General features: G+C 37.1%; 6 protein-coding genes across 10 annotated transcripts; 2 read left to right on the forward strand and 4 right to left on the reverse strand.

Moving 5' to 3' along the window:
- The first annotated feature begins 3,888 nt into the window (after positions 1-3,888).
- LOC113539076 (olfactory receptor 142-like) lies at positions 3,889-4,993 on the forward strand. The gene has a single exon (XM_026934633.2). It carries the CDS (start codon positions 4,055-4,057, stop codon positions 4,991-4,993), a length of 939 nt encoding a protein of 312 aa, XP_026790434.1. The 5' UTR covers positions 3,889-4,054.
- Positions 4,994-17,074: 12,081 nt separating this feature from the next.
- Positions 17,075-33,119, reverse strand: pgm2l1 (phosphoglucomutase 2-like 1). Of its 5 annotated transcripts, XR_008303639.1 has the most exons (15): positions 32,756-33,119; positions 30,193-30,360; positions 28,343-28,449; positions 27,253-27,337; positions 27,074-27,157; positions 25,587-25,780; positions 25,307-25,496; positions 24,491-24,588; positions 22,724-22,904; positions 22,118-22,211; positions 21,182-21,311; positions 20,627-20,816; positions 20,207-20,343; positions 18,752-18,885; positions 17,075-18,506 (listed from the first exon to the last, which is right to left on the reverse strand). XR_008303639.1 is itself a non-coding variant. In XM_026934942.3 (14 exons), the coding sequence occupies exons 1-14, from the start codon at positions 32,855-32,857 to the stop codon at positions 18,404-18,406; spliced, it is 1,860 nt and encodes a 619-aa protein (XP_026790743.1). In that variant the 5' UTR covers positions 32,858-33,116; the 3' UTR covers positions 17,075-18,403. The 5 variants fall into 5 exon arrangements, 4 of the variants coding, with proteins under 4 accessions (XP_026790743.1, XP_053095811.1, XP_053095809.1 ...); XM_026934942.3 differs by lacking the exon at positions 20,207-20,343 and having other exon boundaries at positions 32,756-33,116; XM_053239836.1 differs by lacking the exons at positions 20,207-20,343; positions 32,756-33,119 and adding an exon at positions 28,618-29,654 and having other exon boundaries at positions 30,193-30,334.
- Positions 33,120-34,679: 1,560 nt separating this feature from the next.
- Positions 34,680-54,903, reverse strand: abcg1 (ATP-binding cassette, sub-family G (WHITE), member 1). Its single transcript, XM_026934921.3, has 15 exons — positions 54,708-54,903; positions 53,716-53,959; positions 48,170-48,287; positions 46,814-46,946; positions 46,341-46,391; positions 45,356-45,501; positions 43,066-43,189; positions 42,632-42,746; positions 42,227-42,375; positions 41,995-42,096; positions 39,754-39,922; positions 39,348-39,448; positions 38,492-38,650; positions 38,269-38,387; positions 34,680-37,844 (listed from the first exon to the last, which is right to left on the reverse strand). The coding sequence occupies exons 1-15, from the start codon at positions 54,765-54,767 to the stop codon at positions 37,616-37,618; spliced, it is 2,019 nt and encodes a 672-aa protein (XP_026790722.3). The 5' UTR covers positions 54,768-54,903; the 3' UTR covers positions 34,680-37,615.
- Positions 54,904-59,045: 4,142 nt separating this feature from the next.
- defbl3 (defensin, beta-like 3) lies at positions 59,046-60,939 on the forward strand. The gene is made up of 3 exons (XM_053239738.1): positions 59,046-59,100; positions 59,220-59,331; positions 59,525-60,939. The coding sequence occupies exons 1-3, from the start codon at positions 59,046-59,048 to the stop codon at positions 59,544-59,546; spliced, it is 189 nt and encodes a 62-aa protein (XP_053095713.1). The 3' UTR covers positions 59,547-60,939.
- Positions 60,940-61,115: 176 nt separating this feature from the next.
- spcs2 (signal peptidase complex subunit 2) lies at positions 61,116-64,331 on the reverse strand. The gene is made up of 5 exons (XM_053239737.1): positions 64,186-64,331; positions 63,340-63,423; positions 63,085-63,249; positions 62,734-62,864; positions 61,116-62,626 (listed from the first exon to the last, which is right to left on the reverse strand). The coding sequence occupies exons 1-5, from the start codon at positions 64,276-64,278 to the stop codon at positions 62,440-62,442; spliced, it is 660 nt and encodes a 219-aa protein (XP_053095712.1). The 5' UTR covers positions 64,279-64,331; the 3' UTR covers positions 61,116-62,439.
- Positions 64,332-65,381: 1,050 nt separating this feature from the next.
- rnf169 (ring finger protein 169) lies at positions 65,382-71,571 on the reverse strand. The gene is made up of 6 exons (XM_026934792.3): positions 70,992-71,571; positions 68,738-68,811; positions 68,478-68,567; positions 67,893-68,002; positions 67,697-67,793; positions 65,382-67,434 (listed from the first exon to the last, which is right to left on the reverse strand). The coding sequence occupies exons 1-6, from the start codon at positions 71,371-71,373 to the stop codon at positions 66,244-66,246; spliced, it is 1,944 nt and encodes a 647-aa protein (XP_026790593.2). The 5' UTR covers positions 71,374-71,571; the 3' UTR covers positions 65,382-66,243.
- Positions 71,572-71,796: the final 225 nt, after the last annotated feature.

Consider the following 71,796-nt stretch of genomic DNA (forward strand, 5'->3'; position numbering starts at 1 on the left):
TGATGTTGAAGGACCAGGTGAGGTTCTCCAGCAGCTGAATACAAAGGAATCTGGTCCACAGAAGATCTGTCGATGTTCAGCAGAGAGTGGTTGCTCCATGCTCTCCTGAAGTCAACAACCATCTCTTTTGTTTTGTCCATGTTTAGAGACAGGTTGCTGGCTCTGCACCAGTCCGTTAGTCACTGCACCTGTATGCTGACTCCTCATTCTTGCTGATGAGACCCACCACGGTCGTGTCATCAGCAAACTTGATGATGTGATTCAAGCTGTGCATTGCTGCAGTCGTGAGTCAGCAGAGAGAACAGCAGTGGACTGAGCGCACAGCCCTGCGGGGCCCCAGCTCACTCCTGAGCTGCTGGTAATCCAGACCTCCCCCCCTTCACTCTGGACCTGTCCACCGGCAATGCTTCATACTGCCACGAAGACGCTTCAGCTGTTTTCCATGGACTACACCAACACACATTGTACACACACACGCGCACTACAGTGTAAACCCATATGAGGATGGGTTCTCTGTTGAGTCTGGTTCCTCTCAAGGTTTCTTCCTATCACCATCTCAGGGAGTTTTTCCTAGCCACCGTCGCCCTGCTTGCTCATCAGAGACGTCACACACACACACTTCACTTTACTTTTGTTTGTGTAAAGCTGCTTTGAGACAGTGACCTTTGTAAAAAAGCGCTATACAAATAAAAATGAATTGAATTGAATTGAATGCTGCTCCTGATCTAGCCTGACTGAGGTCTCCCAGTCACGAAGTCCAGGATCCAGTTGCAGAGGGAGGTGTTCAGGCCCAGTAGGTTCATCTTTCCAATCAGGTGCTGAAGAATGATTGTTTTGTATACTGTACTGAAGTCTATGAACAGCATTCGAATGTACATGTCCTTTTTGTCCAGGTGGGTGAGGGCCAGATGGAGGGTGGTGGCAATGGCGTCATTTGTTGAGCAGTTGGGATGATATGTGAATTGCGGGGGGGTCCAGTGAGGGGGCAACAGGGTCTTGACATGCCTCAGGACGAGCCTCTTGAAGCACTTCATGATGATGGGTGTGAATGCAACAGGATGGTAGTTATTGTGGCAGGACACTAAAGACTTCTTCGGGACGAGGGTGATGGCCTTGGAATGATGGTGCCGCTCAGAGAGACGTTGAAGATGAAAACAGTGAAAACATCCACCAGCTGGTCTGCACATCCTCTGAGCACTCTGCCAGGAATGCTGTCTGGTCCAGCAGCCTTCCATGGGTTGACTCTGCATAGAGTTTTCCTCACAACAGCCGTGGTTAGACACAGTACCTGGTCGTTGGGATGAGTTGTGGTCTTCCTTACTGCCATGTCATTCTGCGCCTCAAACCGAGCATAGAAATTGTTCAGCGCATCTAGATGGGAGGCATCATTGTCACAGGCAGGTCCTGTAGTTGGTGACGGCCTGGATGCCCTGCCACATGTGCCAGGTGTCGCCACTGTCCTTGAAGTGGCTGTGGATTTTCTGGGCTTGTGCATGTTTTGCTGCTCTGATGGCCCAGGACAGTTTGCCTTGTCTCCTGCTCTGAAGGTGGAGTCTCGGGTCCCCAGCCCTGCATGCACCTCCGCAGTCATCCACAGCTTCTATTTGGAGAGTGTGGTGATGGTCTTGAAAACTGATGCCATGTATTCCTCCAAGTTGGTCAAGTCGCTATTGGTTGCAGCTTCCCTGAACATGTGCCGGTCAGTGTGCTCAAAACACTCTGGAAGAGCAGAGATAGCTCCTGCTGGCCAGGTTTCCACCTGCTTCAGAACCGGTTTGGAGCGTCTGATGAGTGGTCTGTATGCAGGGATTAGCATAAAAGAGATGTGGTCTGAGTATCCGAGGTGGGAGCAGGGCTCTGCCCGGTATGCAGCCAGGATTTTTGTGTAAAAATAGCCCCTCTAGCAAAGTCCACATGCTGATGGAATTTAGGGAGCACTGACCGATTCGCATGGTTGAAATCCCTGGCTACAATAAACAGTCATTCTGCAGTTCGATAATAGCCCCATACAGTTCACAGAGTGCCTCCTTAGCATCAGCACTGGGGGGAGTGTACACTCCAACTATAAGGACAGTGGTGAATTCCCATGGTAAATAAAATGGTCTGCATCTAGCAGTCACACACTTCACCAGCAATGAGCAGTAACTAGAAACTAGCACTGAGTCCTTGTACCATTCCGTGTTGCTGTAAACACTTAAGCCACCACTCGAGTGTTACCACACAGAGCTGCATTTCTGTCGGCTCAAAATGAGGCAAGCCCGTGTAGCTGAATGGCAGCGTCCGGAACTCTGTTGCTGAGCCACGTCTCCATGAAAACAAAAACACAGCAGTCTCTAAACTCACACCGCACAGTCTACTGGATGCTTGATCGGATTGAGATCTGGGGAATTTGGAGGCCAAGTGAACACTGTGAACTCTTTGTCATGTTCCTCAAACCATTCCTGAACAATTTTTGCAGTGTGGCTGGGCGCAATATCCTGCTGAAAGAGGCCACTGCCATTAGAGAATACCATAGAACATTGCCCAGAGCATCACACTGCCTCCTCCAGCTTGCCTTCTACCCATAGCGCATCCTGGTGGCATCTCTTCCCCAGATAAGCAATGCACATGCACCCTGCCAACATGCTGTAAAAGAAAATGTGATTCAAGAGACCTGGCCACCTTTTTCCATTGCTCCCTGGTCCAGTCCTGATGCTCACATGCCCACTGTAGGCACTTTCGGCAGTGGTGGTCAGCAGTTGTTTAAGTTGTTTGTACATGTTATATATAATGAAGTATTATACTTAATCTGCAATTTTTTCATTTTTGCTATCTCCAATTTTGAGTTGTTTTTGAAATTGTTTAATTTAATTGCAGTACTTATAATAATGGCTGTTTAGTTTAAAAATATTCATTTAATAATTCAATGTTTGTATTGTGGTTTTTAAGGTTATCAACCTATTGAATCCTAACTAATCCTACTGCTAAAACCTGCCGCTCCTAAATAAAAGAAGATAAAAGGATTTGAGTTGTCCCTTGCAGTCCTTCAGTACTGATCAGGCTGTTTTTCAAGTTTGGGCAAGAGCAAAAACATACATAACTTGACACTAATGTATCCCACCCCTTGACCATTGTAGGTGCCATTGTAATGAGATTTACTTCACTTGTCAGTGGTTTTGATGTTATGGCTGATTCAATTCTATGATTTTTTTTTTATCAGAGCCTAAATAACAATAGTGTGGTCTTCACCAACTTCTGGAAACAAATCACCTCAGGTGACAATAAAAAAGACAACAGATTTCAATATGAAACAGTTGGTATGAGGGGTTTGTGGTGATATGCTGTGTTTGGTTTTCGCCAAACATGACGCTGTGCATGGTGACCAACCAAATATCTCCACCATGGTCTCATCAGTCCAAAGGATATTGTTCTAGAACTTTTTTGGTTGGTTCAGATGCAATTTTGCAAACCTAAGTCATGCTGCCATGTTCTTTTTGGAGAGAAGGGGATTTTTCTTAGCCACCCTCCCATGAAGGACATACTTGTACAATCTTTTTCTAATTGTGCTGTCATGAACACAACCATGTGAAGTGCTTACAGAGGTCATGAGATGTAGCTTTTGGGTTTTTGTATCTCTGAGCATTAAAAGCATTAAACGGTCTGACCTTGGACTGAATTTAAATTAGTGCATGGATCTGCACTGTATTCATCACAAGGATAACTTAGTCATTTGCTAAGGCCATTGATGAAAGTGGTCCCAGATCGAATCACCCATGGCAATCTCTGCCTTCTGGGAGACTTCCAACTTGCTCATTTGTAAACAGCAAATGCCTCACTTAAAAATAACTGTATATATAAGCTAGAGAATCAGCGACTCTTACTAAAGGAGAGACAATATAACTTGCAATTCCCAATCAGTGACCATTAGGTGAACCCTTTAAACTTTGCATAGACATTTGCACAAGAAGTTGTAAACCATTCAGAGGATTCTTTTTTCAATTATTTTCTGGGAACTATGCTTAAATGACTTTTAAAAGCTTGCTGTTTTTGTCTCCACATATACTGAAAAGAAGTAATGGAAAATTCCTCTGGAGAGTTCATGTTTGTGCTTCATGGACTGAATGACACAAGGACAAACAAAAATATTTACTTCGCATTTGGTCTAATTGTCTATAGTATGACTCTGTTTATAAATTTGACACTAGCTATTACAGTCATTCTTGACAAAACACTTCATGAACCTATGTATATATTTATATGCAATTTGTTTGTTAATGGAATACTTGGGGCTTCTGCTTTCTATCCAAAGATCCTTGCTGACCTTTTATCAGAATATCATTTTACCTCATATATAGGTTGCCTCTCACAAGTTAACATAATTTATTCTTATGTTTTCTGTGAATACACATGTTTAACAGTCATGTCATATGACAGATATGTATCCATTTGTAAGCCTTTGGAGTATCATTCCATTATGACACTTCAGAAGGGTTTAAAATTATTAATTTTAATTTGGCTCTGCTCCTTACTAGAGTCCACTGTTGGAATTTTGTTCACTGCCCAACTCCCATTATGTGGCAATGTCATTGACAAGCTTTACTGTTCTAACTGGGAAGTTGTTAAGCTGTCTTGCACAGATGTGACTGTGAACAATGTGTATGGGTACTTTCTAATATTCTCTCATGTATCTCAAGCTGTGTTCATCATTGTGTCATATATTTGTATTATCAGAGCTTCTTTAAGGTCCAGGACACAGTGGGCAAAATTCATGCAGACATGCCTTCCCCATTTAATAGCACTCACAAACTTCACTATTGCCCTGCTCTTTGACGTCATGTATGCTCGTTATGGCAGAAGCCAGGGACTGCAAGCTCTGCGTAACATCTTAGGTATTGAGTTTCTTGTTGTGCCTCCTCTCCTAAACCCAATAATGTATGGATTTAAACTAACCCAGATACGACAAGGGCTTTTAAAAATGTACCGCCATAGATGTAAAGCTTTGCAACATAGCTGATACGTGTGGTGGCCTCTTCAAATGGTGCAAATTTAATATTTTCTAATATATAATGTATATTTCTCAAAAGTACAGGTTTTCCTTAATGAAGTATAGTTCCATTCTACATTTCCATTAACTCAATCTGGTTTCCTCCAAAATAACGCAAAGATTTTAAAGATTTTATTGAAATTCCACTGAACAAAGTTTCCCCTACACTTATTACATAATCTACTTTTGTAAAAACATTACTGCAAAATTATAAGTTTACAATGAGAAAAGAGTTATCCCTTTGATTATCAGCATAATCCACATCAGGCACTGTCTCATCACCTGAGGTAAAACTCACTTGCAGCATTTGATATACAAAATCCTTATCATCAGCTCTTCACTCAACTGAGCTCTGTCTTACATTGATGAGGAAATAATCACTGATTAATTCAGTCAGAACTGTTGTTGACAAAATTTCTTATTAATCTCTTTTTATTAATTCATTTAAACATTTTAATGTGTCATCTATAGAGAGTGTGTAGGCACTCTTTTCTGTGATGGCGTGGAAGTATTGTGGACATTTTGACCACCAATATCTGATTACAATCTGAATTGATTAGTCTTGTGTCCATTTCACTATGGCATTTAAATATCCAAAAACAAATCATGAGAAATACACTTTTAGCTAGCAAGGTTTTAGGCATACTGACTGCATTTACCACTGCATTTGTTAAAATAGTTCCTTACCAAACATTATCTTTGCAGACAGACAGCCAAGGCTAAGTAATCCCAAATAAAAACACGTGCACATCATTTTTGGTGAAAATCGTTTATGCTTTCTTTTTAATGTAGATATTTTAAGTAATATTCTTATTCTTAATATAATCTGATGCGTTTTCACAGATTGTCACATATATCAGTGGGGAGTAGAGGGGAACCATGCCAGAACATTCGTCTGCCATGAACACAATCACCCATGTGATCAAAATCTGGCATGAATGGCATAATACAAGTGCTAGATTTATCTAGCACTTGAGATCTTTGAATTGAAACTAAAAATAACAAAAATGGTAATACAATTTAACCTAATTTATATGTAAATGTAGAATTCAATATTATCAGGGGAAATCTTTTTTTTTGTCTGTCTGTCTAAAATGTTATACACATAAAATATGTAAACAGGCTAAAACCTGGCAATTGCCCTAGTTCCAGAATGTTGCAGATAATTTGATTTTCTATATAACTGTTATGTTATATACACTGTATGTTTAATGATATTCCTCTATCTCCATTGTCTCTTTAAATGCATAAAGTACTCTGTTGCTACTGGACACCCAGAAAAGCAACTTACTAGTGTTAATTTAAAACCGTTCTGTTTGCTAGAAATGTATGTAGAAATGTATTAGAGGAATGGAAAATAATAACTATCACTACACTGAGATTTTCTTTCAGGACTGAAAAAAGTAATCCATGGAATCCCCAAATGGCAATTTTTTAACAGTTTTAGACAATCTAATCAAAAATATAACTAAATACAAGAAATAGAACTCGATACCAAAGTCCTCAATCGTGATGCCTCTGCCGCCTACAAGTCTAGATCTTTGTGTTACTAATTTATATGCCTCAAAGACCCTCAAAAAATTCTTCAAACAGGAAGAAAGCTATTGCATAAAAACTATTTCAGACATTTGATTTTACTGTGACCTTGACCCCCTTGGCATCATGCTTATCAGCACTTTTTATATTAGCCACCAAGGCCCCTTAATATGATTACCCGATGTAAGGATTTTAGACATAACATCTACTTAGCAGCTGTTTATAATATTTGAAATTAACTGAAATTAAGGAATGTTTGACTTTTACGTAGTCTGGGAAGATATACACAGGACAACAAATTATGCTCCAATGGGTCAGTTTATTCTCTAGCTGAGTCAGATGTCTTATGCAGTAAGAGGATATCAAGGTATAAATCAAAATATAGTAAATAACTAAAACAAAGAAACAAAATTTTTCCACTGTAACAAATTTAACCAAAGCTTTCTTTTCTCACACACTCGTATATATGCAATATAAAAAAAAATCTGAAAATACAGTACAAATAATATGGTAGTGGCTATTTTAGAAATAAACACAAACATTACAAATGCCACCAACTCTACTCTGTGCAGCCTCACAAATAAAATTCATCTCTCAAAATTATCTGTCTGTTGTATCTATACTCCATTTGCACATATGTGTTAAAGTCCAAAACACACATGGGCTAGACTCATGGGCAAGGAACTTAACTCCACACACTCACAACAGCTAAACAAACAAAAACAAAAATATTCACCTTCTATTGACAATACTTAATTATTTTACACTCCTTTTACTATAAACCCTATTACTATCATTAAATTAAATACAAAACATGAAACAGCTGCCTTGTGGTTAGCTAAAAGTAAATCAGACTAACCTTCTAGACTGATGAGGAATTGTCCATGTGACGATATGCACAACAGCCAAAATGACCTAAAACTGCATCTACAGAAAAGTATTATCATGTTTACATGAGCATAATTCAAGATTATTCACCTCTTACATACAGCTTACAGACAGCAGTCCACCCTAGAGAAGTTTTTTCTAGTTTTTTTGCATTAGCACTTGCTCTGCTCCCTATCTGCATGATGGCGCCACCTGCTGGTCATAAAGGAACCAAACCCTATTTGTGCTATCAGCTTTGTGTAGGCCCAACTAATGATATCTAATTATCACTTGGTAATATTTCTCCCCTATGTAGGTGTAAGCATCCTCGATTACTCATTTAGTACAAAGGTATGCTTAACCTCTTTGACTGATTCTCGGAAGAGCATGGTACTTAAGCTAGCCAGAATCTTTGAAACTGCTGCAGGGCTTATAGTGGCTGCGTCCAGGGCTGACTTAGGTGCATGATGAGGATTAGAATGCTGTCCTGCATTTATTCTTCTACTTCTGTGGGGAGCAGCCATTAGAGGACTCAAAAATGGCTCTAGATCATTGGCCAATGGCTCCACAGTGGCAGTCCCAGAAGTCTCAGACATTCCAGAAGTATACCTTCAGGAGTAGGGTCAAAATCCTGTGCTTCCTGTTCAGCGTGCATTACAAATCTCCCCTGGATGGACATCCATGGTAACTACCATGGTAACCATGGTAACCTCAGCAGCATGTTTTCAGTCAATACCACACCATCCTCTGATTCTTCTTAATTGGATCCTGATACTGGAGACTAGGCCGTGTTAAAGGAGTATGAAGTGTCCTTGGAGGGAGTGGAACAGGAGGACTCACACATGGTCTAATGTCTACTCTGTTCACTCTTCTGGTAGGCCCTCCTTCCACAGGTTCCACTGTGTAAGTGTTGTCCAATATCTCCATGACTCAGTAGACAATTGGCTTTCAAGAATCCTGTATTTTGCTACTGCCAAATGGTCTGTTCCTTAGGTAAACCAGGGCACCAACTTCAATCTTAGGACAATAAATTTTGTCCTTTTGTAAGGCAATGTGTTCACCCGCCTTCAGTTCTGAGTACTCTTTTGCTCTGGCATGAGCATCACTCAGGTGCCTTTGGTGTACAGCTAACCAGTCATGGTTCTTGTCAACAGGCTGTTCCTGCACCAGCAAAGCATCCACCAGCAAGTGGGGGGGTCAACACATTTTTAGCATACACTAGTTTAGGTAAACGGCCATCTGTGCTTCTTTTCTGGTGGTAATGTGGGTAATAGATCGTGTAATGTTCTATTAAAGCAGTCGCACTGGAACACCATATTTCAAAAAACATTCCCTAAGGAGTACCTTACCAGTGGTATCTGCCTTTTGACCATGAGTTGCAAATGCTTGAGTGAATTTGGTGAAAATATCTGCGACTACCAAGACATTCTCATGACCATCAATTGAATGCTCAAGCACTGTGAAGTCTACAGCAATAACTTCAAGCAGTCCTAGAAGCAAAAAAGGATTTTATGGGTGGATGGGCTGTGGCATCCTAGTCAAAACACAGTGCTAACACTCTAATCCACCTTGCCAAATCTTCATTCATTCCCACCCAAAAGAATCTGCTTCGCAACAAGGGTACATTCTACACCTTGAAGGACCACAGAATCATGGACACACTCCAATACTTGCATCTTCATGCTGCTAGGAAACAGAAGCTGGAAAAATTCCCCCAGTTACTCATCATGAACTACCAAATACAATAACCTCTTAAGTTCCCGGCAGCAATTTATGCTCTTTCCCATTAGGCTTCCCGTTTTTACCCCACAGGTGTCTGAATACACCCAGCACAGGATCCTGCTCCTGCAAAGCATGCAGGACCTCAGAATAACCCAGCAAGGTTGGTGTGTTGCCTTGATTCAGACCACTAACATCTCACAAACCAGCTTAAGGGCTCAGATCTGCCTGACTTCACAGCTTCGAAGCTATTATTACCAGCACTGGGTCAAGAGCCATGCCCCAATTAATCAGACTACAGACTCCCACACAACCATCAAATACTTGACATTGGTGTCGAAATCAAATACTCACAACTGTGCAAACCATCTCTGCTTAATTGCTCAAAACTTGCCTGTTTTCAAATGTCATAATGGATTGTTGTCTGTGATTTCAGTGAATTTGGAATCCAGTAAGTAACCATGGAACTTTTGTTGAACTGTAGAACTATTATTACTGTCATTCTTTTCTGCATTCTTCACTCGCCTGCTTGCATACACGGTGACATTCTTGGTATCTCCTTGCTGCTGATACACAATGGCTCCAAGCCTGTTACTGCTTACATCGGTCTCCACTACAAAGGGCTATGTAAAATTAGCAAAGCCTAAGATGGGTGCACTGGTTAACTTTTCTTTAAGTGAGTCAAAGGCTGTTTGACATTCTTCAGTCCACACTTGACTTAAAAATTGATTGGTTTTACTAGGGCTTCCTAAGTTTCCACAAATTCACTACATCATGCAGTGGGCTAGGAATTTTTGAGAAGCCTCAAATGATTTGCCTGTAATAACTGCAAAAGCCCAGAAATTACCTGAAATCTTTTATGGTAGATAGTACTGGCTTAACTGCCAAGACCTTCTCATGATCTGTGCCTATACCTCTGGTAGTGTCATATGAACGTTACCTCTGATTGGAGGAAATGACACTTCTCTAACTTTATTTTGATGCCTGTCTCGCTTAAACACAACTTCAAGCATCTCTAAGTGTTTGTAAAATGTCTGGGAATGCACCAAAATATCATCCAGGTACACAAGCATAATTTGGAAGACTTAGTCATTTATTGTGGCTTGCATTAGCATTTGAAAAGTTGTGGGCCCATTTCAAACCCCAAATGGCATCTGAAGGAATTCATATAGACCAAACAGTTTTGCAGAGGCAGTCTTATGCCTGTCACTCTCTTCTACAAATACCTGGGGCAGCCACTTGCTAGGTCTATGGTTGAAAAGTACTGCACTCCCCGCAGGTTATCGAAACTTTCACAGATGTGGGCTGGAGGAAAAGCATCCTTTTTGGTGTTATGATTTAACCTCCGGTAATCTGCACACAGTCTTATATTGCTATTCGCTTATCTTAACAGCACTATAGGAGATGCGTAGGCACTACTGTTTTCCTTTACAGCTTGGAGATGTGCTTCACGGTACTGGTTGAGCAGAATCCGGTGGTAAGGTTGTGCAACCGGCTTTTCATCAACTAAGTGAATTTCTTTAGGCCCAGCGCCTTACCCTCCAAATCTAGATATCCAAGGTATGGAATATGAAGGCTGTTTGCAGCTGTTAAGCCAGTAAGTAGTGGGCAACATGTCCTCATCTTCTTCATTTAAGTACTTTCAGAAGAATTGTTCAATAATAGTATTCACATAACTACCAGTATCCAACAAGCAAGGAGTAGTAACACCACCAATCTCAAGTTCAACTACTGGACATGTTCCCACAGTGCACTGCAATTAATGGTTCATGGGAGTGCTGTACATTATCTGAGTCTATGGGGTTCCCCTGAATTGCTTGACTCACAAAAACTTGGGGGTCTCGTTTCCCTGTGAGCTAGAGGAAACTGGCTTTACATTTCTTTACCTCGTTTCTGTGGGCAACACTTTGCTATATGCCCCGGGACCTCACACTTGAAACAGATTAGCTGTCTGTTCTCTGTGTACCTTGGTTGTGACTTGGCTTTGCTCTACTACTACTTTAAGGACATCATCTAGAGTGACCGTCTTTGGTTCATGCACCTTAAGAGCTGAACACTGTGCTTGAGTACTACTACTATTACTTTTCAACTTTACAGTTTTTGCTTTTGCTGAGGACTCTTCTAGAAACTACAGATAAGCCTCCTCTTGCACATCGATCATAGAGGATTCAGGGTTGTTTCATATGTATTTGAAAACCTCTCTCCTAGGAGAAGGATCTCTGATGCCCTCTATGATCTGACCTCTTAGCTCAAATCTAGGCCCGTCACGATAGATAATTGTGATAAACTATATTATTGTCATTTTAAGACAATTTTATGCCACTGATACAATGATAATATAATAGCATAATAATGCAAGTACACCCTTTCAAACAGCAAGGAACTTTTAATTCTTAAGAACATTCAGACATTAAAATTGGAATGTCAAAAAAACACCAGGGGCAGGATTCATGAAAATCTTCTTAAGAAAGAAGTTAAGAAAGTTCTTAAGGTAAATTCTAAGAAGTTCATAAGAATGTTCCTAAATGCAATTCTTGAAAAATTCTTAAGAAGTTCTCAAATATTTTCTTTTATCTTAATGATTTTCTTAAGAATACAATGACAGTAGTGTAATAGCTACAGCAAATTCAATACTGTAAATGTATTGTACTTAAATGTATCAATTTATTATCCTTTTTTTTTTAAAGTAGCAATCACCTCCCAATCATTTATTCAAATGTAAAGGGCATGTGATGTGTTCATTTAACAACATTAACCAACATTAACTGTCATAGGAGAATTTAATTGCTGGAAAGTGGGAACCATTTGGCTAATTTGACACAGAAAAGAAGAAAAGAAACAAAAACTGAAGTAGGCAGGAGCTGGAGGTACTTATCATGGAAATTAGTGCAAGAAAGAAACTTCTCCTTGGGAGGCTGGATAATTGTATTACAACACAAAGTAAGCGGCATGCTTGGGAAAGGGTAGCAGAGGCTGTTTCAGCTGTGGCCAACTCTGTTAGGGATGTGGCTGGGGTGAAAAAGAAATGGCCAGACTTAAAGTCTACAGTTAAAAAAAACAAGGAGCAGAAAGGTCAAGGGAGCAGAAGAGGACAGGTGGTGGATCACCATCTACAATTTAACATGCATTTGAGGAGAAGGTTCTGTCGGAGCTATAGCGTTGACAGGTGTCAAGTCCAGTGTGGATATATAACTATAAGAAGTTATTTACGATTATTTTTATGAACATTCTTTTCAAGCATTTGAGTTTTTCTTAAATTTTGTCTTAAGAAGAAAAAACAAAAAGAACATTCTTAACAATTTTATGTTTCGTGATTCCAGCCCCTGATTTTTAAACAGAGGCGGAATGAATAACTACAAACCAAACAGTGCTGTGTTATATTGTTTATTGCAAAGAACAAACCTGGCTGTTAACAAAGAGCATTTGTTTTTAAACTAAAGTGCATAAAATTATAAAATCAGAAGATTTAACTCAGGCCAGTTCTAGTGTTATTTTTCACACTGTTTTTAGTCATAATTTTTGTCTTCTGACAAAATATCCTTTAAATGTAGTCAATATTTCGTCATGTTTATTTTTAGTCAATTTGACTAAAATGGCATTGAATGTTTGTCAATGGCATTTGAGGAGAAAATGCAAAAATTAAACCAAATATTCACACATTTTATATATTAACTTAAACGTGAAAACTGCCCTTGTGAAAACCTGATCTCCTGAAATAATAATATAATGTAATAATAATATTACAATGAGTACACTATTGTAATACAATATTGTAAATTCTTTATGCTTTAGTTATTCATTGTCCATGATTTAGTGCGATGTTACGGAAAGAGTGTAGTCACAGTGTGACTTACCATTCTACCTAGCGCGTTACTTAAGTTCAAGTTCACCTGTGCATTCGCATTTTGTGCAGAATATATTACGTTTATACATTTGTGTATATGTCTATGTTGTGTATTAATCTCATGTGTATAGGAACACTAGAACTATTCTTTCTAGATTTTTCTTAATATCTTGCATGACATTTTTTCAACAGTATGTTTTAATTAAAATTGGTGCTAGTGCTTGCTACACATCTTAAATTAAAATGCACACAGTTTTTGCATTCGAATGTGCATTTTTATCTTAAATTCTACAAATATTTGAAGTTCGAAATTTAATTTGACATGCCTAGAGCAGACGAGAGGTCATCAGCTATGACATAAGGTCATCAGCTATGACATACCTTGTGCCAAGGTATGTGAAACTCTCATATGTCCTCACCCTCTTGCTGCTTGCAGCTGTAGAAACTATGCAACAGCTGAGGTGTGCTACGTTTATCTTGAAAAGCATCTCCGAGGTAGGTAAACAAGTCACTAGCATTGTCAATGTCAGCATTACTGCACATATAGTGCTTCTTCTAAAGCTTCTTCTATGCAGGGATATAACAAAATCATACTGTTCATGGTCAGATGGATTCCTAGCATGGAGGACATGCTCCTCAATAAAATCATCAACAGGCCTATAATCATTGTCAAACTCACCACTAAATGGGGCAATGTGCCTTTCTTTTGGAACATAAACATAAGAGCTGTTACTTAGTGTAGCTACAGTTGTCATAGCTTCCTTGTGCTTGGTACGCAACTCCCTAATTTGTTCTTGCAAGTTCTTCTTGTTCATCATCTGACATTGTAAAACTTCAGTCTTTACAGTCTCTACCACAAGTTTTGTAAAGATAAAAAGTCTGTCAAAGTCCAGCAGTAGCCAAAATGATGATTTTACTGGCACAGTCTTTCTGGGCCACAGTCCCTGGTACTGTCCCACTGTGTCTTAGCATTACCATCTGGAGCCCTAACATGGTCTTGAAGCACCACCATAGCAGCTGGATATCTGACTCCTCCTCTCTATCCTTTGAATATTTGAACCACCAACCTGCTCCTAACTGTATTATGTACAAGATTTTATACTGCATACACCAAAAGGCAAAAGTTCTTCTTAACTACTTGGAATAACCCCACTCCTGGCACCAAAATTTGTGGCATGAGAAGACACACTCAGGACAACAAATTAGGCTATACTCTGTTGGGTTGGTTTATTCTCTATGTGAGTTGCAGATGTTTTATGTAGTCAGAGGATATCAAGGTATAAATCAAAATACAGTAAATAACCAAAACAAACAAACAAAAATGAGTTTCCACTGTAACAGACTTAACCAAAGCTTTCTACTCAATTCTACTCTGTGCAGCATCACAAATAAAATTCATCTCTCAAAATGACCTGTCTGTTATTTCTATACTCTATATTCTATACTATACTTTGCACACATGTGTTAAACTCTACAACACACATAGGTTCGACTCTGGAACTTACCTCCACAAACTCACAATAGCTACACAAACAGAGACAATAATATTCGCCTTCTAGTGACAGTACCTCATTATTTTACATTCCCGTTACTATAAAACCATCATTAAATTAAATACAAATCATGAATCATTTGTCACTTTAACAGTCTGATAAGCTCTTTGCACTACTCACTTTACATCTGCACTGTTTGCACTCTATCTGTTGTGCCTTGTAGATCTACATTTATACTATATTTATATGTATCCATTTGCATTTCCATTTGTATTTTTACATCCTTTTTTTGTGTGTTATCTGTATGCACCTAGGGTCTGAGAGTAACGTAATTTCAATTCTCTGTATGTGTTGAACATGTGGCAGAATTGACAATAAAGCAGACTTTGACTTTGATGAAAGAGCTGCCTTGTGGTCCCTGGAGGCCTAGTGGTTAGGCCTCAGTGCTCTCACTGCCACAGCCAGGGTTCGATTCCTGGCCAGGGAACCAACCCCACAGGACAGTACACAGCCAGTGCCCAGTCCCAAGCCCGGATCAAATTAGGGAGAGATGCATCAGGAAGGGCATCCAGAGTAAAAACTGTGCCAAATCAAATATGTGGACCAATGATCTTCTGTGGCAATCCCTATCAACTGAAAGAAGAAGAAGAACAACATGCGATGACATGCACAAACATCCCATCATGCACCTTACATACAAAAAATATCCAACATCTCCACCGCCACCTGCTGTGTAGACCCAACTAATGATATCTAATTATCACCTGGTTACATTTATTGGTTTCCTTTGTTAGGCACCATGGCTGTCACCATCATTATTGCCAGTACTGCCCAGCAATACTACTGTTCACAGCTGGCACTATGTAGGGCTTGACATGAAAATTTGGAATTACTACTAATAAACAAGTGTTGCCACGCCTGTAAGATATTACACTCTTAGTTGAAGCTGTCACAACTAACTATTCCCAACTTTACCAATGACTAAACTTTTAACCGAAACGATCTTAATCAGATGCTGAATCCCAAATCACTCCTAAATGCATATATACTCAACCCCAGAATTATTAACCCTTCAATAAGCAAAAATAAACAAAAGTGAATATTTAAAATGAATAGCACAATGATATTTTGAATGATATTAAGCAGTGCATTTTTTATGCAAAACTTTGGTTTCATAATTGTACATGACTATTCTGATTTATACCTTGATATCCTCTTACTACATAAAACATCTGCAACTCACATAGAGAATAAACCAACCCAATAGAGTATAGCCTAATTTGTTGTCCTGAGTGTTGTCTTGTGTCTTCTCATGCCACAAATTTTGGTGCTAGGAGTGGGGTTATTCCAAGTAGTTAAGAAGAACTTTTGCTTTTTGGTGTTTGCAGTATAAAATCTTGTACATAATTCAGTTAGGAGCAGGTTGTGTAATTGTACATGAATACATGACTATTCATTTCAAGCTAATTTACTGTGCCTTACATGAAAGAAAAGGAAAGAATATGGCACAAACACAATGCTGCTTAAGCCCTCCTCTAAAAACCAATGACCAGATAAGGAGGGCATTAGTCAGAATGGGAGAAGCTGTTCACAGGACAACTATAGCCAGAACACTCCACAAAGCTGGGCTATATGGGTTGACATGCCAAAATGTTAGAGAATCAGCAAAGTGAAAAAAGGTTCTCTGATCTAACTTTTGGGCCTTGGCACAAAGTGCTGTGTTTAGCAGAAATCTATCACTGCTCATCACTCTGAGGACACTATCCCCACACTGAAGCATGACACTACCCATCATGTTGCGGGACTGTTTTTCATCAGCAGGGACTCAGAAACTGGTCAAGGTTGAGAGCAACATGAATGAGAAAAATACAGAGCTGTTGTGTTGACATACTGTTGTGCTCTGTTTCATTCTGTCTATATTCATCATTTATCTTCTGCATGTTTTCCCTTTAATGCCTTTCAATCTCAGTATATCTTTACCCCATGCATGTTTTTAATGATTGTAGATTTTGGACTGCTAGAATTCTAGTCAAGGGAAATCAAGTCACATGTCATTATGACAACATCACTCTACTGCACTGCACACACTTGATTCTTGAAGAAAATTAGAGGAGCTAATCTGATACTGCAACAACATAATTATGTATTATTTCAAACCTCACCCCTTTTTAAATCAGTTGTTGCTATATTTATATTTGCCCATATGCTTTTAATTTGTTTGTTAAATAAATTGTCATTACATATATATATACATATACACACATTATATATATATATATATATATATATATATATATATATATATATATATATATATATATATATATATATATATATATATATACACACACACATACACACACACACACACATATGACATTGAAAGTTATTTAGCAATTTAGTAATAACCACACATTGTTTCGTGCAGATGATAGGAAATAACACAAGATGTTTTTGGAGATGAACATTTTTGTAATTTGCCTTTTTTTTTTTTTTTTTACACAGCTATAAAGTATTAGTTAAGCAGGGGCTAAATGTGCTTGGAAAGGTTTTGTCATATAGTTAAAAAAAAACTACTCTTTGACTATAGTGTGATTTGTATATTTTCTTTAATTCAATACAATTCACTTAAGATGAAATTTAATTGGTAAATGGAACAAATGCAATATATTAAATATATTTTGAGTATCATCACAAATAAATATTTAATTTGTACTCATCCTTAGAACAACACCATAAAGAAAATATTCTTTCTTTGTGATTTATCTAAAAATCTGTCCTTTGCTCCACTTTACAATGCCAACATTATGTGCCTTCTGCCCATAGGTATAATGTGAAGAATACACAAAATAAATATTCAGCCTCTATTCAACATCTCTTGACAATATTTATATATGTCTAAAAAATATATATATATGTAGTGCAAGCTGAATAATACACAAGGAAATTCAGCACACTGAAAGCAGCAAGAGTCTTCCTGTCTTATGAACTATTGTGCAAGTCACTTGTACACGAAGAACGTCAAACAACCAACATGTTCAGAATGCCGTTTCAAATGATCACCCAATTGCTGACAATAAACAAACGTGAAATTCATTCATTATCTGCCTCAAGCACAGCATCCATGATTTTGGGGCCTACTCTTTTCTGAATTGTTTAAGAATTCTACAATTCTACGATTAATCAAACTCAATACTATGAAATCTTCCCTGTCCAAGAATTAACAATGTCACCAAAGGAATTTGGAACAATGGAGTTAAACCTGTTGTTTATTTAACCTTGCATTCTATCACATTCTGGCACTGACCATGCCAAAACTTTGGTGCACACACTGATATGCAGTGCCTGACAAAAATGAAATAGACTACACTGGATAATGCTTTCAATCAAAATCTACACTCTTAACGTATTTAGCAATGGATAAAAAAAACTATCCATTCAACCATCGCTGATAAACATAAAATTATTTCAAGATTGATTCATGTACTTGAGACGTGCTAATGCAGTCTCCAATACTTCATGGAATTCCTAGATGTTTCCATTAAAATATTTGCCCAGTCTATAAAGCAGCAGAGCGGAGTAGCATCACATTATAATGTCCCAGTAGCAATTTCAGCAAACCCTAGGTTGTGAATGACAAATAACCTGGATCATCATCAAAACCACAGGGGCACCATAACAAAGGAACTGAACATTTCAATATGACTTAATGACACTACAACAGTCAGGATACATACATCATTATGGCAGAAACAGGCATGCTTGTTGACTCTAATGTTTTACATCTTAAGACCTTTGCAGCAATAAAATAATTAAAGCTGGACATTTTATAGTAAGAGATAACATTTCAGGCACTGAAATTATATTAAGATGAAACAAACCCACAATGACTCCTGCCTAATTGCTTTTGGTATGACAGAGCTATACTGATCTGCGGATCAGATTGTTCTTCTCAGGCTCCAGATACTCCTCTAGCAGAGCAGAGGTCACATTTGCTAATTCCTCTTCAAGACTTGAGATATCTCTGTAAGGATAAAAAATATATATTTTGGTTCCTTTTTTACACCAGCCTTTCATTCTTTCATCTTCAGTACCATGTTACAACCCATTCAAAAAAATCTGACATTTCTTATCACAGTTGCATACTGCACATACTGTATTTGTATCCAAAATATAAAGCAAGTCTGAAAAAAATTAAATTCTTTTTTTGAAAATAAAATTAAATCCTGTAAGTGCACATAGCCTGAGAGGACCCTTGAAGACATGTACCTTTTTCCAGGTGGTGCACAGAACTCTGTGTAGTACTTGATTTTGGGCTCTGTCCCACTAGTTCTAAGGGTGGCAACGATACCATTCTGAAATGTGAATGTCACCATTTGACTGCTTTTGGACACTGGTAGGACCTGAGCAAAGATGATATACAAACACAAATTCCTAAGTAGGATTTCTTCCAAAACATCAACACATTTTTTGGTATCTAGCACAGAGGTTCTCATCTTCAGTCCTGGAAACATGATGCCCTGGACAGTTTGATGATTTTCCTACTCCCCACATACACATATTCAAGTGATTAAGCGCTTGATAATGAACTGAATGAACTGTATGTATTTGCATAAACGAGTATGGAAAACCTTAAACTGTGCAGGGCATGGCACTTCCAGAACTGGACCTGAGAATCTCTGAGCTAGCAGGTGCTACGAGTGTAAGTTATTATTTTGGCATTAGCCTAGCTGTAATATAACAACAACAACTTTATTATCTGCTAATATGCTACTCCAACAGTTTGCATATTTATTAGTGTTGTAAAATATACACTAAGACCCTGATTTTCTAAGATCCCAAATAACACCTGCTAATTATGTCACAAAAGGTAAGGGTAGAAAACAATATGAAAAATACTATATTAAAACAAAATACAATATTTTTTTTTCATAAGGTATGAGTAAATGAAAATCTAACAGTTTAAATGCTGAATAGTCTAAACACTGTTGGCTTTTAGATGTGAACATGTAAATGCTGTTTAAATGCTGTTGGTATTTGCAGTGAAAATCTACAATGAAACCAACATTGCAGAGCTAATATCAAGTCATCATTTTAGATAACTTTCTGATCATTCTTATTAGTGAAACCTAGTGAATGGTATAATTTTTGTCTTGGTGTAAACAAACATCTACAGATATAATACCGGCTTTTTTTCAGGCTTATTAACTCACACTGCTGGTGCTAAATACAGTATACCTATTTGCACTGACCCCATCATGCATTTTGCACTTAAATGCATGTTCATTAAGACAAATATGCAAAACAAGACAGCACACACTATTTTGCTCATGTAGAAGAAGCAATCCTCAACCTGCACATTTTTGTGGCTGTTATCAGGTATGCATGTGTTTTTACCATGAACTTTTAGTAAATCTGGGTCAGAGTGTTTTGCATTTACATATATTTTCTAGGCCTAACAAAGGACTGTACCAAATGAATACTAAAATACTAAATTCTTATTTTATTAAATACTAAAAAACAGCACTGAGTCATAGAAACACTACTGGGTCAAAGCTTAAACTAATTATTACAAATAGAGGTCTTTAAAGTGCCATATGTCTATATTATTTTAATGTACATAACAGGCTGACATACAGATGGGTGACCAAATAAAGAGAAAAAAAGAAAGTGTCTAAGTAAGGTGTTGTACTGACACTAACTGCCAAAACAGCTTAAATGCACCTTGGTACAGATCCTACTTGTCTCTGGAACTGTACTGGAGGGATGAACAGCATTCTTCCAAAAGATTTCCAAAAGTTTTGGAGACTGTCTAAAATGTCACTCCAAAATCTCCCATATGTGTTTAATTGGACTGTGATCTGTGAAGGCCAAAGCATATGATTTTAATCCTCATCAAACCATTCAGTGAGCCCTCGTGTGGAAGGGGTAGAGTCATCCTGGAACAGACCAATCCCAACTAACTTTTGTATTGATTTGCAGTAATGATTGCCTCTCACCCATCTGTACATTTTGAATATTTTCATTTAAGCAGACTGGATTAGGGGGGTGCATCTTGTACTCTGTTTATCTCGAGATAATTTCCAGGAAATACCATACCCTTCATACATTATAACAGATGATATCAAGACAGAGAATACATACACATTTTTTGTCAGGATGGCTGCTGTCATAACCTGTAGTCACATCCCTGATGTGTGTAATGCTGTATCCACCACACTTCTTTGGATAAACACCTTCGCCTTCAAAGTTGCGTAAACGATTAAATATTCTCTTGACAGTCGGGGGGTCATTGCAGATAACATAGGATGTTCTTGAAATGTGGTAGCCATAACTGGAGCAAAAACAGTGAAACAAGTGGTCATGACACAAACAGCCACATAAACAAATTTTGCATGAAAATAAAAATAAATAGCAGCTTTATATACTGTATTATCTACATAGCAACAACTTTGTACACACCATAATACAACATAATCTCACAAAGCTTCTGCCTTGAGGGCTTGGAGGTTTAATAATTATATTCAAAGTCATGCATTGGCATATATTGTTTGATTATTCAAGAAACAGGAGTGACTGGATAATGATGATTAAATATAGGCATTTTATTTATTCTGCATTATTTTCTATGGCTCAACGAAGGGGTTCTTGGAATGCATTAACTCAACAAAAAGAATGATTAAAAAACGCAAGACTCACATTTCATAGATGTTTTGAAGTTGTTGGTTAAGTGTTAAATTTTTTGCATGCAAATACACTGCCATCTCAGCAACAACTACAGCAGCACTAACTCCATCCTTGTCGGGGACCATTCTCCCACACAGAAAGCCTGGTGTCAAACACAAGCACAGCTAAGTAACCACAAATTAAACAGGGTACAAAAACTGCTTGAAAGGACAACTGTGAAGAGATACAGTTGAGGGCAAAAGTTTACATTCACGTAAGCTGAAGACAGTCGAACTCAACTACACACATTTGTAGCCTTGGGGTAGCCTTCCACAAGCTTCTCACAATACTTTGCCATTATTTTTTTCTCATTGTCTCATTGTACCACTAGATGTCATCATTGAACTACTAATTCCTCACCTAGCAATTTATATATTTGATTTATATGTTTTATATGTTTTATTTTACTTTCATGCCAGTAATTTTACAATCTCAACAAAGCCTGTAAAATTAGGCTGATTTCATACGTGAAAGATTTTTGTAATGTCATCTCCTGTATGACAGCTAAAAATCACACTTCAGTTCTACCGATAGATCTACTGAACAGGTTAAGTGCCTAGCAAATTTCTGGATAGTTAAACATCAAACACATTAAAAAAAGAGATATGATCACAGTGAAGAAGACATTTGCCTTTACCTACAACTAATTTAAATTTTGTCATTGCCCAATAAATACTAGTATATAAGTATAAAAAATAGTTTAATATTGCCATTGCACCTAATAAGTAAATGTGTATTCTTCTAACATTTGATTATGGTGTTATTTAAAGAATGAGCAAGAAACTGAGAGAACAATATGTTTTTAATGTTAAACAATTAATAATAAAGAAATGACATGATCAACTGAAATATTGTATGCTTGAGGCTTGCTACATGGGTATTCGTTTACAAATGTGCATGTCCACTTACCAATGGACTCCTCAAAGGAAAAAATGACCTCCTTTCCTGTTTTAGCTAACTCGTGGATTTTATTTCCAATCCATTTGAAGCCAGGTAGTGTTTCCTGAGATGGTGAAACGTCAAACAGGACAAATGGAACAGGACACAGGCAGCCTTTCAATCGACAAGAGTGCAAAAATTTAACAAATATGAATCAAATCTATATTTTATATGTTTTATTTATAATTTTATTAGAATAAATGCAATTAAATTAAAGTTTAGATTTCTCTCATAGCTTTTTACCTTCTTTTAACTTTACCAAGGGTGCTGGAACTGGACTGTTGGAACTGACTGCACACTTATAATTGCAGTTATATAACTGCAGATAATTTGAGAGTTTGCCTAACACTAACACAGAAATTAGAAGTAGTATGCAAAATAATACAATAAAGCACAAGAGATTTTGAGCAAATCCCCAAGCAGGGCATTGCACAAGGTGTTTAATTTACAACAAATATATGTATATCACAGGCAAGATGCCTCAGCTGTGGAAGTCACCTACCATACACTGATAAGACAAACAGAAGGGTTTTCCACTCTCAATGATGATAGCCCTCCTTTACGATTTTCACTAACCTCAAAATGGAAGCCCTCCATCTCTGCCATGGTCTTGAGGATTCTGGAGGAGACTGCTGTGGCCAGCATGTACACATTCTCAATCTCAGCTGGATCTGGGTGAGTCTTCTTCCAGTTTAATAGCATCCACCAGCCCAGCAACGCAGCCAGCTCATTCCCAGTAAAAAATTTCCAGCCACATCTGCCCACAAAAATATTATTATTTGGCAATATTTGTTTATTGACTCAATAATGACACGTTAGCCATGGGTCTTGAAATTCCTTGACATGTATTTGGGAAGCGGAGGATAAGGTTCATATTTTAGGAAACTGAATCATTTTTCAAAGTACTAAAATTTGCATGCAGAATGAGTCTAATCAGTGCAGAGATTTGGATTTCATTATTTTTGTGATAATTACTCTAGCATGACATTCATAAAATTCAAGCTCTATAATCTAAGTACACTATATGGCCAAAAGCATGTGGACACCTGACCATCACACCTATGTGGGCCTTCCCCAAACTCTTGACACAAAGTTAGAAGCACACACTTGTATAGAATGTCTTTGTATACTGTAGCATTCAATTTCCCATCAGTGGAACTAAGGGGATTTTTTTTTTATTTTTTAGGGAGCCCAAACCTGTTCCATCATGACAATGCCCCTGTGCACAAAGCGAGGTTCATTAAAACATGGTTTGCCAAGTTTGGAGTGGAAGAACTCGAGCGACCTTTACAGGGCCCTGACATCAACCCCAGTGAACAACTTCGAGATGAACTGGAATGCCAACTTCACCCCAGGCCTCCTTCGAACTACATCAATAATGATCTTGTGTTTAGCTTTATCACTACATATTTAAAGGAGCAAATTGACACACCGCAAGAGCACAATGTATATAATATGGTAGGCATAATATTTCACAGCACAAAATGCTTCAACAAGCAGCACTCTTCAGCACCTCTAATGGCCCACACTGCCCTGCAAAAATTAACTCTATGGTCAAGTGACAAAGCAGCTGTATCCTGGTCTGGAAGACCATGCTGTTAAACGCGTTAGGGGGCCATATAGACAAATCAGCTTGGAAAAAACTTGTGGGTTCCTCATTAAACATGCCTTTAGGTGACTGGCACATTTATTTTTACTTATTATTTTGGAAAGGGGGGTCCTTGTATATTTCTCTCTGGGCATCTCTGAGAGGCCCCTGAGAGCTTCTAATGGAGCCATTGTTTTGTACTTTTTTTTTTTTTTTTAATTTCTCCTCACAGAGTTGCAGGGTTTGAAGGTGTAATGATAATTTCTTTCTTGTGACACCTTTGGACCTTTGACTCTAGGCCTCTATTTAATAAGAGTGGCTTTACGCAGAGGCTCTGGCTTTGGGGTCCCCTGACTCCTTGGGCCCCTGGGCCAGTGCCCAGTAGGCCTGTTCGCTAATCCATCCTTACATTAATGTATAATTGAGACCTCTGATTCATAAGGTTCTGATTTTTTATTATGCAATTAAAATTGTGTTTTTAATATTATGCCAAATTGTTACTTGAAGCAACTGCTTTGCTTCATCAACTGCTTTGAGGATCAAATCTTTATGACTTAATGTCAAAACAAATGGTCATATAGAGCCATATCATTCCAGGTTCCAAGTGATTTTTTTTAACTATTATGAATCAAATATTAATAACAAATTTTCATGTCATTTTGTCTAAATGCCAAAAAAAAAAGTAATATATCTATGTAGATACTAGTAGACATATCAAGTTAATATTTGCATGCCTAAAACCAAGAATGACTGACTTGTCACACTGTTCTGCAACAGCCAGGCGATCAGCATCAGGGTCTGTGGCCAGCACAATCCTGGCTCCCTCTCTCTCAGCAAGGCGAAGAGACAGCTCCTGAAGGAGAAAATTATTTCAACATGGCACTGTAGCATGTGCTATAAATACTAACTTTGGCTATAAGGCTCAGTGAAGTAGGCTTATAGTTATTTATTAATTTTTATGGCATTTGGCAGATGCCCTTATCCAAAATGACTTACATTCATCTCATTTATACAACTGAGCAGTTGACAGCAGTGACAGCTTGGCGGCAATGGGATTTGAACTCGCGACCTTCTGATCAGTAGTCCAGCGTCTTAACCACTGAGAATGTTATTTTATTGGAATGATTGTGTTGTAGTGGAATGATCACTTTTGGGGTTTCTGGCTTGTGATTTTAGGGCTGCAGTTAGTCAGTGTCTTAGTGTGATACAGTTTGGATAAATGCTTTTAGTTGCACTGACTGGTTCTTGGTTTACTCTTGGTGTATGTACATATATTCAAAAATGGGGATTTAATTGTCACTGACTTCTTGTGCACCATGACATGACTTGAATTTGACTTTTTTTGACATTAACTTGAATTTTTTTTTTTTTTTTGGTTGTTTTAAAGATAAGCTATATATAGACTAGAGCCTTTTACAGATGTTGATGTGTTAAAACTTTTTCTTGGTTCAAACTGTATGGTGAAATTCATGCTTCTGAATACATTTTTACCCACTGAAACACTACAGCATTCAGTTATTAACAGATCGGACAGTCTTCACTTTTATCTTATCTTGTTTTCGTGTTCTCACCAAAACTGACTCTCCCTCTTCAGGGTTAGGGCAGCTGACAGTGGAAAAGTTTGGATCTGGATTCATCTGCTCTGGTACAGGGATAGGAGGTGGAAAGCCAAATGCCTGAAACGCCTTCTGGACATAGACATGTCCAACTCCATGAAAGGATGAATGCACAAACTTCAAGGGAGACTGTGTGTTGAGCTCTCTAGAACAAAAGAATTACATCTCTAAATAACTACATAGTGCATATAAAATCTTTTTTTTTTTTTTTTTCAGCAGTGATGTTAGATAGTACCTGTGGAAGCAGAGCGTACTCAGCTCCTCCATGTACCAGCAGCAAATGTCTTTCAGTGGATCAGTCCTTAATGAGCTGCTCTCAGCCAGGTCTTGATTCCAAGACTCTGCCCAGGGCTCTGCATTTTGTTCTATACAACGTAGGATCTCCTTATCATGTGGAGAAGAAATCTGAGCACCGTTCTCCCAGTATACCTGTAAAGAAAATATAAATTAAAAAATATAGCTGCAAGCAGCAATTACGGGGCCAAGCACAAGAGAGGCAAAATTTGCTGTGAATAAAAACTACATTATATAAAACAATTAACACGCATGTAAAACGTGACACCGCCACCTGGTGACTGATTTTCTTTCTTCCATTTTCTTTTTTTAAATTTTGCACAAACCTCTCAGCCCAAAAGGCAATTATGTCCACAGGGTTTTGTTTTGATCAGTCTTTGGTAACCTTGTCTAAAAACTGCCGAAATGTGATTGGCAAATGTTTTTAAGATACACAATTGTCCTCATGGACAATGATGGACATGGACACAGACACTGTATGCCAATTTTTAAGTCAGTAGGACTAACGGTTCGGTTTGGTCCATCAACACAAAATCCATAACTTATTGCTGGCACAGACTGAAGATGATCCGAGTCGAATTTGGTGAAAATTGTACAAACGGTCCAGAAAGCAAAAATATTCTTGTTTCATATCTCTTGAGCACTAGGTGGTGCTGTTCGGAAACTGTGCAGGTACCCTCAAGTCATGATGTCTATGAGATATACTAAGTTTGGTCTGAATACGCTAAAGTATTATGGGAGTATAGCCTCATGTCAATTTTGGCTTGCTCATCGTCGAATTTGTTTGCACATTATTAGAGAACGGTTTGACTAAACAACTTGAATTCCATAACTTTTTGTCAGTATGGTCTGAAGATCCGATTTGATGTTCATGAAAATCAGACAAACGGTCTAGGAGGAGTTAAAAAAAGTAGGTTTTTAAGAAAATTCAAAATGGCGGAAAAACGTTCATGACGGAAAATGGCACATTTTCTGAAAACGGCACATAGGGTGCATTCGACTCGGAACAAGCCAAGGAATCAGCCTAGCCCTTATGGTTCAAAAGTTATTAGCATAAACATCAACTTTGAGCTGTTTGGTGGTGCTAGCAGGTTTGAGATACCATAGCAAATTTGCTGTGGTAACATTTCAGACTGTCCCCTATCTGTATGCCAAATTTCATAACTTTCATATGTATGGTTCTATGGGCTGCCATAGACTTCAAGAGCGGAAGAAGATGCAGAATAATAATAAGAAAGCTGATGAAAACAATACGTGCCTACACACATGTGGTGCTTGGCCCATAAAACACCTCATACCCCAACTTTAGGCACATATTTATAACACATTAATATGTACCAAACAAAGATATGAGAGTTTATACTAAAAAAGTATTACACCCAATGTATTCAATGACTTGGCACTTACTGAGTAAGGACCACTGTTTACCTTGTATCCATTATCCTCCTTTCTGTTGTGAGAGGCAGTGATCATTACACCTGCAGCAGTTCCGCACTTCTTTACAGCATAGGGCTGCAAAGGTTAAATTATTTAATAAATAAAACATAATGAGTAAAGTATATTAGGTACAATTCAAAACAAAAGTTCTTCTTAACACAGTATCTTACCACAAATGGGGTAGGCACATATGTTGAAAACAGATAAACTGGAACATCCTTACTAAGCATGACTGCTGCAGTCAATCTTGCAAGCCTGCAAACATAAAGGTGGTAAAATAAGGAAATCAATACAGACAAAATGATGTCGTAAACATGTTGTAAACTGTGTATTGTGCAATTTGTGATAATATCGTACATTAATCCACATCCATCAATGTTGCTTGATCCCCACATTACCAGTCGCTTGCATGGAATTTTTGTTTATTGGCTGTCTTAACTGTCTACTGTTGTTTCATTATATTACATTTGTATGTATAATGCTATTGAATGTTTTTGTGCGTGTGCGTTAACACAATGGTTGACGAGTTCATTCTTACAACATTAGCTGGGGATCAAAATAAACAGTAATAGTACACCATACCATAAAGTGTTCTTTATAGCTCTGCTGCCCAAAAAGACTTCTGCAGTGTGAGAGATATTCATTAGATACATCACTCACACCCACCTAATCGGGAACTACAGCTTTAACTAAAGCATACTGATAATAAGGCACTGGCACAAAGTACAGTGCTATGCCACATGTTTATATTTTCATTTAAGGCCAGCTGAAGTCAGCTAAATTCAGTTGATGTCTGTCTAACACCAGCTGACTTTCAAATTTTCCATTGCTTAGTTGGGCATTAGGATGACAAAGGGCACATTTTGGAATTCATAAACCGCATTGATAAGTTTCACCCCCTACTTTCATGCCTATTGTCCATTAACAACTTGTTCTCACCGAATTAAGGGTAAGACGTAAGGTAATGGCAGGTATTAAAATGTCCTTGTAAATGAAGCCCAAATTAAGTAAGCTAAAAAATAAATATTTAAAAGACATAATAAACATATAACACACATGCCTGTAATTTAATTGCATTTCTAAAACATATTGAACGTTGTTTAATTATTCATAATAACACACAAAATATTTAGGATTTGAATATAGCAAAGAACAATCTACTGGTTAATCAATTAATCAATCAATAAATAAAAATGTTTATACATATGAAACTTTAAATGTGTAAGTGAAAAGATTATGAATGTTTGCATTGTTGTCTACCGTTCACTGGTGCAGCCACTGCACTCCTGGGCGCGTGTGTCATATCCAACCACCAAACCTCTGCTCTTCAGGTCAGGGAAACATTTAGCCAAGTATACATACATCCCCTATAATGAAATTGCACAGGTGGTTATAGGCATGCGATACAGATTTACAGAACACTCACATTTAGGCTAAAAAAGGAAAAGATTTTCCACATTTTGAAAATACAGTAGTACACTCTGGAATTATTGCCAATATTATTCAAATTGAACAAATAAGATCGACTCCCTCACTTCATCAGAGGATACAGAAAAGACTCAAGTGCTGTTATCACGGCACACGGAGGCTTCAAAAGAAAAAATATGAAATGAAGATTAGTTCATAAACTCTGGAATGACTCATGTCCCTGAAAATAGAAATTGCAAACAGCAAATTTTATAAAGCATTTTTGTCAGTATTAACTTGAAGGTGTTAATCGTTCTGGAGGTTTCTGTACAGAAGTACACAAATCAGACTGTATACATTCTGCAATGTGAGTAAATAAATAAATTAATTAATTAATTAATTTTCTGTTCTTTCTGTTGATGTGGTGTAATGATATTTTGTGTGTGTGTGTGTGTGTGTGTGTGTGTGTATACGTGTACATTTTTAATGTTGTGTAACATTTTTTATTCTATAGAATCCTATTGTATTGGAATGCATGCTGCGTTGCCAAAATATAGCCAGGTCCATAAATATTTGGACACTGACATATTTTTGTTATTTTAGCTGTCTACCACCGTATCTTGGAGATAAACTTAAATAATGAATATGCGCTCAAAGTGCAGACTTCCGGCTTTCATTTGAGGATATTTACATAATGAAAGGTGTAAGAATTACATCATTTATTATGTGCCAAAGAGACCAAAACTAATTGGGCAAACTAACAATCATAAATTAAATTGTCATTTTTAATACTTGGTTGCAAATACTTTGCAGCCAAAGATTGAAGTCTGAAACCTTTATACATCATCAGACATTGGGTTTTTTCCCCCTAGTGATGCTCATCCAGGCCTTTACTGCAGCTGTTTTCAGTTTCAGCAATGTCCAATGAGTTTTGAAGCATTTGGATAAATCTGAGCAGATAATGTAGCCCTACACACTTCAGAATTCATCCTGCTCCCTTTGTCAGCAGTAACATCATCAATGAATACAAGGGAACTAGTTCCACTGGCAGCCATATACGCCCACGCCCATAAGATGAGGTGGTATGCTTTGGATCATGAGGAGTTCCTTCCTGTCTTCACACTCTTCTCTTACCTACAGCACTCCTGTGGGCTTGTGCCTACCGCTGAATCACATAAACAAGAATCTGTGATCATTATTAATTTCAAGATTAATACCAAGTAAGTGACATTTTGGACACAGTATGGCCAAATGTTTGCTAGTGGAAATAGATTCCGAAAAAGCCACTCTCACTTTATAGCCCATCAGCTAGCTCACTAGCTAGCTCACAATGATTTAAATATTCCCATTAAAGGTGCTTCCAGTAAAATTGCTGTCCCTTCTTCCTTCCCTTCATCTTCATATTTCCATATTTTGATATTTTCATAATTTAACTCAGACGTTATATTTCTGAAAAGAATTGTTTGCTATGTATGCTGATGATGTCCGTAACACTACTGTGGCAACCATTTAGAACTAGGAAGTGGAATTTTACGTGGCAAACACAGACAAGCGTAGGTATACACACAGTGAGAGGTCCCAGTGCAGTTATAGGAAATATAAGCACTCATGGAATGCAATCATCTTGGAAACAAATTATTGGGCCGGGACTAACTCTTCTATAAAGTTATATGTATTATAATGTAATATAATTGAAGTCAAACCTGTGTTGACTGAATGACAGTGAGATCATTGACACGGGAAAATCCAGCTCCCATAGCTGCTCGTAGTCCAGCTGTTCCAAAAGTCATCCGTGAGCACAGTCTCCTCCTGAGTTCCTCTACACGGGTTTCCTGGACCAGGCTTTTAATCTGTGCCTGCGTTGCTGCATTCTAACAGCACCATAAAAAAACATACACACATAGCACTTCACAGTCCATCCTGAAAATGGAGTCCTGAAAATATTTAGAGAATTTTCTCTAGTCATCACTGAATCACTAAACTTATTTCCTTTTTTTACCTGGTAACTGTTTACATTTCTTCAGTCATACAGTGGGCAACCAAGAGATTTTACATTACCTTTGTTTATTAAAAGGCTTCCAGAACAGTGTCTGCTTTTTGCAGAAGGTCAGCAATGACTATGCACAGATTGTACAATAAAACTGGCAGAGCAAGGCTGAGGCCAACTAAAAATCTAATACAGGCCAAATAACAACTCAGATCTAATATCAATACACCAAATACATCATTCATATATAACCTTCAAGAATATGACCACGACTGTGTGATTAGTCTCTATAACAGCAGAAAAATATATTAGAAACAAAAAAAAAAAAGGATACAGAAAAATACTAGAAACTAGAAATTTTTTTAAAGGCTTCTCTTTAGGGAAAGAACTAAGTGTATGTTTAATGTTCTCATAAGAAATAATTATATCCTCATAAAAACCTTACTTGTATGAATAAGAAAAATGCTCTCAACATCTATTAACAGAACATTAAAATGGAAACTATAAGTGAAGTATATACAAGGAAAGGCCACAAGAATATGAATTTATTGTATTTGTTTTAATCATAGTGTGGTGAGTGGTGAACTGTCAATTTCAGACAATGACAAGCATTTTGAGTCATTTTGGCCATGGGTTTGATACGAGGCACTGTGATAGTATACTCCTGTGTCCATGCATGGAGCACCACCCCATAGAAGACACAAGAAAGTGTGCAGCTGCTTCCACATTTCGAAGAGCTGCTTTGCATGTTTCACCATGGGTCTGCATGCCATTTAACAAGACACATCATGGTTTCTTATGCAGTACTAAACAATTTAGGCATTGACTTTTACACACCTACAGGGTGTGGGACACAGGGCTTGTAACATGGGCACAACATGCAAACACTGTGTTGAAAACAATTAAAGTAATTAATTGTAAAATAATTTTAGTTATTCATCCTGGTGGGTGCAGAATAATAAAATGTGCTTACAGTAGATTAGATGTATGTCTGTTTCCCTGCAAGCCAATAGTAGACGGAAATGTCCTTTTAGTCATATGATGCATTGGTTACTTTGTTTGCATTGTTTAGTTTCTCTGAACACTAAATAATATTATCAGTAATGCAACATTTAACACCTTTTAGCTTTAAAAATTACACACATTTTAAGAATACCGTTTGAAATTAAAACTAAACTTCCCTAAGGCTTGCATAATATCACCATAGAAGAAATAGAACTAAGTATCAAATATTGACATGTCTGTGCTAAACACATGCTTTAATCTTCTTGTCTTAAACCTCAGCTAATCAATGTCTCCAGCAGGTTTAAGAAAATACTCAATTAATCTTCAGATACAGAACCATGGTTGCAGGTGCATGACAAAAAATTAAATAGAATTTTACTCATTCCCTTTAAAACACTGCTCTGAAAGGTTTATGTTGAAGTTATTTAACAAGATACATTTTAATGGAGGTTTTCACACAATATCATCTGCACAAGGTGCAGATTCAGATGCATTCACCTCTTATGTCTGGGCTAAAATTAATTATGGCATGAAAGATGTAGACAGATCGAGTAGACTCAGATGCTGCTGCTGCTGTCACAATTTCATATGAGCATGTGACTGATGTCTGGTGAAATACTGTTTTCTCAAGAAGCCCTTATGCAATTGCTTATAGGTTGTACTTGCAGTTTGCAATGCTTTATGACCTAGACCTAGCTGTTGCACTCAGTGTGCGCTTGCAGTGCGTTTCTCCCCAAATGTGCTGCTGCAGATGTACTCCCCAGAAGCAGAATTAGACTGCAGCGTAATTTTAAATGTCTGACACAGAGCCTCCATGTGCATATAATAATAGCCTATTTTATTTAATTTGAAATTAGACTTTGCATGTAGGTGGACATTCAGAAGCAGAACTTTACATTTTAATAGGCTGTTTATCTTGACATGGTCCATTACCTTGACGTGCCACCTTCACATCAATTTTCTTTTAATGAAGCACAAAGAAAGTTTGTACATGTATTCCAGCCTTCATAATTCATAAGCAGAGCTTTCACTGCAGTGATCCTGCAGCCAGTAGCCATATAAAAATACTGACCACCGATGAGAAAGAACAGTAATAGAAAGTGACTGATGTCATAGACTAAATTAGTAAGGCTGCCCTTTACATCTCTGCGTGAACTCTGTACGATGTAATTCAGATGAATTCCAGTTTAATTAAACATTATGAAGATGAAGCTGATCTGGTTACATTGCATCTATGTAAACAAAGGGAATAAAAATGTATTATGAGCACTAACCTTATCCCAGCTGATCCACTGATTTACCAGTTTGTCTAAAGTGGCATCTCCAGTGCTCATTACACCATTGGCGTTAGCGTCGAGGTCTTTATTTGACCACATGCTGACCAAAAACACAATTAGGCGCCGAAACGTGGTCTTCCCAATCTCCCTTACGTTGGACTGGGTGTTAATTTACCCCGTACAAGCGCTAGATGGGTTCAGCGGTTCAAAATCAGGTAGGTAAACATTCCGACAGTGGTCAACTAACAAGCTTTAATACGTTAGCTGAAATTAAATACAAAACCGGCAGCTAGCAGCGCGAGATTCTCGAGTAATATCGCGAGACGATTTTACGAGAAGGCTCCAGTTCGGTTGCGTTCGATCGGTTTAGGACAGGGGTGTGTCCCAAATGCGGCAGATGTTAACTGGCCCACGGCTTCTCTGTTAAGGCCTTCCGTTTGAAGTCATTTAGAAATTAAGAAGAAGAAGACATAAATTAATGAATAAATGTGCTATTAACAGGCAAGGTCACAAACTGTTGACACACTTTATGCACAGAATGTGTAGTCACTGAAAATACTGTAAGTGGGATTTATTGCAGCTTGGCCTGTTTTGAGTACAGATAGGATTTTCTATATTGATATTTTAAACTATTTTGAATTAAATTCATTTTTGGAGTGTGAATTCTTTGGGACTGATGCCCCCAGCTGGTCAAGTTCAACTGTGCCATTTTTACTGGTTAGGATAGAAAATTTGGACACAATTCAAATTTGGTGACCCAAGAGATAGATAGATAGATAGATAGATAGATTTTTTATTTTTTTTTTTTGCAAACATATCTTTAATAGTACCCGGTATTCCACATACCTTTTGCTGATCTTTTTATTTGTTTTTCTTTAATTGTATTATCCTACTAAGTTTAAGAACCTTTATCTTTATGTTTTACGGTTCTTCTGTTTTCCAAGAAGAAAGGTATTTTTAGTGTACTCTAATATTTTTAGTGTATTCTAATGTTTGTCTGATTAAAACTGTAGGTATGGTGCTATTGCTCTTCTCCACAACTGGGAGTTTGTTTTTTTTTTTCTTTAGGTGAAATGAACCCAAATTTCATGATGGCTGCACTGTATGTGGGAGATGTACACCCTGATGTGACAGAGCCCATGCTTGTGGAGAAATTTCGCCCTGCATTTACTCCATCTGGCTCTGCAGGGACAGTATGACAAGCTCCTCACTTGGCTATGCTTACATTAACTTTCAGCAGCGGGCTGATGGTACTACAAACCATACAGAACCAGCAAATGGTCACTATACAACTGTGTGTTTGAACAGACAATGGAGAAACAGTCGACCCTTAAAAGTTTCTTCCTAAAAGCAGGCAATTCTGATCAGCTTGATCAAGACAGATAGGAACATGTCACGTAGACATATGATCCTGGTCCAGCTGCAAAGAAACACAAAAGTTGTACATTTGAGACTATGATAACATTTGGGTGCTTCTTTAACTACATTTCAATCTTGTTAAAACAAAGATAAATAAAATGTTATTAGTAGCCGTGTCACAAAGTCATAGTTTTTGTAAGCGGAAAGTTTTCTTGTTCTCTACTGTTTGTTGTGTTATGAGGCCTGTTGATTTATGTTTATTTAGATGTTGACTGTATGCAAAGAAAACTTTAATTAAACGTTAATTATGTCATTCTTTTAAAGCTCAAAATTTCAGCATTTTCACAGCAGTAGTAATTAACATATGACTGGAAATATACTCATTTGTCTGGTAAACTGCATCACTCTCGGACACTGCGACCAGCACCAAAAATTAATTTTGTGTACATATATACACCTGGGTGCATACCACTTTAGTTACACAACACTCAACCCAGTACTCTATATATACACTGTATATAAGCTAATACAGAAACACTACTGGCAATCTTTGCACTCTTTACAAAATTATCTCCTCCTGTGTATACCTAGGCCTAAAAATACTACATCATATGCTTGTTAGTACGTTAGGACCCCATCCAGATTTCACATCTGCTAGATCATGCAATAACACTGCATTTTAGTACCTGCTCTCAAAAATATGCATAATTTGCTCACAGTTGCTTTTAAATAATCAAATAGTAAAGATATTTATTTTTTTGAGTATTGATTTGTTAATGTAATGCATGAAAAAAGAATGTAAAGTATGAATGAAACAATTGTCTTTCTATTTTGTTTATTACTGTGTTTATCATGAAACCTCTTGTATTATGGTTCTACCTATGTCTCAAGTTAAGGTGTGTATTTGCATAATACTATGAGAGCTTACAGTTGGTTTTACTTACAATTAGAAAAAGAACTGTAAAAGACAGTACAAAAGACATAGTTTTTAAAATAATTCAAATTTATTATTATTCTACCCTGTTAAAACATCACAGAAAAGCAACATGCATTCCCTTGAAAAATGAACTGACTACTACAATACAGCCCCAATGACTTAAAGGAAAACAGTTAAAACTATCAGGAGGTTTAGATGGTGTGTGCAAGTTCTAAATAAACATAAAAAAAAAAAAAACCAAGAATAATATGCAGGCAATATACAAAGAAAAATGCAAGACAGATACTCCTAGACAAACCTACCAAAACCTGAAAGAAGACCATTTTGTATCTAAAAAATATGTAAAATCAATGATTGGATTAATATTTCCACATGAAGGTCCACAGCAAATATTTTATATACATATGTAACACAGTTGTAATACTTGGGTTATAACAATCTTGTTTCATGTAAAATGGGAATATCAACTCCTGGCAAAACATATTTGTTTCAGTTACCCAGAATTGTCAACTGTTTTTTTTTTCCTGAATTGATAACCATGTATTATATCCTGTGCCTGTCAATCAAAAACTTTTAACAGTGAAATAAATGCAAAAATCCAAAGATTGAGATAAAGGTTCTTGGTAGATAATATGCTGATATTCTCATAACTGCTCTGTATTCATTCCTACATTTGTGTCACAACCAGCTCATTATGATAAATAAATGTCATTTTTGTTAAAGCTGTCTGTATTAAAATTAGTCAAGAGAACCTAGCATTATAAATCATACAAAACATTACAAACATATCAGAAAAATCTTTTTTTTTTCTATATAAGTGTTTCCAGATTGAAAACAGATTGCTGTGACATAACATGGACATTTAATAAAACATTAATGTGGAATGTCAGTACCCTGGCAAACACTCAAAATGTACTTAAGATGCCAATTTAATAAGGTCCATCTGCATTATTAGCATGGGTGCATGCTTTAGACAAAATTAAAAAAAAAAAAAAAACTCTAGTGATCATTTGACATCAATATGAATCAGGCTAATTTACAAATAGCTAGTCCTGTTTTAAGATGGTTTTCAAAAGGTTACATTTTTTGACATGCAAGCAGCATTTTTATGTAAGTAACTTAAGAAATATTTTGTGTAGATCGGTATATTTTATTCTGTGTGTTTTCTTTTTGGTAAAACTTAATGTGGGCACAATCTTTATTCATTTGAAAACTCAAAATAGCAAATTCAGCACAAAGAGTAAATATTGTGTATTCTATGATTTCTTCACCTTGTGGCCACATTAACCTAACTCATATACTCAATTTGGTACATTGTGCACACAGTGTAATTGATAAGCTTCCAAAGCAAGATGCAGCTGTGTTTAAGAAGGTGTATTTCAGTCCCCATTAAGAATATTATTAAATTAAGGTACTTTGGTATGTGAATGTGTTATTCAGGTATATTACAGACTCAATGAGGATATTGATTGTGTATGAGTTTTACGGTCATCAATATAGTGATTTGGATCCAGTCACTGAATTTCAATGGCATTGGGAGATTGCATGGCTATAGATGTGAATTCCATAAAACAATGCATTAGGCTGCAAATCACTACCCAGTCCCACTTGGGCCACATTACAACTAGTCACAGCTAGTTTAGAGCCTGCCAGAGCCTGCCAGAGCATGCCAGCCGGCCAAGGCCAATTCTGTCTCATTTGGGATTCAGGATGCTACTAAGGCCAGAGTTTAATGTAGTGGTTCAACTCCCAAGTCAGTATCAGCCTGGAAAAACGTCCCAGACATTACGGTAGACATAGCATCCTCCATCCAAGGAAGGCTGGTCACTGAGTTATAAAGAGGGTTCTGTTGATGAGCTTCCACACTTTGCTGTCCAGAATCAAATGCATTTTAAGAATTTGTATGTCCATAAATAGTGAAATACAATTTATAGTGTAACACAGATTTATTATTGAACAGATTTCTGTCATTAGCCTAAAAAAGCATTAAAGCTGGAAAGGTAATTATAGCTTGTGTGCGGCTGTTAATTGAAGTGCAGATTGGTGTGTTCTTTGGTACTGTTGATGACATTTAACTGCAATAAAGTAACCTAAAATAGCAGTGTCCTGAATCAGTTTTTGCATTAACTAGTAGAGACCAGCTCTTAAAATTGTGAAACTCTTTCCTATTTGTCTAATTATTATTCTTATATCCTATTTATTAAAGATAGGATCCATCATACCCAGGCAGACAGAATTATACATACAATGTACACAGCATAACACAAGACAGGATATAAGTCCAACTCCCTGATAAGTGTTCAAACCAACTGTAGATTGTCACATGTACATATACTTATATTGTTAATCCATACGGATATCCATGTCTTTTTTAGTGCAAAATAGTGCACCGAATGTCAGTAGTCTAAACTGTTCAGTGTATTGCTGTCCTGTTTGTGATGGACCTCCACAAAGATAGCAGCCCTTTTCGCAGTGTGAAGAAAGAATCACCCACTTTGGATCTCTATGCTCACTCTTCCTAGGGTGTAAGAGTCTTGTCAAAGTTGTTACTGTCTTGCTGTCTACCTCTCTGCACTGATTTTGTAGCGGAGGACAAAGTAGGCAATAAGACGCAGGGAGACAAAGAAGATGCCCAGCACAATGAAGTCCAGATACAACTCAGCGTTCTCAACATCTAGCTCCTTCAAAATGGCCTTGGATTTTTGGAAGTGGCATGTCTCATCTTTGTCACAGTGTAGGTCCTCACGGTCCAGCCCATAGATGGACAAGATAACTCCTTCAAAACCATACCTGAAAAGCATAAAACAGCTGCATTAGACAACTGCCGACTGACACATAAAAAGAATGATCCCATTCACAGTCTTTATTTTCGCTTGAAGAAAGTCCTCCAGATTTATACTGCACAAACATTGGTACTCTCCAGTGATTGCAAGCAAAATCAGTCATCCCATCTCACACACACACACACACACACACACACACACACACACACACACAATGCTGGTTTGTAGTAAACATCCCCTTAATACATTTTTTTCTATTACCAAAATTATTTGTGTGCTTGACAATGTATTTTAAGATAATTATAAGCCCAGATACTTCACTTTTACATTTTAAAATATTCTTAATAAAGGCAATGTATAAAATAAAAAGAATAAAACTGCCATTACTTTTATTAAAATTGTTTCCCAATACTAAGTATTATAATTCTTACCTGACATAGGAAATGTAAGATATCCACTGGAGGTATTTTGGGATGGTGTCAAAACTGACAAAAAAGCCTGAAAATAGCAGCACAGGTATGGCAGTCACTGGCCCTACAAAAGTGGCCACCTAAAAAATAAAATATTACAAAAAACAATGCATTATTAAGTCAGTAATTACATTAAAACATAATTAAAAGTATTCTGTAAAAGGAGATGCCAATTTAGGATCACCTGCAATGATGTAGACGCTGCCCCAATCAAGAGACCCAAAGACTGTGCCACCAACGACGTCAGCGTACCCAAAGCCAAGAAGAGGATGAACCGAACAGCATCTGATGGTTGAGAGGTCATCCAATAAACAATGCTGCAGTATGCCACTGGGAATACAATCTATAAGCCAGAATCAGTAAAATCAATTATAACTACATTCCATTGTTTCAAGAATTTACAATGTTTTAGTACTCAAAATTTAGGAGTAAAAGCATTTAATCTCTTTAACTGACTCATAACTCTTTAACAAATCGTTGTATTTAAAACCATGTTTTAGCCATTTGTACTTCTTGGCTTGTTCAGGACACGAATTAGACTGCAGCATTCAGATTAACTCACATGTCTGTTTTTCTTCAGAGTTTCATTGTTTTAGGCATGTTTCACAATATTAGAGTGCTGTATCAAAATATTTCAAACCCTACAAGTCTGATATAATCATCAGAAAGATAAAGATCATCTTTATAAAAGATATAAATATATTACAGTAAAAATTTGGATTAGCCCTTGATGTATTAGGGTTCATAATTTAAATAATCAATTTATATCATTGAATGTACATAAATGGTAACAATAAAATGTGTACAAGCTCAACTATGAACAAAAGGATTCAATAAGAAAAAGCTTATTCACCATTCTTGCAACCATTAGTGAATATTAGTTTTAGAGAAAAGCCTTTCTAACAGGGAGTACAGCCTGCTTATATAATGCTACTGCTGGACTTTCCTAAATTGGGAGCACTCTTCTCTGACCTGAGTAAATCCCCTCTGAGCTTCTATAATATGTTAGTGCCATCAAAGCATACTATATGACATTTTACCTGGAATGGGACATCGGCCATAGTCTTTGCTAGGTAGTACGCCTTCAGACTGTACCAGTAATTTAAGTGTTCTCTCAAAAAGACAGCCATCTCAAGAGGAACTAGGATTGAAAATACAAATGAATGTGCAATTAATATTTCTTGATACATAAGAATGAGAATATTCGACTGTTAAGCACAGAATTATTTAGCTTGAGAATATGCAGGAGATCTGATGACATGTTATTACTATCAGATAAAATTACTCATGATACAAAAGCATCCATGCTGGTTGCAAATAATTACAAATCATGTTTTCAGACATGCAATTAAATAGAAAGATACAGACAGAAAGGTTAGAAAGGTTAATAGATATTTAATAAAAAGACAGAAAATGAATAGATATTTAGCAGTTTAATCCACTCACAGGTAAGCACAGTGGGCATCAGAGCAGCAAACATGAGGAAGAGCATAGAGAAAAAAAGGAAACCAGAGTTGCTGAGGACTTTCTTGGCCTCATTTCCGATGCCGAGGTACAGAAGCCCTATCAGGAGCCCAATTCCGATATGAGAGGTGATGCGCAGGTGGGTCAACACCTAGTCAAAAAAGATAACACTATATGATTTTTTAAATTGTTTTATTATTCATTATGCAAAGATGGGGCATAGAATTTTTTTTTTAAAAACTGTACCCAAACTGCTCCCAAACTGTACTATTCTCCCTGTAAATTCACTGTGCTATTAGGAAGAAATTTATGTTCACTGATCTTTTGGAAATGGTAAAATCCACCAAGTAGCATTTAATATGCTGTTATATTTGTAGATGCCAAGAGTAGTTTTAGTATCTGGTTCAACAAAATGTGATCGTCCTTTTCATACATTTGCTTTTCATACAGTACTGTATTCTACTATCTGCTCATTTGGAACTCATTTCATAGCAACTTTTCACAACCAGCTGCCATTAATAATTAACTCCTAACACCATAGTGGACTCTAGACTCTATTTAGGTTGGATTCAGCCATCTTATTATTCATGACAGCCTCTAAAATGTATAGTCAATCAAACTCAATTCATTGATTTAGTCTGCTTGGCACACACTACAACATGATCTCTCTCTTTTTCTCTCTCTCTCTCTCTCTCTGCCTTCTGCTGGTGGACATTTCTGTGATATTAACGTGGATTTGGTTATACTGAGTTAAAAGTCTGTGTACAGGCAATAGTGCCTGGTTTCAACTGTCTGTGTGGGGTTTCACATGTTCTCCCTGGGCTTCCTCCCACTTCCCAAAAATATAGCAGTAGGTGGATTGCCCCTAGGTGTAAATGAGTGTGCAAATAGGATAAAATGGCTGTTGAAGGTGCATGAATGAATGAGTTAAATGTCTTCCCCTTCATGATGTCCTCACCTGATTGTCTAAATGTAATTCAACAGCCACACTCATTTTTTGTTCATTTGAATTTCTCTGAACTTTTGATGCCAGAAGAACATTGCAGATGTCTTGCAAGTAAGCTAGCCAGAAAGCATCTGGACATGTATTCTCTTAATTTAATAAATAAATGTTGGCTGATAGTGGTGTTTTCTTTTCTAACACTATAGCACTGCAGCAGGTAGATCACCCACACACAAAACAAATGTCGATCAACTATTTTCATTTACGTTTACATTAATTAGGAAGTTAAAACTGTGTTGTTTTGGCCAGGTGAGGAAATGCATGGTTGGATTTTAACTGTGTGAGAATCTCAGCGATTCATCCATTTATTCATTCGTATTTAGAAACCACTTTATCTTACAATGCAGATGATTAAGGGCCTTGCTCAATGACCAAAAAGTGACAACCTGGTGATGCTGGGATTTGATCTTACAACCTTCTGATTAGTTGCCCAAAGCCTTGCCCAAAGCTCCTGAGTCACCCTCAAAATTTATATAGAAGATATTATATTATATTATATTATATTATATTATATTATATTATATTATATTATATTATATTAAAACATTCAGATTACACAAAGTCTCCTCTCATATGCATGCTTCTACTCACTGATCTCAGCTGTTTATGTTTCGTTACTGTAAAGATGTTGGCTTTTTGTGTCAGTGAATTGCTCTGGGCCTACTAAGTCTCATAGCTATTCTTTATTTATTACTATATGTAATAATCTGGAGTAATTATAGCATCTTGGTGAAATAAATATTTAAATAAATGGTGTATTTACTCATTAAGTAAGTTTCTAAGTTTAAGAAATATTGTATAACATACTGTATAATTTTTAATATTCCAACCAACACATTTTGCAATTATAGTCTTAACGTTGGATGTTAAAATATTGTATACAGATTGGAAGGGGCATGTTTTCAGTTAGGTAGAGTGTTCTCACCCTTTGGAAGGCACTTGGACATATTGTCGAAATGCAAAATATATAGGCTAACATCAGGTACACTGTTATTGTATATTTAATAACTGAATGCATATTTGAGTTTATAGCCCTGTGCACTTTGCTCATGTTCATTAGACTTCTGTTTCTGGACTGATTTTTTATTTTTATTTTAACAACCTACTTGATCTATTAGACAGCATATTAAATGATAAAGAATGTGGCAGTTTCATAAAATGCTCCTTCATCAAATGTGATGTGTTACAACATTTGTGCAGTGATCAGCAGTTTTGTTTACCGAATCCCTCATGATGCTTAGGAATGTTCTTTTAAAGAGGATACAGAACTGCGTCTGACAACTGGCAGAGAAGCTGTGACAGCCTTCAGTGGAAGAGGAGTCCTAGAAAAAAATTAAATATACCTCTTATAACACAAATTAACACAATATTCTTATTCTTAAGTGAGCTTACATTAACCTATTTGTTTAGTATCACATTTTGTAGGATATACAGCATTGCCTGTGTTTGTACCTCATCAGATGGTTTATGCCAAAAGAAGGAGTTCAGAGCCCCATCACCATTCATCTCACTTTTATAATCTTTCTCACACTTCCCCTCATTAACAGCTTTCACCAACCGAGCCATGTGGTCACCATAGTCTCCAGAGGCCACTTCCATTACTAAGGGCAAAAAGATGTTCATATATACTACAACCCATCTCTTTCAGAAACATGTGGAACACACTACATGCACTATGTACAATAAAGTATACAGTATAGGGTGTCTACTCCATTTTGTGCAACACAACAACTGCAAAAATGTTGTTATGACATGACTGAGATTTTGTTATGAACATGCATATAAGGATAATCATCATTTATATCTACTGATACACATTTGCTTCTGACTTTTTAACAACAAGGGTGAGTTCCTTACTGAAATCAGCAGGGTTGTGATATGTAGGACAGTTGAGTCCATGTTCCCTTAGATAGGGGATTAGGTTTGATACTTTCCCCTGGTAGATGCACTGACCCTGGCTCAGAACATAAAGCTGTAAAACAATTAAAAACACATGTAAAATAGTGAGATAAAATTGTTTTCATATCTTATCCTTGTATTAGAGTGTTCAATTAAGGACAATGGCAGATCCTGGCATGGGTGGGATGCCCATCCCTGCTCCTGTCTTATTATTTCGCCCAGGCTGCCAAGTAAGCCAGAACTGCCAGTACTGAAGGAATGCTGGAATTTACTAAAGCCTGGATTCTTTATGTTATTATGACTTAACATAATGTTATTATATTATGTTTTTACAACCTCACTTCAACACTTAGCATAATATAGCTTACTTAGTCAAAGTCTCTATAGCTTACTTTGTCAAAGAGCTCAAAGACTTTGGCACTGGGCTGGTGAATGGTGCAGATAACTGTTCGGCCTCCTTCAGCCAGAGCTTTCATCAGTGAGACCACCTGGAAACAGGAGGAGCTATCCAGTCCACTGAAAAGAAAGGGAAATATAAAAAGTCAGAAGTGCCCTTCTGTCCCCACTTGTCTACTTTTTCCACTGAAATCAGTTAAAGAACTGATGCTGTTGAAATGATGACATTGAAGGTGTTGACAGTTTAAACTGTAATCTGTACATACACCATACATATACTCATGGGCGACAAATTGCACTTATTTGGAACTGTATTTTTTGAAGACCTTTGTGTTTGAGATCAAAAGATGAATATGAGAGGAGAGACCAGAATTTCAGCTTTCACATCCTGATATTTACATCTAGATGTGTTAAACAACTTAGCACATGGCACCTTTGGTGGCAGACCACCCAATTCTTAGGTGAGCAAAAGTATTGAAACAGCCAGTCTTAAAGTAAATTAAAATAAATAACACTCAATATTTGGTTGCATATCCTTTGCTTGAAATAACTGCATCAAGCAGGCAACCCACTGATCATCAAATTGTTGTATTCTTTTTTGTGATGCTTTCTCAGACATTTACCACAGCTTCTTTCATTTGTTTTTCGTTTTGGGTTTGGGAGGTTTCTCCCTTCACTCTTCTCTTCAGGAGGTGAAATGCATAGTCAACTGGTTTAAGGTCTGGTGATTGACTTGGCCAGTCTAAAACCTTCCCGTGATGAAGTCCGTTGTGCTGGCAGTGGTTTTGGGTCGTTGTCTTGCCACATGATGAAGATCCTCCCAATTAGATTGGATTCATTTTTCTACAGAATGTTTCTGTAGATTTCTGAATTCACTTTGGCCTTTCCATCACTCTGGTAGAGGTTAATATTGGTACCAGAACTTTTCTGGATCATCTCTGTATTTCTTTGTGAATTCCAATCTGGCTTTCCGATTCTTATTGCTGATGAGTGGTTTGCCTCTTGTGGTATGGCCTCTATATTTCTGCTCTTGAAGTCTTATTTTGAATGGTGGATTGTGATACCTTCACCCCTGAACCTGTGGACGTTGTTGGTGATGACACTGACTGTTGTTTTTGGGTTTTTCTTCACAGCTCTCACAATGTTTCCTTTATTAACTGCTCTTCTTTTCCTTGGCCAACCTGTTCAATATCCAGTTGTTAGTACACCAGTGGTTTCTTTCTTTATCAGAGCATTCCAAATTGTTGTAATGGCTATGCCCAGTGTTTGTGCAATGGGTCTGATAGATTTTCCCCTTTTTCTCAGCTTCGAAACAGCTTGCTTTTCTCCCCTAGACAGCTCTCTGGTCTTCATGTTGGTTTATCCTTTTTAACAAGAAAAAGCAGTCTTCTCAGGCAAGACCAGGGCTCAAATCAAGAGTAGACATTCAGAACTGTGAATTGTTTAAACAATCAATCTAACAGGGCTCACCTGAGCAACAAGAAACACCTGTCAGTCCAATATTATTAATTAATTAATTAATTAATATTATCCAATATTTAATATATATATATATATATATATATATATAATATATACATAGCAAAACATATATATATATATATATATATATATATATATATATATATATATATATATATTTTTTTTTTTTTTTTTTTTTTTTTTTTTTCAGATAGCCTTTAAGAATACCTTTAAGAATATTGAAAAAAAGAAGAATATATTGAAATCATTCTCATGGCTGGATTGGGAAGCTGTCGCAAGGTTGAGATGGACTTTAACAGGAAACATGGCAAGCACATCACACATGACACTGCTGCCAAACTTATTAGCAAATTTAAAAAGACTGGAAGTGTTGTGGACCAAACGAGAATTGGATGTCTAACTGTCGAAGGCACAACCGACGTGGTGCTGGCATACATAGTCCCCTATGTAAGGAGACTTTTGGGACACCCTGAATATTAGATAGGGGAAGCATTTTAATTATATGGCTTAATCAGCAATCAATTATATGGCTTAATCCCCTAGGAGAAACCCACAGGATGAAGAAATAAACAGATTGCTTAATCATCCCCTTAGGGGCCTATGTAGTTATCAAACCTCTCACCACAGCTAACTATAGACACAACCTCTGTTCATATTTATTGTTATTCTCTTTTGATATTTAAAAAACTATATTTGGCTCTAGTGCATGCTACGATGCTCAGTGTGATTAATAAAATAATCCTTATTATATGTGAGGGCACAAAAGAGCATGTATTATGAGTGAATGTTTCTCATGGGGTTCACCTTGTGGGCTCATCAAAAAACATGACAGGTGGGTTGTTGACAAGTTCCAAGGCGATTGCCAAGCGCTTCCTCTGGCCGCCAGAGAGGTTAGATGTGCGTGTTTTAGCACATTCCAACAAGCCAAGTGCAGTCAAGATCTCGCTCACCTTCAAAGACAGAGGCATTATTTAGTATCATATTACAGTCAGTTCCGGACGACTAATGTGATTGGGCAAGCACTGCTCCAAAAGTGGAACACAGCACGATACATTTCACTGTTTGTATCACTTCGCTTCTCTGTGTTTGCTACATAAAATTCCAATTCCAATAATAGTTCATTACACTGAAACTGTTACAACATGCAACGGTCTATCCAGCTGTTGCTTATTTTCTTTGATGGAGCAAAAATTAACAAAATATTTGGCCATACTATGTCTGAAATGTCAGGTACTCTATATTTATTTCTTGTATTTTGAACAGTTGTATAAAAGTAATATCACACTTTCCATTATGCTGTTGTACTAAATATCAGGGGCCTTGTGCCTACATATGAATCACACTGTGTTTAAATAAATAATTTGCTTTATACAAATATTCAATCAGTATTTGGATCATCAGAATTCTAGAAAGGTAAATTAGCTATGACAATACTATTTTCCATTACGGAAGTGGTTTTTACTTATCAGCTTTTGTAACTGAAAATCAAAATCACAGAAATCATAGAAATCAAAATCACAAGTTTAACTGAAACTAGCTGAAACTGGTATACTGGTACTGAAGTACTAGGACATTGATTTCAGCTGACAATATCTCCCAACAAACCTATTTCATTTGGAGAAGGAGAGCATTTCAAATATCTAAATTTTCCTTTAGGTATTCCTATGCAAGTTATGGCACACTCCACTAAAATGTAATAAAAATACAACCCTATGTTCTAAATTCCAGTTCTCTAACATCAGACAACAAGCAGTTAAAGTGTGAAGAGGTTCACACAGTTTTCTCTTACCATCTCTCTCCTGCCTTCTTCCTTTTCCTGTAGTTTCAGATTAGCTGACACCTGAGGAGGCAGAATTCAGGCTTTTTAATCAGAAGATCATCTTTTATGATATAAGACTATGATTCACTTTCTCTCATTTCTGTCAAATATCCATTAAGGTCTGCAATCCATATATATTTAGCCACTGAGAGCTAAATTGTAACTACCCAGCTTGTGAAGGCTAAAAACTGTAATAGTAATAACAAGTAGAAGGTGAAGTATTAATGATACATCTAAAATAAATCTAAACTAAATGTGAAAACTAAGGTGAAAGATATAGGCATGGGTATTATTTAATATACATAATCTGCACAAACTATGTTCTGTGCTTCAGTTTTCTTCATGTATACAATAAATCAGACAAGCAACTGCATAAATAAAAGATATTAAAATCATTTTGTTGCTTTCACAGAAAACACATTGAAGTTTCAGTAGCTCCTTACCATCATGGCCTCCTGGACCGTCAGGTGTGGCAGAAGCATGTCATCTTGCATAATATAACAAGACACTTTCCTAAAGGACCTCAGATCTCTGGGCTGCCCGTTTATGAAGATATCTCCTTTCATTCCTGTTTCCCTAAAACACAAAGCGAACATTTTTGAGCATGTATTTAAACTTTAACCTGTGTCATATGTTAAACCCAAATGTGCATTATAAATATAAACTCAGTGATGTAACCATCATTACTGCTACAGTATAATTTAAAAAAAAATATATTACTGAATCGGGGACAAAAATAATCTATAATACTGGTGTTCTTGAGCTGCTGTGAATCTCATTGATAATCCTGTAATAGTAATTCTCAGTCAGCTCTGTGCTGGGGATGTCGGTTGGAATACTTGTACACCAGATCAGACAAGTCAAATGTCATCGCACCCCAACTTTAGGCATGATCAAACATGTCAGGTGATGCCAATCATGGGAGAGAGAAGGTAAAAGCATAAGAGAGTGAGAGAGCCTGATATAATCACTGAGGTGAAAATGGATTCAGGTGTGATGGAGTCCAATGCTGAGCAATGTGCTGTGACATTACAGAAGCCTTTCTCCTTCAACCAGAAATTATATTTTATCTAGTAAGCAAACATTAGGTGACAGTAGTTCATTCTGTAGGCTATATGCTGTCTATGATGCTGCAGAATGAGCACAGTTAGATTGTGGCATCAGTGAAGCACAAACACTGTTGCTTGATGAAGCAGAGTGATAGACAACTTACTGACAATAGTTAAAAAACAAGCTTTTGTTTTTTTAAAAGTAAAAAGGGTTTTGAACTTTTATTTAATGCTTAGTAAATGTTGATGTGCAGGATGAAGTTTTTTTCATATTGAATGAAGTTTTTCCATAATACTTGTGTGATACCATAATAACAGCAGATTATGCTGCATGCTTGTTGGAACACAGCTTTGAATTCATTGAATTCATATTGAATGTGTATTGACTTTGCACTTGCAGCTGTGAGATTAATCCATGCAGTGGAGTACAAAGTGTTCTTCTCTGAGTAGCTTTCAGTAACAGTTTTCTACCAGACAGGGTAATTATGATGTATTTTCTTTAACATTTATTCTTTACAACAATCAATACATGAAAATACACAGAGATATATGATGAATGATTACTAATCCATTAAAAGGCTTCTAAAAAGGGAATTTACAACGTTAAAATAATGCTTCTATTGCTCCTAGTGCTCGCATTCACAAAACTGCAAACACTTGCTCATATGTGCATACATAAAGAACATACAGCACATGGTGAATAGGCTTGTGTGTATATGTGTGTGAGTGACGTTTCTTTGTTGTGTTCACCTATATCCTGCCAGGATGTTCATAAGCGTTGACTTCCCTGCTCCTGAGGGCCCCATGATGGCCACTAGACCTCCACTGGTAAAGCTGCCAGAGATGCCTTTCAGCAGGGTCTTGTAACCTAAGAAAGACGAGAACAGGCCAATGGGTACCTGTGAGAAACATTTCCCAGTGTTCATAGCAGAGTGCTGTTTTCTCCCCCCATGTCAGGCTCTACCTGAATAAAACATATTCACTTAGCACCTCCTCCTCCTCACATAAGTGGCTCTTTGTGAGTGGGGTGAAAGAAAGCATTTGTTATACACCTTTTGTGTTTCTCAAATTTTTTGCATGATTGCTCCTGTTTGCCTTTTTCCTACAGGATAATTCTCATTCTCACTTGTCATATGACCCTTGCAATTTTTTTCCCCTGGTTCTACTAATCCACATACTTTTGTCCAATTTGACAATAGATTCTGAATTTGATCCAAGGTGTTGAGTGTTGAGACATTTCTAAAGACTTTTCGGCAATGCACATTTTCCTGTAATCTGCATTTGCGTGGGTATGTAGTATGTACATTGTAGGTATGTGTATATACAGTATCTATGTTTTATGTACTGTTAAGAATGAACTGTGTAGGATGTTTTTAATTTCTGTATGTACTGTATTTAATAACAACAAGCTGATGGTTGGAAAGCCCAAGAAAAACTTCCCACAGTGGGACAATAAAGTTTTTCATCATCCCTCTCATCATCATCATTGTGCTATTCAAACCGTATTTTTTCTGTAAGTAGGTTTAAAGGGGAGACTATAGAATACATCAATCAAATAATATAAAACAGTGGCAGTTTGTGAATGTCCGATGGTAACCTGCTATTTGTCTAGCTCAAATGCTAATCCAGTTGATTTCAGTGGCTGCAAGCTTAATTGGATTTGTAGTCTCAATCTGTCCAAGCAATACACAAATATCTCTGACCTTCGCTGTCCTCTTTTAGTATGGGATCCCCGTACTAAAAGGATGGGTTTGCACACTCATAGCCTTGCATCACCATACAAAACAACTATTGCCAGTAAAACAGAAAACAAGTGGACAGTCTCAGTAGATACAGGCAGCATGTTAGGTGAAATAAATAGTGGAGGCATTTGTGTTGAGGCAGAAGGGCTACATTAAGATGAATCACCTTAGAACCCCTGCAATGCCCGGGTCTATGCATACTCCTTTATCTGGATGATTGGCTGACAGTCCCAACAACAGTCGTTTAGCCCCAAAAAAAATTTCACATGTGGAAGCACTAGGACTAAATTCAATCACAAAAAGAGTCACTTGATTCCTTCATAAAGTTTTCAAAGGCATTATATCACAGAAAGTCATTGGATTATTATTTTTAAGTCTGACTTGTTATTTTCTCTTTATATTTTTAACTGTGAGGTGTTTGTGTTTTTTGCTAGCAGGAGAGTTGTATAACAACTCTGTGCCAAACTTTATTTTACTCGGATTTGTCACTGTTTCCACAGTTACTACATGTTCTTGATTCTGAACAGAACATCTGTCATCTGTGCATGCTAATTAATCTGCTTGGTAAAAAAAATTTTACTGTCAGCCAGATTGCACCTCAGCTGATGTGAGTAGTGCAGCAGGTGGTAGGATTTGTAACAAATAGCACACACTACAGTTATAGTATTGAGGTGTGTTGCACCACTGTGAAGCACATTACATTCCAACATAACCTACATACAAAATTAAAGATTTTGTTTTTGAAAGTCAGTAACAACTGTTTTTTTTTTTGGATGGGTTGTTAAACCTACTTGCACTCTTTTAATGCACATTCTAATCTTTAAGCATAAATGTTGCAGGTAGCTAGATACTCTCTACTGTAAATATTTCTTCTGTGCTATCCATGGCATCTGGTTCCCTGTGCCACATCAACAAACTGTCATTTCTTGTACCAAATGAGGTGACATCTCAGCTACAAGTCACACAAATTAATGGAAAAGGTGAAGACATTTGTCACATTTGCTTGATGTGTCAATGATGGACACATAAAACTAAAAACTGCTTGGCACTGCAAGCTCTTACATCAGCATTTAGTCTTGGAAATACACTTGAAACTGGGGGGGATCACCTGGTGCATAAAAAAATAGATTACGTAGACCGAAGCTGTTGAGATGCTACACTTAGTGCAGTACATTACTTACTTTAGTGGCCATGTAGACAATTTTGTTTTTATAGAACCTTTAACAGAGGTTGGAAAGCAATTCTCTGAAAAAATATTTTAACAGATAGAGTGTGGGTATATGAAAAGTTGGAGAATAAGACTTTACCAGCCTTATTATCTGATCAGTCTCATTTTCTTTCCATCCTACAACACCACATGGCACATCTACAGTGCTAATGTCCTGAACATAAGGCCCATATCTGGGGCAATTGGAGATAAAACTTAGTTTGAATTGACAGGAATTAACCTCTGATAATATTCTGAAAGATATTCATGCCTTGCAGTGTTGCCTAAGAGAAAATTTTATATTTCTTAGAAGCAGGTTAGGTGATCATGAACCTTGTAAAAATGGATTGTATATGAACCATATTGAAAATAACCCAGTATTTTTTATAGCCAAATCACATGCATGGAGATATACATCCTGAAATCTGAATGTCGTCTTACAGTCAGTGTAGCAGCATGTCCATCTTAAAATGTTTACTGAAGAACTATGAAAACGATTACCTAAAATGTCAGTAAATCACAACCTATGATTAAAATGTGCATGCATCCAGATAAAAATCTTGAAACTTAAAAGTTTCATTACAACACTTATTAAATCATTTTGTGCATTTGCAGCATGTGCATTTGCAAATGCAAAATATCCATTGAAGAATTAATCACTATCTGACTGTAAATCTCTTTTTAAACACTGTAGAATCACAACACGAGCCACAAAATATTACACTTCATGCAATTAAACATCAAGTTACCTGGCAACCAAACAAGGCCATCCTACACAGCATCACTCTGTACTGCTCTTATCTCTAGTTTCATCCTAATTGGAGAGGCCCAACCCAATCCCTGAGCTCATAACTGGGGTTAATACAGTTTGTTGACCGACAGTTACCAACTGAGCTATGAGCACGGATCAGGGTCGCTGACACTACTGTAGCCAGATCTCACTTTCCACTAAGTATGGATTACAAAGATTTGTTAGACAGCTGAAAGGCATTGGATACAGTTGCAGTCAGTTAGGGATGAGGAACCAGTGAAGGATAGGTGTCTTAGATGTTTTGGTCCAATGAAGTAATTACTGATCAATAGTATTTCCATATAGTTCCATAAAGCATTTTTTGTTGGGTCTTTCCCTTAACACTATGAGCTAATAAAACATACAAGATAACTCCTAAACAAGACAGTAAAATGAATGTTTTTATCTTTGTGTCAGATTCATAACAGAGCTCTAAGTACATGAATTTATGGGTATTAATCTGATTAAAAAAACTCGTGTAAAGTCATTATTAATTGGAGGTGGATAATGTATACAATATAGTTGCTTGTAAACTTAAACTTGTGGCATTTAGACATCTACAAATAACATAAGATTCAATGTTTATATAAAATAAGACCAATAATGATCCAGTCATGAAAATTATGTAGTTATTTATTACCATGACCACAATAAATGTGTTATTAATTGGAAAGGATGTATAGTCCTATTTCTCTGGTTTGCATGTAGTCCCAGCATTTATTCGCTAAGACCGCCATAGTGTACTCTAGCTACAGTACAAGAAGGTTATACTGGTCCTCTCCACTATGTTCACCAAATGAAACATCATGCTAACCTCTGCTATTCCGGACCATTTTCGTACAAGCTCTATACCAGCCCCAGGGTTTTATCTCTGGAGTTGCATGCCTAATGTCCTGGCAGTACTTTCACATTGGCTTTAAAGAAGAAAGGGTTCAAAAGATTCGATAGCCATCTATGAAAGGTGAAGAAGAATCATATTGTGTAGCCAACTGTGTGAGCCAACCAGTCACAGAGATATTCATGAATATTTCATAACAACAAGATTATGTACAGAGTAATAGTACGACAACTGTACATACAGCATATTTGAACCAGACCTAAATTGCAGCAGGACTTGAGGGATGAGTAATACCCAAAGGTGCCTAAATTCTAGAAGGCATCACAGAAACTACAAGACAATAAGAAAGAAACTGATCATGAATAGAGGGCATATCAGGTATGGGTTCATGTCACTCTTTCCAAAACCTGGGAGTCAAACAGGATGATTTATACTATTGTATCTGTGAATCTGCAAATATGTGTGGGTGTCACGGGGACATTCACATTATGTGTAACAATGCTAGCAGACACCTTGGTGACTAGGGGCCTAGTACTAAACCAGAATCTAGAGCAAAAAATAGTAAGTAAGTAAGTAAGTGTTTACACTCTACTGAGCATTTGTAGCAATATTACACTGAAATTTGTCTCAAATTGCCTTCTGTTTTCACCAATTCAATTGGCCAATTGGCTATCACCTGCCAAGACTTCACTGCCACCTTACAGTTTTTGTAATGTTTTGAAGATGGCCTGTAGAAGTGCTATCTTCACTAGTGCTGCACTAGCTCTCAATTGGGTCTCATCCTAAATTCAATACTACCATGTATACTCTCCTGCTCAACCAATCAGTGCTGATGCACAGCACCACAGATTCACCCAACATGTTTTAAGATATTGGAAGTGTGCTACTCTTAAACTAAATGTATGTAAATTCAGTATCAAAAATGCCAACAGTCTTCCCTAATATGTTCTGCCCAAAATGCTGCACGGATGACAGCAGGAAAATCATACTGTACAGATCAAGTTCCAGGCAGCCTATTCTTGGCTGATACATGTTGTACAAGAGCTAAAAAAAAAAAAAAAATCAACAACAAAAAAGCCCCTTTCGACTTATTTTAATAATTAGCTTCTAAATATTGTCTTCTGCCTGATTTGATTTGGGCATTATTATATTTACTACATGTGGTGTCAAGATTACCAAAGTACCAATCAGAATTATTCATTTGCTTACATTAACTCCCCATTTAGTATAACCAGAAAAACTGAACTGAATTCTTCTGTTTTGCCCTAGTTCAGATCCCAGAATGACCAGAGTCACTGTTGGAGCTTTGATTATAGCTCCAACTGTTCAACTACAATATATGCTGGGACCATATCCTGGTTTACTTGTGAGTCTTTTTGGATGAAAGAATCTACCAAATGGCTAAATGCAATGTGCACGTTACATTATATTTTAAATATATAGTACTTATAAAATGGGACAAGTACAGTTCGAGATTGAAGTCACCCTAAACTTTATTTTCACAGGTTTTAACATTTCATCACTCACATTCCAGTGTGCAAATGCAGGTCGTGCAAATAATGATTCAATATTCAAAATATTTTTTCAAAAATTATGTTTCAATACAGATAAAATGACGGTCTTTTATACAAATGACTTTAAAATCAGACTAAATTATGCTCTCATAACAAAGTGCCCTTCAGTCAAGATTCAGTTTGTATTCATGAAATTAAACAATACCTTTCTTTCTCCACCATGGTCCCTCAGGAACTGAGTATGAGAGGTCTCTGAATTCAATATTGACTGCTAGTCTGCGGGGCAGGTAAGAGAAGCACTGTGCCTCTGTTAGGTTGTTCTCCACTTTTTTCAGGTGTGCATGTAACAGTGGGGTCTGTTGGCTGCCAGTGTGATTGGTCATTACATCATCAATGGAAACACACACTGTCCTGGTGTCCAACATGAGATCAGGAGGTCCATTGGTGTTCTGAGATAGGAACATAAAAAACAGGGTATAAAAAAATTCACTGTACAGTCAAACAGTTAAAGTAGAGACTGCTCTCCTTTGTATTGTGATTCTGGTGTGTTCAGTAATCATGCTGAACACTGTCCGGGAAGTGTGGATGGCTAACTGCAAAGAGACATGCAGGTGTCTAATCCCTATCCCTCTGGTCACAGAAGACATATGGGGTTACTATCAGCCAAATCTTCCAAAGGAAAACATCCCGTCTATAGCTTATGCTTGAATGAAATGAATCTACTGCTGTGTCATATCACAGAATGGTTCTCTGAAAACTGATATGTGTTGTCTTTTTTTCTATGTACAGCATATCACCTATCAAGCAAAGACAGTCTACAGTGGATACATAAAAAAATGTAATAGAATGGACTATATCAGGATGTGAGTGGACACATAAGATTTTTGAATTATATAACATTTTATTGTACAAATAAATCGCTTTAACTATTACTTTTAATATTAAAAGTGATTTCTTTATACAATAAACAGTTATATAATACTATACTTATTCTTATGCATTTTTCTAAAAGGTCCAGTGTTGTTCTTTATTTCCAGTCTCAAAGGAGGTAACTCAAGTTCATCTGATCAGCACAGACACTATCCAAACAGCTACTGTTTCACCGTTTCAGGTATCTTATAATGGTGCACATCAGACGGTTTTATCTAACCAGACATAAACATCCACACAGAGGTAAACACTGCTTGTCTTTCTTACCATTATGATAGAGTTGGTCACAGTATTGCTGACTGAGAAGGCTGCCATAAGATATGCCATTCCTCCCGCGTGCACCCCTGAGTAACTGGCCAGGTGGGAAGAAATCTCGCGCGTGATCCCTCAGCGCGCGCTCTCCCTCACTTTCTCACGCGCTCTGTTTACAACTTGCGGCTCGGGCTTGACGCGGTGACGTCACCCACTGGCTCGCTGGAGGGTGAGGATTTTAATACAAGTTCGCATGATCATCTTCATCATCTACTGTTTAATCTTGCTTAATGATGATACTGAAATACAGGATGATTAATTATGATAAATCTCGGCGTCAGTTAGCCATGATATTACAAAATATTTCTTGATTAAAGTGGGATGTTAGGCTGTGTTCAAACTATAAGTGGCTCAGATCTGATCTGTTGTCTCATGTGTGGAACACGTTTGTCTTTTTCATGACAGTTTGAACAGCAAAAATCACATGGAGTCTAACATTTTAATTCTCTTTTGGGAATTAACTGAAGCTCTTGGCCTGTATGTGTGTGAGTTTAGGCGTTGTGCTGCTGCCGCATGACTGCTTATTCCTGCCGCATGAATAAGCCGGTGTACAGCTGTTCCTAATAATTACAAACCTCATGATATTAAAGGCCTACAAAGTAGAAGTTTATTTATTTAATTTTTCAATTCTAATTGTTTAAAATAATGTCCATGTAACTTACGTTGCCTTTTTTATTTCTTTTTTTGAATTTACAGATGACAGTGGTGATCAAAAGTTGAAAAATGTATCAGTTTCCACAGTTACTGTTTATTTTTAATGATAGTATTCTTTTATCTATGAAAATGTTTTCATCTTTCTTTTTAATTAAAATGATAATTAATGTTTTGAATGTCCTGAGATTCATGCTAATGTTGTTTATGTAAACAATTAAACAATGGCTCAACAAAAACATGGATTGTGCGCTGATTATTTATTTATATAGACTGGTTGGTTTATTTATGATTAATGATGCATGAATGTATGAATATGTAATATAAATGATGAAAACTGAGGTTAAGAGAACGTTAACAGAACGTTAGGGGAAGGTTCTGCAAACCTAAAAGCAACGTTCTATTTCCGTAAAGAAATCTTTCCTGGTTAACCAAAAACAAACCTTAAAAATGTACAGTGTAAACGTTCTGGGAACCAAAAATTGTTAGCTGGGAAAGTGGTCGGTGTGTATATATTCCATGTCCAGGTTGTTACACGACAAAATGTGGAAGGGATCAAGGAGATCATATTGTTTTATAATCCATTCGTCTGTTTAATGCATTCAAATTGTTTCATGATAAATGCTAATAACTGTTAAGAGAAGAGGACTTGCTGATATGTTAATGGTCTACTAAACTTATATATAAAAGGAACACCTTTTAATCAGAGTATAGCATCAAGTCAGTTAAACTCCTGGGATATTGATCTGGTCAGTTAAGTAGCAGACTGGGTTGTTAATCAGTTTCGGCTGCTTTGGTGTTAATGAAATTAACAACAGGTGCACTAGATGGGCAACAATGAGACGACCCCAAAACAGGAATGGTTTTACAGGTGGAGGCCACTGACATTTTTTTTCCCTTCTCATCTTTTCTGACTGTTTTCACTAGTTTTCAGTGTCACTACTGGTAGCATGAGGTGATACCTGGACCCTACAGAGGTTGCACAGGCAGTCCAACTCCTACAGGATGGCACATCAATACATGCCATTGCCAGAAGGTTTGCTGTGTCTCAAGAGTCTCAAGAGCATGGAGGAGATTCCAGGAAACAGGCAATTACTCTAGGAGAACTGGACAGGGCCGTTTCACATTGGTGTGAATGTCTCTGACCAAACAATCAGAAACAGACTTCATGAGGGTAGCCTGAGGACCCGACGTCCTCTAGTGGGCCCTATGCTCACTGCCCGGCACCGCGGAGCTTGATTGGCATTTGCCATTGAACACCAGAATTGGCAGGTACGCCACTGGCGCTCTGTGCTTTTCACAGATGAGAGCAGGTTCACCCTGAGCACATGTGACAGACATGAAAGGGTCTGGAGAAGCCGTGGAGAACGTTATGCTGCCTGTATCAGCGTTCAGCATGACCAGTTTGGTGGTGGGTCAGTGATGGTCTGGGGAGGCATATCCACGGAGGGACGCACAGACCTCTACAGGCTAGACAATGGCACCCTGACTGCCATTAGGTATCGGGATGAAATCCTTGGACCCATTGTCGACCCTACGCTGGTGCAGAGGGTCCTGGGTTCCTCCTGGTGCACAACAATGCCCGGCCTCATGTGGCGAGAGTATGAAGGCAGTTCCTGGAGGATGAAAGAATTGAAACCATTGAATGGCCCCCACGCTCGCCTGACCTAAATCCTATAGAACACCTCTGAGACATTATGTCTCGGTCCATCCAACGCCGCCAGGTTGCACCTCAGACTGTCCAGGAGCTCAGTGATGCCCTGGTTCAGATCTGGGAGGAAATACCCCAGGACACCATCCGTCATCTCATTAGGAGCATGCCCCGACGTTGTCAGGCACGCATACAAGCACGTGGGGGCCATACAAACTACTGAGTACCATTCTGTGTTGCTGCAATGAAATATCAGCAAAATGGACTAGCCTGCTGCATCATTTTTTCACTTTGATTTTCGGGGTGTCTTTGAATTCAGCCCTCTGTAGGTTGATAATTTTCATTTCCATCAAATAAAATATATATATATATTTCCAGCCCACTTTACATTAGACTCATGACCTTCATTTTGGCTGTTAAATGCCTCTAGTAATTTAATTTGTTAATCTATGTGTGCAGGTGTGGGCAGGTTATTTGTAAATAGAAAGTACAGTAACTACAAATGTGTACTGTCAGTAAGAAATTTCCCCTGCACCTCCTCTTATTAACCAAAGAGATGCAGGCAGAGCAGATCCATACATTACTGCATGCGCCCCCTTGCGGACTTTCTTGCAAATAACATGTGACTAGTGCGAGAAAGCAAGAATAAAGACCAACCGGCATCCTCGAGGAAACTCGAAGCTCTGCCAAGGACATGAAAAAGTACAGAATTTTATTGAAATTTAACTTCCTCATATGCGTCTCTGTCATAACTGTTTAAAAAACAAAAGAACTCATCATTCAATTTTTCCTTTTTTTGTAAACAATTAGAAAATTATTTTGTAATAAACATTACGAACGATTTATTATTTATCTATCCTTTAATAACTTTTTAAAATAGATACAAGCAAATCATTATCTCTGAAAAAAAAAATTAACATTAGTAACATTATCCATCAGGGGAACACTGTTAACACAAAAGGACCAGATGATTTGACCTATAAGAACAGTCAGATAATGAATGAAAACACTTTTTTTTGTTCATTCTTTCCTTCCTTGCCCTTCAGTAACTGCTTTATCCTGGTCATTGTGGCAGTGGATCCCGAGTCTATCCCAGGAACACAGGACATGAGGCAGGAATACACCCTGGATGGGATGCTGACCCAAATATCATAGTTTCAGAACAGCACAGTTTAGTTTAGATTTTTTAGGTAGTTGTAAACATAACAAAAGCTAGTTTACTACATTTGATTACATTTAACCTGAAATGAATTCACACCCCATATACAGTATGTTTATACATTTCAGAAAATGATGAAAATAATGTCAAAAATCCATGATTACCTCTTCCATTTTACAACTATTATGTTTTCCAACCATGTTTATGTGTAGGAGGGGTGTCTGGTCACAAGGGACTGCATGTGCCTCTTTTGCTGTTGCTGTGGAATCTGAATCTTTTTTGCTGATGAGGCGTCTCGTCCACCACAGCAACACCACTGCATGTTTATAAAGGTTTAACAGTTTAAACTATCCTAACACAGAGACAATGAATACTAAGAAAAGGAAATTCAGACTTCTGATAATGATGTGTGTGGGATATGTTTAGGTAAGGGGCATATGATATTTAAACAGAATCATTAATAATTAAAAAAAAAGCATGTAATGACCATTTACATTGTGTAATCTGTACAACAGATAGAAGACACATGAAAGCTAATTATAATTATGCATCAGAATATAATATTTCATTCCTGTCATCCTTACCTACAAGACCTTTATGTGTGCATTGAAACACCATGTATATTATCTCTAACCTCTTTGTGGACTTGTCTTTAATGTTTTTCTCTGCAGTATGTCAAAGCTCAGTTTAGTGTTTCTGAATAAAATGTAAGAGAGAGATTATTGCTAAGCCTCTCCCACCCACCCCTGCCCTCTATGGGTGTAATAGTGTATAAATAGAGCCTGGGACAGGCGGCTATGATGCCTGAGATTGTAAATTTTGGCTTAACAGCATGAAAACATTGGGATTGATCATCTTTACTATACTGCTGCTGACAGCTAGCAAAGGTATAACATGATGTTTGCAGTAAAGGATCAGATACTACTCATCAGGGCTGTGTTAGAAGAATTTTAGGTTTGGATGAATAGATTCCTTACTTTAACTGAGTGATGGTTCTGTTTTTCAGCTGACGATACAGAGGTTCATGGCTGGACATGTGGCCATCGAGGGCTTTGCAGAAAGCACTGCTATGCCCAAGAATACATGGTGGGTTACCATGGCTGCCCTCACAGATACAGGTACTACACATTAAATATTTACAAGTTATTATTATCACAGTAAATTTCATTTCCTATGCAAAAGGTAAATAGCTAACGTTTACTAACCTATATATTAACCACATTATTAATCAATTTCTCCTTAAACCTAGCTTTTTATGCTGAACAGGCTCAAAGGATCAAATGTACTGCACTTATCTTTGCTCATTTCCAGATGCTGTGCTTTGAGATTTTAACCACTAGCGACCAAATCCATTCCTGAAACAGCATTCACTCCTACTCTATACATCTTGTTTGTTGTTTTACAAAAATCTCTTCTTATTTAGCTTTAGTTGACATATTTGCATACATACACACTAAATGTTTCTCAACTTATACATATACCAGCAAGGAATTATGTAAATGGTCATCAGAAAACAGATTTCTGGACTGCTAATGGTAGGAAAAATACTTAAACAAGTGATTTAAAAAAGTTGCTATTGTGCGAAGTTTTAAATAGAGCAGATATTTGCATTTGGTTGTAATTGGATTAGAGCAGTCAGAAAAGCTCAGTTCATGTCCTGTATTTCACAAAACTTCATAATACAGTAACAAAGCTGACTGACACAATGACTAAATAAAATGTGATTAACTTTGGTCTTGAGGTCATACTCCATCATCCCCACATCATCTTCCCCGTATGTCCGTTCTTTTGTCTCCCTTTCCAACTTTGCTCGTAGCTTCTTGTTCCTTTTTGTTTCCCTCCTCGGTGTTTGTGAACTGGTGCATGTTTTTTAGCATTTTAAGCAGCAGTTTGCAGTGGTTTAGTTCTTAGTGTGTTCTTTTTTGTATGTAATGAGTGTTGTTTTGATGATTACTCCTTAGTGGCCCTATATGTCAGTTACACACTTGCAGTCTGCCCCTACCTTTTGCATGTTACAAATGACATACACCGAGTGCAGAATAAGTGTAACTGGAGTGACATATCCAAGATCCGACTTTAAGAATAAGAAGCCTTTTTTAAAGTCAGTATAATACATGAAAAGTGTCTTATTCAGTTTTAAGTATTTTAAATTAGGTGTATATAGTCATAACTATTCAGAGTAGCTATCAATGTAATAGCATTCATTAAGAAAATCATAATAAATAAATTCAGATTATTAATCCAGATTATTAATAATATTAATCTAGATTATTATAAATTCAGATTATTAATATATTATCTAGAGTGAAGACATCTTATCTATTGCATAATGTTCATAGACATGAACATTATGCAGTCACCACAGTTTGTGTTTATTTTAAATAAAAATGCTCATTTTAAAATTGTTTAAATATTAGTTATATATATGAATAAACATAAAATATAAGGTTTTATTTTTTAAAGTTTTTTTAAGTGTGCATTTCATATTAAGCTTGTAGGACCAAGCTTGGAATTTAGTTCTCTCCAGGTAAGGAGGTTAATAATTAATATTAATTAATAAAGGTTAATAAAGGTCAATTATGGTCAATAAACTTTATTTAAAAAAAAACATAAACAAGAGGTTTTGAAGTCTGGGGTAATACACACAGTACACAGCACATGTCAATTAACAGAAAATTCAGGCTTATGAGAAAACACTGCAGAGCAGTAAAGCATTTCAGACCATTCATAGGATGCCTCAGTTTAAAGGCACCCACATAAACAGACAGTCAACATCCATACAGCAATGCCTTATGGGTGATCACTCAATCATCGTGTCAGCATACCACCAGTACAACGAGGGAAGAAAACTCATTTATTGGTGACATCTGTCATCAGTTCACACAGAGAAGCTAAAGGTATGAGATCATAAAGATGTGGTAAAGAAACAGCTAAGGAGTATCCTTTATCTTTTTTTTTTTCATTCATGGTACATCCTGGTTCATTTTAATTAAGGCCTGTTTAAAGTCTAGAACTGATTGTAAGTCCTGGGGTGTCCTGTACACAACATATTTGTGAATCATTTTAAAATTATTTTCTAGCAAAACAAAACTCCTCCATCTTTCTTTTTATGAAGTGCACTTCACCATGCTAGTTAAAATTTTCAAACTTCAAAAGAAATTGCACTTACAAAAGTGAAGTAAAAGAATAAAAGCACAGTAAAATATAAAAAATGACAAAAGCTTTATTTTAATTGTATGCTTTTTTTTTTTTTTTTTGACAAACAGCAGCACATTTATAGCTAAAGCAGTGAATTTAATGACAAAGACTGCAGCTATTCTGTAATTCTGTAACCGTAATTCAAATGAAACTGTATCCAGGTGTATGATTCTAACCAATACAAAATAAATAAATACTTTTTAAAACCATTTTATATGATTAATTTGTTGGAATTGAAATAAACAAAGCCACAAACATAGCTATGTGTAGTCACCTTGTTATGCTTCACACTCAAAGTATGGGAAAAATAAAAATAAAAATTCATCATTTACTCCGGCACTCTGACTGCCTCTCTACCATGAGAAGACCCATAGAGACTACACATATGTTTTGTATGAACAGAACTCAAATAGTTTTTATTACCATTTGACCTTTAAAGCAATAAAAAGGAACAGATTTCACAATAATTCTAACTCCAGCTGTCTGAGTAAACAGTCTCTTAGAGGTTCAAGGAAAAAAAAAAAAAAGAAAGAAAGAAAAAAAGAAATTGACACCATATATTTTAATGAGTCTTAAACAAATATATGGTAAGAGAAATAAAGCATTGGTCTTTTCACTGTAATGCAATTCTGGGATGTCAGCACTTAATAAAACAGTCTTAATCAATGCTGCTTATGAAACATATTCAACATTTTGTTAACCCCTCCCATGTTCCCCATCATGAGGATCAGGCCATCATCACAAGGAATCAATGAAAAATATTTTAACTTTACCTCCACACAATGTTGAACTGAGACATTTACTCCAACTGAACATTTAGGTACAAATATTGTGATGCCAATTGAAAACAGTTATACCATGACAATCTTTATACGAATTTTCGACTGAAGGCTAACGTTTGACAGACATTAACATCATACTCTTTCCCAGTGAAAGAGTCAACCCGTCAATGGCCCAAACAAACCCCACCCACCCAAAAAATCAGTGTGTGCTGGAGCTGTGGTGGTACACTGAGTTTCTGCTCAAATTTACTTTGTTTTCTTCTCCATCGCCAACGTGTCATGAAGCTTTGACACACACTTTTCATACTGGTCCATCACCAATGTTCCGTTTCCATCAAAGAATACACTGACGGACTTCGTGAACTCGGTCGCCCTAGTCTGCTTGGTTTTTCCATCTGTAAAGGACGCTTTCAGAGTGTACTTATCATCAAACCTACAAAAGATAGTTCCATCATTTAGTATATATTTCCATGCAAACATCTAAAATCTGGGAAGGGGTGGGGGTTAGGGGTTTATAAAAAATAAAATAAAAAAAAAAACCTTTTAAGACTTGATGAAAGCTGCCAGATGTGATCCGGGTCCATGCCAGTTGGGTCTTTTTGGACGGCCACAAGAAAGATGTTTTTCTCTTTGTAGGAGGTATACAAGGTTAGGATGCCCATCATTATGAAATATGTTTGAGGTCATTAAGGAAACAACAGTGAAAGTACTGAATCTAGACATTATTATAAGATGATTTTCAATTAAACAATCCAGGATTAAACTCCAATTTTAAAATTTGGGGAACAGATATGAAAAAGCATTATACATACTAACTAAGCTTCAAAAGCTGGATCAAAAATTAAACAGTAACATACACTGTAAATATATCTTCTGTTTAAGCAGTAAAGGATATGAAACAACACAGCATGCAAGGACTGGTTTGGACTCTGGGAATGGGTGCAGGTAGTCCCAAATTAAGGCTACAATGGCAAAAAGGCAGGAGACTGTGCAAATGAAAAGACGTCCATCTACAAGGTTGAAGTTCTCAACGTAGCCATATTTCTCAATGAGTACCTAGCAATAGGAAAGAATTGACAGTAAGCCAAGCATAAATGAAACATGATCCTAACGAAACACGACCACAAAAAGAACAGTTTCACCTGCCTTCTTAGCTGCATCGTCAAGAGAATTCTTCACAGCTGCTCCATCCCATTTGTCAATCTTGACAGGTTTTTCATCAATCTTCCACTGAAAACATGCAGAGATTCACAAAATGAATTTTTCAGCAGATTGTCACCTGCACTTTTAAATTTATCATATACAAAATGCAACACGTATCACAGTTTCAAATTCTTATAGATTACGTCTTCGATAATTAACAAACGCATATAATCCTTTACATGCCAGATGCAGTGCCATGCATCCCTGAGTTAAGCCATGCACAGGATAAATAGGTCATACAAAAATGCATCAAACAGATTTTCTTTCTTTCTTTCTTTTTAAAGGGGTTCAAGTGTAAGGTGAACATAAATTCTAGTCCTCAATTTTACTTGAGTTAAATATCCTGGCGTTGTATTTTCTTCCAATATGGATCGCATGGCTAAACACTTAAACCGCTATTCCGTTACAGAGAAGTGCTCCTTGTTCATTTGGCGCACCTTATGGCATGTATTGTCACATACGATTAAACCTTGTTACAAACTTTAAATGTAGTTTAGATACATATCGAGGTACCGAGCATGCATATAAATTTTATAGGCCAGATTTACTAATATGTGCTGAGATAAATATAGTTTGTTTTCAAGAACGAATATGCTTTTCTTTACGGTTTCCGTTTTGAGCTGCTAGCTGTTAGCATGCTCATTGCTAGTGCACATCACCCTGATCTCACAAACAAAGTCCGTAATACAGGTTGTATAGAGAAAAAAGATGTCTAGGATTGAACGAACGTTTGAAAGCAGGTGTGAACAGTTTCCACACGACCTGAGAAATATAATAAACAACTCTTACTTTTTGCAGCAGACTATTCTTTCCATTCTTTGCAGCCATCTTCTCTTCCTGGTCAGCCGTATGACCTGGCTCACTCTGATTGGCTGAGCTCATACGCCACGCACGCAGCCAAACCAAAGCTCAGAGAGCTCGTGCTGCCTGATTTCAGCCAACTTCCCGGAAATGTGCGCTGTATGTGTCGCTCATATTCAGATGTTTCTCACAGCATTTGTATGCATGTTGTCTTACACTGTATAGGCTCAATTGCCATTCTGTTAGGTCCACCTGTAGCTACACTCATTTGCCAGTTTATGGGAAAATCCATCATGGTTGTTGGTGCTAGACAGGCTGGTTTGCTGCTGGTCACCTGAAAATTGGACAGTTCAGGTGCTTACTGTAGTCTCTGATTTGTGTTCTTGGCTTACAGGAGTGGAACCCAATATAGTCTTCTGCTGTTGCAACCCATATGCCTCAATGTTTGATTTCTTGTGCGTTCTGAGATGCTTTTCTGCTCACCACAGTTGTAAAAAGTGGTTATTTGAGTTACTGTACCCTTTTCTAATGAAAATATTTAATCAGTAACTGTTTTATCCTGGTCAGGCTACAGATAATTTATAGTCACCAATCCAGAGAACCCAGAGGAAACCCACACAGACAAGCAAGAAAATAGTGTTTTATTTGGTATGTATAATTTATTTACTCCAATATTTGTGACTTATTTTAAGAACATTGTTCCCTTCCTTGTGGAAACAATAAAATGTCAATTTGTGAATTTATGCATTATAAAATTTAACTTTAACTGAATTGTACTGCTAACATTGTAACGCAGACTAATAGTGTTAAGCTAAACTGATAAACACAATCATGTGGTTTAAAAGGTCAAATGATTGGAATATTGTTAAAAAAAAATTAAGAATGCTTGCATTTGGTCTCATCATTCACGCATTTTTCAAATCGTAAACAACATTCTCCAAATGCAGTACAAACATGCATGTCAAACGCATCCAATACTTATAACAGTCAAAGAGATGAGTTGAGAAGGCTCATCCATTACTCTCTGTGCATACATTTGCATTAATATAGTCAAAACTCAAGCTTTTTAATAGTATTATTAGAGCCCATACAGTACTGAACAGAAATGTAGAATGTGTTTCAGAAAATAAACATAAGGGTGAAATGTCAATAAATGATGGAAAAATTGGGCATATGAATAAAACCTTACAGCGATTCAATTTTTTTTTTTTTTTTTTTAAAAGATAACCATTTTAGAAGTCTACAATGATAAAATGCAATATGTGTATGCTTATTCAAGCATATAGTGCAATATATGTTTTTCATTAAAGGTCAAGCTGGCCAAAACTTTTGCAACACGATAAAATTTATCATGTCAGATGCTAACAGAAAGAAAAAGACATGAAAAATGCACAATGTGCAAAATAATGGACCTGAATATAAATTAATTTAACGATAAAGAAAAGCATCTTTCCAAGCAAAATAAGGCAAGAACACTTTTTAAGAGTAAATGTAGCAAGTTGGGTAATGTAAAGCTTTTATAGTGCTATCCAAATCAATCTAATTTGAGACAGGCACTGTAGGAAGCTCTTGGGCAGAAACTCAAGCCTTTGTCTATTCAAACTGAGCACTTAAAAATATGAGGCCAATTGCCCATTAAAGTAAGAAATTTACAACTAATAATCAGCATTTCCTTTTTCACATAAACTATTACATTTATAACAATAATGCACTACATAAAAGCAATGCATTGCTGTTTATACTATTTATATTTAATGCCCCAAAAAGAACAGTCCTACAGGAACTTTCTGGTTGTTGATTAGGCAGTACCAAATTAAAGAGAAAAATAGTAAGGGCAAAAGAGTCTGCAATATTTTCTTCTAAGAAAAGAGCTGTTATTTGGTACAATTCTCTGAGATATATATTATGGGGGGAAAAAAAAAGAAATGACAAGCGTAGTTGTCCCAGTCACTAAGACCACATCAAAAGAAATCAGCATTCTCTGTCCTACAGATAAAGTCAGACCGGTTTGCTTTTGTCCCCTGTCAATAACTTGATTTAAGACTTTTAATTAAAGTGTTTTATCTTCCTAGAAATCCTTCCTGACCTGCGTGGATTACGAGCTGCTCTACCATCTACACAAATCCAAGATCGTAGAAGATATTTATCAGAACTCATCCTATGCCTTTCTACTTTCTGGCCTTCTTTGTCAAACTGTCTTTGTAGCTTTAGTGCCAGTTCTCTGTCCATTCTTTCTTGACGGAGCCGTTCAACGTATAAATCATATTGTCTACACTGTGGGTCACGGCTATCACAACTATCTATCTTGGATATTTTTATCCTCTTAGTCTCTTCTAAATGTTTGGTCTTCTGGCTTCTCTTTTTGCCCCTTCTTGAGGTAGGTCTGTTAAGTACACAACTTCTGACAGTGGGCTCATTCCTTAAGTCTTGAAGGTCCTCTATACCCTGATTATGATTTACTCCCATATGTTTGTCCACTATGGGTGATTTCAAGTTTTCAACTCGTCCTGAAGGTGAACAATGTGGTTCACAAGCACTACACTGATTAGGAGTATCAGAATTACCAAGTGCCAGCAATGTAGGATGTGCATTTGTAGACTGTGAGCCATCATCTCTGCTACACTGATCAAAAATCAACTGCCGCTTATTGCACAGCAAAGACTTTTCTCTCTGCTTTCTAGACAAGTTTGTATTTGCAGTACAAGTGCAATGTTGACCCTGCAAGCCTTTTTCCATGGGGCCACAGTTACAGGATTTGTTCTCTTGGTCTTCTTGAGAGCTCTGTGTAATGTTGCAATCATCTACCACTGGACTGGTAATGGTTCCTTTGGACAAGAACTTAACGCGCTGCCGATCTAGCTCAACCTGCTTCCACTTCTGCAGGATGCTAGGACTGGCTTCATAGCTGGTGCTTTTGTGTAGGCTGTGGGTCAGGTTCCTGGGCGTGGACTTTACTATGGTGGGTTCCATTAACCGGCCATCTGGGAGTCTCTTCGGTGGTGTGCATGGTGAGCAAACTATAGGCTTGAAGTGGTTCAGCTCTTCTGAGATGCTGTCGTTGCTCTCTGGGCTGACGGACCGCTCGGGTTTAGTGTGAGGCACTAAAGAGGAAGGAGGAGAGGCCAAGATGGAACGCCAGTGATGCCTCTTGTCAAGGGGAAGAACCGGTGCTGAGAAGGAACGACTGTTCTCAGAGGATAGGAGTATTCCAGCATTGAAACTATGAGAGATACTGGCCTATATTGAGGGGAAATACAGGAATTATTATTATAATAACAACAGAAAAAAATGAACAAATGCTTTTATATTAGATGGGGATAGAAGACAATTCTGCCTATGTATGTCATGAACTCTGATTATCTATCTATCTACCATATATATATATATATATATATATATATATAAAAATATATATATATATATATATATATATATATATATATATATATAGCATGACAACAATCTGATCTAAAATCATTTTGCAGGTGTTATGTCATACTTTTTCTGGTAAAGAAAGGTGTGACTGAGCTCTGACTTTTCTTCTTCCTTCCTCAGAGTCAGTACAGCTTTGGCTCCTTTGTACACTTATGTACAGACTGTATGAACACAACAGAAAGGTTGGGACAATAATTTGCACACTCTATACAAGAAATTGTAGTATAAAGCACATGTTTTGTTATGAATTGTATTGATACCTTCTGCATAAAGCTGGGGAAATCCTTGATCTGCGCACAAATGCCGATGCATGCCTGGTTCTCAATCTCATAGGTTCTTCATTCTCAGAGTCTGACAGCACTCCTAAAGACTGAAAAATTTTTACTGCTGTATGAGTATTTAGAAAAAAATTTAAATGCTGAATACTAAAAATATTGGTTTCTAATCATTCTACTCTTTTCTGTACATAAGATTATTGTTTCATTCATTCATCTCTATTCATTCATCTCTAGCAACTGCTTTATCCTAGTCTGGGCCCTAACAGATCTGGAGCCTGTCCAGGGAACACTGGAAGCAACAAAGACATATACCTTATAGGATAGGATGCAAATCAGCTACAGGGCAAACAGACACAGACACACACACACACACACACACACACACACACCTGGGAAAATTCAGAGTAGCCAATTCACCTACCAGACACATACGGAAAATCAGAAACTCTGTACAAACAGTATCCAAAGCTCAAGCTTGAACTGTGGAGCTGTGAGGCACCAACACTCCTTGCTGAGCCATTTATTAAACAAACAAACCAACAAACAAATAAATAAACTAAAACATACAGTATCCTGAGAATGCTGATGTCCACTTTCCCCTTTCTTACGGCAGGGTAATTTTTTCATTCTCTCTTCAGTTTCTTCATCCATCATCATCTGGAAGCACAATGTTTAGATCACTGAGATACTTCTAAAGTGGATAATCATACTCGCATTATCACATATCACATACCTGAACATTTCATTATATTTGTTAATATACAACTTAATTACAGAGATCCTTAGGTTACACGACCATATTTCTTATAATTATACTGTCAACTAACCTTATTCTTTTGTTTCTCATACTCATGCCGCATATCTCCAGGCTTACATATCTGTATAGGTGAACAGAAAACATCTGTGGAAGACAGGACAATAAAACACAATAGAGCCAACCTGTGTCAATCTTAGAAAATACAAAGATATCCAAACCAAATCAATCATAGCTCTTTTGTGTCAAATGTTTTTGCTTATTTGTTTTTTCCTATGGTAATGGATAAAAAAGGGATTATAAATGTGTGCAACATCATGTATACACCAGGGAAACAGTATATGGTTAAAGGAAAGGGTTCCTTGGGATTTTTTTCCTTATCCAACGATTGTAATTTAAAATATTCCCTAGGTTTGTCAATAATTTGGCACATATTTTTGATTTACAAAAGCTGTTCTAATGAGAATATATATATTTTTGTTGTTGTTTCTCATATAGTTTCTCCTGGACAATTTGAATTATTGTGTGTAATTATATTTTAAATTATATTATAATATATATATATATATATATATATATATATATATATATATATATATATATATATATATATATATATATATATTTTTTTTTTTTTTTAAACATTTTTTTTGTCTCTCTCTCTCTCTGCTGAAAATTCAATTTAGCTGTACTTGTAGCCACAAATACATCCATGACACAATAGATCCACTTTGGTCCTCTACTATATCAAGGTGGGACAGCAACCTTACAACCAAAATAACGGATACTTGCTGGAAAGTATTCATAGCCGTGGTACAAATTTTGCACATGCTACTATTTGGACAGCTGCTCTTGTTCCGTGGAGGCTTACATATCCCCTCTTGTCATCCACCATGTATTCAAGTTAGAAATAATGTTTACATTACAGCTCGCATGTGTTAGTACTGAACGACAGCCTAAAACCAAACAAAAGGTGGCGATGTACTGAAATATTTTTGACATACTGATAAAATGTATAGACATTGACTGTCACAAAAAAAAAGGTGAAGCTGTTTTGAAATTCAAATAAATACAGTTCCTCCCCTAAATTTTCTCTCCAAAGCCACGCCCCCAAGACACGTGCAAGCATGCTGGCTAGTCTGAATATTACGCAAGAGGGAGAGCTTTCTAAACTGACAGCGAGTAGAAAACACTTTCACATCATTTGTTTTTTTATCCAGTTTACAGACACAGAGAACTGACTTTCTCCACAGTTGGCTACATAGCTGACTACACATTTAAGAAATATAATATAACAAATATGGCTCGAATTTAATAATATCTTGGGGGGGAAAAAATCGAGTTTTAAGTATTTACACTTCTAGTATGATTTGGAATATTTTGAACTTTTAAATTATTTAACTGATTTGGAAAGTAGACAATCAAATATGTGTCTCTAAACTTTGATGCAATTCAGGAGGAAAAGGCCAAATACTCTGATTTCAACAGCCAAATGCCGCTGTTACTCTGCACCCAGCCTTTTTCTTAGTTTTCTGCTGAAGTGACAAATTCTTGGGCTGCTGTGTTTAGTGGCTCTGTGGAAGCACGCGCACGTACACTGGCGTACTGCAAAGAGTAGCAAAAACCACGGCGTGTAACGGTAAGCACGTTTTCTCCTTTCCGGAGCTGCTGGAAAACTAGAGGAATACGACAGATAATCTACCACAGGACATCCAGCACAGTGAACTGTAACTGATTCTGAGCTAATATGTGGTAAGACTATTTACAAAGCGATCGTTTTAACCCAGTCACACAGGCTGTCAGTGTTATTCTAGCAGTGATATAAACAAGTGCTCTGACTTTTGGAGTCGACTCCTACTGAAAACCGATGCAGTCGTTCCCAAGAGTCCATTTTCTCCATTCCAAAAACAAATACACAAAACAAAAATGAGATCTTGTAAGAAAAAAAACAATGCAATGCAATAATAGTACATAATTATGGTATTATTAATAGTATGACTGACAGGGAGTGTTTATTAACGTCATTTTACCCATTCATAAGACAACTACCATTTTAGATCTCAACTTTCTCAAGCCGAAAGCTTCAGAGTCGACTCTCCATTCTAGCGGGAATCAAAGAGTCGATTCTTTTGACCGGATTCTGTTAAGAATCGACTCTCAGCCTTAAGTTAAATCATCCCGTATCTTTTAGAACCTGCAGTTAAGTTGACTTAAAACTGTACAGTTTCGTTGGCTAACTTTTTTTTTTTCGCACGAACAGCTAGCTAATTTAAAACATCGCTGTGTGTTTCGCATGAGTTTAACTTAAAACAGCATGTTTACATCACCTTCCGAAGCCATCACTCGGTCCCTCTGCTCTAATCTACGGCCGCATCTTTCCGGATAGCTTTGGCGCACCATGTCCCACAGCTCGGTGTTGACGAGGCTTTTCTCCCGGGACTGTTTATTTCGGGCCCAGCTGGACACGCGCAGCCGGCACGACGGGCAGCACAGCCCGCTACACTCCACCGTCCGCTTAAAACAGTGGAGGCAAACCGAGTGTCTACACGGCATAGTCACGGGCTCCAGCAGTATCTCCAAGCAAACCGGACACCGAGCTTCCTCCAGAGTAAGACAGCGCACATGACGGTGATTAGAAACGGCTCCAGGCCTCGCTTTAGCCTGCTGTCCCAGTCCGCTGACAGACCCGGCGCACCCCGCCGCCGCCATTTTTCAGCTGCTTTCTCGCCTGTATGGTTTGAAAACAAACCCCGCCCATTTTTGCATCAGGGGACTGTAAACGAATCGCGCTTTCATTCTTCTAACTGTCGGCAGTCTTCTAACTGTTAAAGCTCGAGTTATATTTATTCCTACAGTTCTTTACAAAACCCAGGTCAAGGAATAAAGTTTTCACTTTCGTTGGTTTCTGGATGGGAAGAAAAAAATGTATCTTTACAGTTTACTGTATGGTTCTGGGGCTCCAGGAAGCACAGCTGGGAGGTCCGTTTGTAAAGACACTACAGGTGAATGGAGTATTTTAAAACAGACAGATGTTGCAGTCAATCTCTGCCAGTGGATTGCTAATATTTTTTGTATACAACGTTTTAAAAAAGAAATTGCATTGCAAATGAGGCATAATTTAATTAAATATGC

Source organism: Pangasianodon hypophthalmus, chromosome 14 (assembly GCF_027358585.1).
Source record: "Pangasianodon hypophthalmus isolate fPanHyp1 chromosome 14, fPanHyp1.pri, whole genome shotgun sequence".
In the NCBI taxonomy this organism is placed as follows: Eukaryota; Metazoa; Chordata; class Actinopteri; order Siluriformes; family Pangasiidae; genus Pangasianodon; species Pangasianodon hypophthalmus.

Excerpts from the sequence above, each read along its gene's own strand:
- rnf169 (XM_026934792.3), bottom strand. The coding sequence starts at position 71,373 with ATGGCGGCGGCGGGGTGCGCCGGGTCTGTCAGCGGACTGGGACAGCAG. Across the intron at positions 67,794-67,892 it reads TCCCCAGCTTTATGCAGAAG|TCTGTACATAAGTGTACAAA; the intron begins GTATCAATACAA and ends GTGTTCATACAG. Across the intron at positions 67,435-67,696 it reads ACCTTTCTTTACCAGAAAAA|GCCAGTATCTCTCATAGTTT; the intron begins GTATGACATAAC and ends CCCTCAATATAG.
- spcs2 (XM_053239737.1), bottom strand. The coding sequence starts at position 64,278 with ATGAGCTCAGCCAATCAGAGTGAGCCAGGTCATACGGCTGACCAGGAA. Across the intron at positions 63,424-64,185 it reads AGAATAGTCTGCTGCAAAAA|TGGAAGATTGATGAAAAACC; the intron begins GTAAGAGTTGTT and ends GCATGTTTTCAG. Across the intron at positions 62,627-62,733 it reads CTTTCATCAAGTCTTAAAAG|GTTTGATGATAAGTACACTC; the intron begins GTTTTTTTTTTT and ends TATCTTTTGTAG.
- pgm2l1 (XM_026934942.3), bottom strand. The coding sequence starts at position 32,857 with ATGTGGTCAAATAAAGACCTCGACGCTAACGCCAATGGTGTAATGAGC. Across the intron at positions 24,589-25,306 it reads AAGAGGGAGAGTCAGTTTTG|GAGCTGTCTCTTCGCCTTGC; the intron begins GTGAGAACACGA and ends TTTCTCCTTCAG. Across the intron at positions 20,817-21,181 it reads CTTCAAAACATCTATGAAAT|TTATGGCTACCACATTTCAA; the intron begins GTGAGTCTTGCG and ends TTTTTGCTCCAG.
- defbl3 (XM_053239738.1), top strand. The coding sequence starts at position 59,046 with ATGAAAACATTGGGATTGATCATCTTTACTATACTGCTGCTGACAGCT. Across the intron at positions 59,101-59,219 it reads GCTGCTGACAGCTAGCAAAG|CTGACGATACAGAGGTTCAT; the intron begins GTATAACATGAT and ends TCTGTTTTTCAG. Across the intron at positions 59,332-59,524 it reads GGCTGCCCTCACAGATACAG|ATGCTGTGCTTTGAGATTTT; the intron begins GTACTACACATT and ends GCTCATTTCCAG.
- abcg1 (XM_026934921.3), bottom strand. The coding sequence starts at position 54,767 with ATGGCATATCTTATGGCAGCCTTCTCAGTCAGCAATACTGTGACCAAC. Across the intron at positions 45,502-46,340 it reads AAGAAGGCAGGAGAGAGATG|GTGAGCGAGATCTTGACTGC; the intron begins GTAAGAGAAAAC and ends CTGTCTTTGAAG. Across the intron at positions 38,388-38,491 it reads CAGCGTCTACATCATTGCAG|GTGGCCACTTTTGTAGGGCC; the intron begins GTGATCCTAAAT and ends TTTATTTTTTAG.
- LOC113539076 (XM_026934633.2), top strand. The coding sequence starts at position 4,055 with ATGGAAAATTCCTCTGGAGAGTTCATGTTTGTGCTTCATGGACTGAAT.